Raw genomic sequence first — 72,089 nt, 5'->3', positions numbered from 1 at the left:
AATTGCAATTTATCACTAATTCATTAATTGAATATGCAAAATTCATATATTGATTTACAAAATTAAGACAAGCACATACCTTAAACTTGCTCGATGATGTGCGACCAACTGTTGATTTTTGTGGAATACCAAATTCAACTCAACTCTGCTTTCTTTATCTCTCCTAAAACAATAAACCCCTAAATTCGATTTATACTGTACTTTCTATTTTTCCCGCCCTTCTATTTCCATAATTTCCCCCCTTTTTTGGGATATTTTGGCTGGCTAATAACGTGTCGGAATAAGGGGAACCAATCTCCTCTGACAAATAGGACCTTGAAAAGGTAAAAAATATTCTCAAAATTTGGTATTATCTTATTGACTTTCTTCGTAAAATTATTATGGTACATAATACGTACCAAATATAAACTTTTTTAGAATATAGTATTATTATAATACCAAATTTTGTTCATTTCATATTTGGTATAAATAAAATACCTGAATTTATGTCGGGTCGTAAATTTGGTACATATATCATACCATTCCCCCAATACTGGTACGTAACAAATACCAAATTTGCATCATGGTACAAATTTAATATAATTTTAATATTTTTTAAAAGAATGGTACAACTGAAGTACCAACCTTAGTTTAAACGTATTTCTAGTGTACTAAATTTCAAATTTAGTATCATATGTTAACTTCTTTGTTACATATCTAAAGTATGGTACATATATAGTACCAATATCTATATTGGTACACATACAGTATATTCTATTTTTTACCAGATAATCAATGGTACTTGTTAAGTCCAAATGTAGTATATTTTGTCTTTCATAAATCGATACATTTCCATTTATGAATACATTTTCATCTTCAAGTTAATACTCTTTGAATTTCGACTTTAATTTCAATGAAGAACCAAACTTCAAATACATTTTCAATCAGGTGAAAATTGGGAATATTGGGAAAAATAATTCAAACAGTTCTCTATAAGTTGGTACCATCCCTAATCTCCCCTTATCTTTCTCTCTCATATGGACGATTTTGTTCTGGTTTCTTTCTCTCTCCTGTTGGAAGCAAGAACATTTTCTGGTTTCTTTCTCTATCCTGTAAAGGGAACAGAGGAACTCTTGCTTTAATCGAAGGAATTTCGTGTAAATATTTCCCTCCAACTTTTCGCGGAAAACTTTGCTGCAAATTGTCGAAATTTTCCCACCATGTTTTCCCCCTTCAAATTTCAGGGGATCCCGTTCCCCGTTACGGTGCAAAAGTACTATTCCAGCTCATTTTAAAGACTTCTCCAGTATAATTTAACCAGTTTATATTATTATAATGGTACTTGTGTCCATTTTGGACGCAAGTCATTATGGGCTGAGAAACCCTCCAATAGGGAAAGCAATTAAATTTTAAATATGGATTAATGGATATGTGTGATGTTACAACTTACAAAGATACCACAAATGTGAAAATAGAAAAGCCACAAATGACTAGCCAACTCCACTGGAAAAGCAACAGCCAACAGGCCATCCTACAGCCATGTCTCCATCTTCAATACCACATCCCAATTTCGGCTACCCACATTCCTACTTTTGTCCTGTTCAACAAATAAAAAGATCCTGAATTTCGGCCTAAATTAAAATTCTCTAGCTTAATTTTAATTTTCCCTCCATAAACCCATGATTATCTCAGCCATTGGTTCAATACCCATCAGTTATCTCAACCATTGGTCACAAATTTGCTGGAAAAACTATCTTTTTTTTTCAATTTTAATTTTATAGTTGCAGCTTTGATTTTCTTCGGCATAGTATTTTTCTTGGTTTTGTGGAGCCCAGCACACTACTAACTGCTAAGCTCTACATCACTTTCTGTTAATGGGGTTCCTAGAAAATGCTACAATTCTAGTATTTTTCTATAATATTCTAAGTTTCTAACTATCCCAAGTTTGAAGGGTATTTCCATTTCTCCAGTTGGGGTGGTTTCAGAGAACTTTGCTGCTATTACTGGCAATAGATAGGCATTTTTGCAGTGAATTCTATATTGTTTTAGCTTTTGGGTAATTGAACAAACTATGGAATCAGTACTTACTTTCAGGGTATTTCCTAGTTTCCCTAAAAGTTTAGGGTATAGACCTGGGTTTGGAGGTAGAGTTATGTGTAATCTAGGTGGTGAGAATTCAACAGTTTTGTACCCAGATAGTGTTAGTGTGAATGGTGCTTCTGTTGTTAAGGAAATTGAGAAAGTTGGGTCTGCAATTGCTGGAGTAAATGGGCATGTAGGAAGCATTGGTGGAGGGAAAAGAAGAGGCAAGGAAGTAGATTCTAAACAACTAGAAGTGTTATGGGATGATGGGTTTGGGTCTGTAAGTATGAAGGACTATCTTGATATTGCTAAAGAGATGATCAAGCCGGATGGTGGACCGCCTCGGTGGTTTAGCCCTGTTGAATGTGGCCGCCCTTTGAAGGGTTCTCCTTTGCTTCTGTTTTTGCCTGGTAATTTCAGCCTGACCCTTGCCCTGTGTATGTGTGTGTTTGCACACACGCACTGATTATGTATCATAAATTTGTTTGATATGTTATGGAAAAATCTTATTCAAAGCTATTTTATAGATGATTGGTTTTAACTTGAGCTGATATTCACAAATTTGTACATTGATACAGGTATGGATGGTGTTGGGTTGGGTCTCATTTTGCACCACAAGGCCCTAGGAAAGTAAGTTTGGTTGGTCTCCTGCAATTATATCAATGCTTTGAGTTTTCAGTACAAGATAATGTTCAGTTGCAGAAGGTAGCTAAGTTTGGAAAGAAATCTAACTATACATTGGGTTATAATAAAATTTCTTGTGATGTGGTGGCAAATGCAAAGATTGAACTATGTTCGCAACATTTGAATTTGTTATAAAGGTCCTAATGTTGAGTTTACAATAGGGACCTTGGTATTAAAAAACCATATTCCTGTTTCTGAATTTGGGGTGCATCTATCTGACTATCTTATCCCAAATTCTTGCTGTAGGGTATTCGAGGTACGGTGTTTGCATGTTCCTGTTTATGATAGGACACCATTTGAAGGTACACATATATTCTTAGTTATTTTGGGTTTTACTACTTTTTAACAATCTGTAATGTGCTGAAAATGATTACTGTTATACTCTTTCCGTTCATTAATTTTCTTCACATCATGTTTGCACAGAGATTAATAAAATGATATAGTAGTGTTAGTGGAGTACAAATTTGGAAGTATAAAAGACTGTAAGGTGGAGACTTGGAGAAAGAACCAAGGGTTGATATGTAGAGAGAAGAGTAGACACCATAATGTATTTATTTTACTCAGAATAGTATGTAAATAATTTCAGGCTAACCATCAGAAGAAATGGTGAAGAAAATTAAGTGAAAAAGGGAGTATATAGAGCTGCTTTGTAGCTGTTGTGGTGTCTTCTTAGATCAACTGTGTTTTTTCCTTTTAAAAAAAGTCAGTCTGTATCACATCCTTGGGGCTTTAGGTACTATTTTATGTGCATAGTGCTTACATTTTGAAGAAGTTTCTTTGAAAATACATTGGGAGGTTACCGTAAAACGAGATTTTTTAAGAGGGAACAATGTTCACCTTAATCAGTATGCAAATTTGCTGGAGGACAAAGTCATTCAAGTTGAATGAATTAGTCTGGGTTGGGCTTGTTAAGGAAATTTATGCTGTTAAGAAATGCATATCTTAGTTTCAAGTTCTGGAAGGGGTAGGAGGGTGACTTGGCTATGTAGTTGGTACTCTGTAGAGGTCTTCTAAGTATGATGCACAATGGAAATATGCGTGTTCTCTTGCCAGAACTCGTATATTCTTCTCACTTCTCAGGACAAAGTAGTTTTTGTAAAACTTGGTATATCATACTTCCTCCATTTTTTTTAATTGCACCATCTAAGATTTCACGCTTGCCAATGCACTATTTTAACCATTAATATCTCTCATTATACATTTTAAAAAATTTAATAATTTGAAAGTATATTTGGAGACGAATCTCGCAAGATCCCACATGAAATATTTTTCCTTACATATAAATCACAAAAAATAACTATATAAGAATATTGGAATAGTGCTAGAACCCAGATGGTGCAATTTTAAAAAAATGGAGGAAGTATATGGTTATTGCAAGCTTGTAAAACTCATATATTAAAAACATGTGATGTGGATATATAATCTGAGCAGAAGCATCCTAATTCTTAAAGTTCCTTCCTCTATTGTTGTGAAGGGTTAGTGGAAGTCGTTGAACGAGTAGTTCGGGAGGAGCATGCTTCATCTCCAAACAAGCCCATTTATCTGGTCGGTGATTCCCTTGGAGGATGTCTAGCTCTTGCTGTTGCTGCTCGTAATCCGATGGTTGACTTGGTTTTGATACTTGCTAATCCTGGTCAGTCAGTAGAGATGCATGAATGTTAGCTGGTCTCATCGTTGCTTGCTTCTGTTTAAACATTTTTGATTGATAATTTGATGTTTTCTCAATCTGAGGAACTTGATAGCAACATCACTGGAGCGAAGCCAGCTTAAACCTTTGTTTCCTATCTTGGAGGCATTGCCGGATGAGCTTCACAATGCAGTTCCGTATCTCCTTAGTTTTGTTATGGGTATGTACCAATTTCATTGTACCTATGCTTTGTCCCATTTGTGAATGAATTTACATCGTGGGTTAGGTATATCAATCATGCCTAACTTAACATCATAGGATCCGTAGAAACTTGGAATGTCTTTTCATGCATGCAAGTTACGTCCTCATCAAAATCTTATTAGCTATTGCGATAAACTATACTGTGCAAGAAGAAAACCAGAGCTCACCCGGGACAATGCCGAATGATTAATCATTTGTGCTGCATGTTAGTTAGGATAACTTTTTTAACTGCTTTTGCAGCCATACATAAAGAAGCTACGAGTAATCCTGCCTTTTCCAAAAGAGAATGCTTCTCTATGTGCTGCTGCGTGTTTCAATACTCTTGTACTTTTTCCTGATATTCTCAGAGAACCCATTTTTGCAATGCAACTCTGTTTTCTCTGGTCAAGAACTGTTGTGCACTAATCCAAAGCAGAGAACTTCCTGCTTTAACAAATATGAAGCGATATATAGAAATAAATGGTCATTAGTTTTTCAGTAATATTGCTCATTACAAAAATGTGTAGTGCGGAAATTTTGTGCTCCATTAATCTGTTAGTAATCTTAGTAGTGAATTTGTTAATAGTTGCTGTCAATACAAAATTTAGCTTATGAAGACTGTTGGGGTGGTGCCCATATATATAAGGAGGGCACAGGACAAAAAACTGTCAAACTATCAGGATCTGTTTATCTAACAAACTTAAGAAAAATCAAGTGTTGCTCAGAAGTCAGACCCTATAACTTCACTACAGCTATACAAAAGCCTCAAAATAAGGATTTTAAACCTTGACGTAGAAAAGTCAAGTATTTGCCCGTAGTTTAAATTCTTTTTGGCTAAGGAATGGATTTTTGTTTTTTTGGTGTAGATAGAACCACTTAAAACCTATTCGCTTCCTTCCATGAAGTAGAAGATGGTCGTCCCCTTGTCGTCCCGTTATCGATTTTGGGTCAATTGGAAACAACCTCTCTGCAATTGCAGGGGTAAGGTTGTGTACGTCCGACCCCCCTTATCCCGTTTCTTGCGGGAGCCTCTTTGAGGCAATGGGGGTAATGAACGGTGTAGATAGAGCCACTAAGGGCAAGGCGACAATTGATGTAGACGGGATTCGATCTCAGGTCTTGGGTACTACCCCTCAAGACTTTACCACCTAAGCTAGTTGACATCCACAAGGAATGAATTTTTGTGAGATAGGAGAACTTTTTTTTGTAGTATAGTTGTTGCCCGTTGGTTAGTCTTCACGGAGCTTACTCCGAATTGGGGCTGGGGTTTGGTCGATGCTATTCTACAATTCCATCGTTCTTTTTTTTATCTCATTGTTGTCGTCCAGGAGGTTTGTACTTCACCCAAAAAGGTGATTCAGGTTGGCCGCATGGTTTTCTTTCCTAATAAATAAAAATTACTACTCCCTCCGTCCCGGAATACTTGACCTGTTTTCCATATCGGGCCGTCCCTTAATACTTGACCTGTTTCTAAAAATGGAAATATTCTAACAATATTATATTATTTCTCACTCCACCCCTATTAACCCACCTACCCCCTACTCCATGCAAAAAATAATTAAATATTCAACCCCTACTCTCCCCCAACCCCACCTCTTAACTCACCTCCCACTAACTACATTAAAATAATACCCCACTTTCAACTTCTACCTATTAAATTAAATAAGTCAATTCAAGTCCCTTAAACTCTGTGTCGGTCAAACCGGGTCGAGTATTCCGGGACGGAGGGAGTATTTCTCTACAATCCTCCTTATTCGGGTCTCCAAATTTCTGGGAGCTTACTTGTGGCTCCTGTCATCATCAAGTGTATATTAATTTGTTAATGTAATGAGCAAATACACTACCTTTTTCTTGAACATAAAAAGTTGATGAACTATTTCTACATTGATCCAGGTGAGCCTGTGAAGATGGCAATGGCCAATGTTGACAAGAAGCTTCCTCCTAGTCCAATGCTTCGGCAATTGTCTGAGAATCTCACTGCTTTGTTGCCACGGCTTTCTGTAAGATTCTTATGTCCGTTGTTTTTCTTGATTATTGCTTTACACTTTTACCAACCAACTTATGGCCTTCCCAGTTCCCACACATACCTGTATATTGCAACTTTGCAAAGCATTCAATTAGATAGTTATGTTGCACGGATGTGGAAAGAAGAATAAAAAACACATTCACAGGGAAACACTGACACAAATAGGCAACAAATTGCAAAAAATAGGTTACTTGAGTTAGTTTGATTTATTTAAAGAGATAATTAAGAAAGAATAGACTATTTGTGGCTCTAAAGATCTTCAAGGAGAAACAGGAAGTCAACCTTCGTGAAAGTTTCTGTGCATCAAAGTTAAATGGTATATTGATTAAATCACCACGGTTTATTAGTAATTGTGATTCTAAATGTTGAGTATCACTTGCAAATATTATTCTTGTCTTCTTGAGATGTTGTTCACTTCAATTAACGTGTATGACTGGGTTTAATGCTTTAGGGTATAGAATCCACTCTAGGATATAGCAGAGTCCAATTTTTGCTGTATGGGGTACTCTATTGGCACATTGTAGACAATAATCTATGAGCCCAACAAGAACTGTAACACATTTATTAGCATGCTACAAATAAATATCCTGTCTGATTTATTAAACACTATTTGAGTAGTGAAAACACATTTGACAACCTGTCATTACAGATTGACTTGCTTTTACATTAAAAAGAAAACAAAAATTGGTTTGACAGATTGACTTGTACATTTAAAAGAATAATCTAAAAGGTTTTTGCAACTTCTTCTTTTGTATTTGTATATAGGACATTTACGGATTTACCCATCGTTTATGATAATTTCTGATCTAGTTGAGAGCATGGATTAAACTTGACTATATATCTCTTATTTCCTTCCCAGGTTATATCTGATCTTATTCCCAAGGACACACTTATTTGGAAGCTTAAGCTGCTGAAATCAGCTGCTGCATATGCAAATTCTCGCCTGCATGCTGTCAAAGCTGAGGTGCTAATGCTTGCTAGGTTTGTCAGTGAAGTGTTCATTTTTAAATTATCTATTTGACTTGGGAAATGTTATGGTAGGAAAGGATCAAAAGAGGTTGCATATTTGTCAAAATTAATTTAATTGGGATTATAGTATTTTAGATAAGATACTTTGACTGGAACATAACAAAATGTATTATCCCCCATCCCCTACTAAAATAACCACAGAAGTGCTTGTGATTTGAGCTGGATAAGCGTTATCACAATTGAGAAACTACATAATTGAGCTGTGACACAATTACGTTCTTTGTCTGGTTAAGTAGCGGGGGTGTTCTGGCACTACTTTTATTATTTTAGCATGTAACTTCCTGGCTATTGTGTATCAACAATCATCGAAGAGGACTTTTGGTCGTCAGAAGTCCTAGTTATGGTCTGGTTCTTTTTCTATCAGTAAATTTTTATCTAATGCGCAAATCAAGTGTTATTCTGTTGTGTTGTAACATTGTTGTGCGGCAATATTTTTAGTGGGTGCTTTGTTACAACCTAGTTATAACCTTACAACCCACTCTTAATTTTTAATACTTGATGTATAATTATTGTGCATTCTCCTGTTCAGTTTAAAGGACAACATGCTTCCTAGTGGAGATGAAGGAAAAAGACTTTCGAGGTTGCTGAAAAATTGTGAAGTTCGAACCTTCAAAGATAATGGGCATACACTTTTGCTGGTAGGTTTTTCTATAGTACTAGTCCGTAGCTAAAGCTCTGTTCAATCAACCCCAATCAAATTTGATTTTTTTTCTAATATGATCTGATGTGATTTCTCTACTACTGCTGAGAAATATTTTTTCTATAATATAGAAAATAAAGTTTAGTTGTTCGACGGCTCCTATCTATACCATATGGGTTAGCAAAGTTCCATTTCCTTACTCATTCCAATAGAACTTTCCTGTCATTCCCATGTCATTACCAAGTTACCAGAATTGTCAATAACAACTAAACTCGTTTTGCATCAGCCTACAAATTTGTAACTGCATCCATCCTTGTATTCAAAAGATCTTCTGTCTGGTTATAAGATACAGAAGATAACAATAACATAACCTATATAATGGCTGCTGCAACCAATGAAACAGTGGGATTAATTTGTCTGAGGTATTTTGATGTTTGCTGCGGCATGATGACTTGGCATTATCAGTTTGATGAGCTCCAATACTTGTAGTGATGTAGCACAAACTTGCTGCAACTTATACTATAACTACTAACTAGTAGTATAAGTCAATTTTTTATTTTTTATTATGCAATCTGCAAAGGTTAAAGTAACCGGGTAAGTAAACATTTGGTGTGTACTGTCTTGCTTTAAATTAGACTGAAATTTATTTTGTCACAGTCATTAAATGTTGACAAAAGTACTTAACATTGTTATGATTGTGGATGGTACTTAATTTTCACCCTAGGATAAAGTACTACTGACCATGTACTGCATTCATGGAACAGGAAGATGGCATCAATCTACTCACTGTCATCAAAGCCACTGGAAAATATCGTCGTTCAAGAAGGCTTGATTATGTCGCTGACTTTGTACCTCCGAGTCTGTCAGAATTCAAATTTGGGTTTGATCAATACAGTGGGTAAGAATCAAAGTTACACATACATTCTTTATATGTTACAGACCATTTAATCTTTATTATGAAATACTCCCTCCGTCTCTAAAAGATTGCTCCATAGAGCAAAGTTCACTTTATTAATTTTGGGTGTTTTTAATGGACAACCAGTTTATGGCTGGAGAAGGTGGAACATCACAGTCTCCAGACTTGCTAACTTTCAACATCACTTATTGTCATTTTGTTTTGTTATAGATGTCTTTAATCACTTCAAATTCTGCTGCTTTTTTTCAGTTTTTTTTTTTTTTGTTTTTTTTGGGGTAAGCAAGTCAAAAAAAATAATTATTGCAATCCAAAGAACAAATACAACCTATGAATTCCTAGTACCACGAATCATCTAGGATGAACCCTGGAGAAGGAACCCAGCAAACTACTTAGGTTACCAACCTCTAGAAAGAAAACATACATAGTTCAGAGGAGCAAAGTTACAAACTTACAATTGCACTTCTAAAACCTCAAACCAATCTTTGTCTGTATCTGTTATCTTTGTAATTGTAAGACCTATAGCATTAACTCTATGCTTTACATCAAATTGAATTTTCTTTACAATATTACCTATACACCACAATTGCTGGTGCCATAAGACATTATTTCTGGCCTTCTATATCTGATATATCACAGCCAAAACACATACACGGAAAATGCTCCATTTGAATCTTGACGTGATTTTTCTGGCAAACCTTACTGCACCTTTCAGGGTCTGAATCTGCACACCCATATCAATCCATTGAGAAATTATCTCCCGGCATTTCCTACTGTATATATACAGTCAAAGAAAATGTGAGAATGACTTTTGGTTCCAGTTCCACATAAGAGACAGGAACAATCACTGTTAATGCCATGCTTTTGCAGCCTGTCTCTTGTCTCCAACTTGTTATTCATAGCCAACCATGCAATAAATCTGTGTTTCGGGATAGCATTCCTCTCCCATACAACATTATCCCAATTACACCTTTCGGCTGGAGGATTCAATCCATTATGAACCTTTCTGATCACAAACTTACTCCCCTCCCCAAGTTGAGCAAGGCCCATTACACTCTTCCAGCTTCTCTTTAACTGCGGAAATCTTCCTCCAATACCAACTACTGGAACTGTTAGGAGTATAAGACCACCAGTCTTGATTTTTTTATGTATTGCTTTCACCCATTGAATCCAAATATTTTCTTGCTTTGAAGCTATATCCCAGACATGCTTTCCTACTACAGCTATATTCCAAAGCTCAGTATCCCTTAGTCCCAGATCACCCTCTTTTTTCTTTTTGCACACCATGTCCCATGCTATGTAACCGGGAGCATTAAAATCAATCTCCCCCTTAGTTTAAAAAAGCGCGCCCAAGGCGCGCCTAGACGCAAGGCTCACCTAGGCTCAGCCTTCGGCGCCTTGAGCTCTCCAGGCTCACTGATGTCAACCAGGCGCGCGCCTTCGTGCGCCTTTGTGCGCCTTAGGTAAGGCGCAAGGCGCACGCCTTGTGCGCCATCAGTCTTCAGGCGCGGTAGGATGACGTGGATATTTTATTTACATTTTTTTTTCTTTTTTAATGATATAAACACACCCCATGTGACCTATCAACAGTCATATCTCTACAACCTTAGCTTTTTGGGTAGTGGAAGTAGCATAATATGAGTTAATTTTCATATTTCCAGCTTGTAATTACCATGGAAGGTTCTAATTCTGGCACTCCATCGACGGGATCACGCAATGCTTATGAACCGACAAGAAAATATGGGACTCCAATAGAAATATCTTGTTTTGAGTATAAATTGTGTTAATTTTTTTCTATATCGAATTTTAAGGTTTATTAGAAAATTATGTGCGCCTTGTATCCAAAAGGCGCGCGCCTGAGCCTTGCACCTTGCGCCTAGAGTCCATGACCCTTGTGCGCCTTAGTGCGCCTTGCGCCTTTTTAAACTAAGATCTCCCCATGCCAGAGATATGACCTACATGGCTACATTCGAGTTCATAGTCTTCAAACTGCTTTAGGAGGGATTAGAATTTGTGCCCAATATACTTGGATGCTAAGGAGCACTGAATTAACAAGTTGCAGCCTACCAGCAAATGATGCATTTCTAGAACTCCATATCTTAACCCTTGCACACGTTTTATCAACCAAATTTTCACATTCTGCTGCCAAAATATTCTTTGAGCAAATAGGCATTCCCTGGTATCTAGAAGGAAGACTTCCTTTTGAGAAGCCTGTCATGCTTAAGATGTTCTGATTTGTGCTTTCATAGTTTCATCCATTCCACAATGGTAGACATTAGACTTATCGGGGCTTGCTTTTAAACCAGTTGTGTTAGAGAAAATATTATACCCTTTCATCAATAATTGTACTGATCTTGCTTCCCCTTTGCAACACAAAATTATATCATCCGCAAAATAAAGGTGAGAAAGATTTAAGGCCCTACACCTAGGGTGAAAGTTGAAGTCTTTAATTTCCCTCACCACTCTCAGTATTTTAGACAAATATACTCAACACACTTCACAAAGAGGAGTGGAGAAAGGGGGTCTCCTTGTCTCAACCTTCTTTTGGAGGGATAGAAACCGTGCATTGAGCCATTTATCATTAAGGAAAAGGTCGGAGAGATAACTTTGTAGGGAACTTCAGAGCTAGCAATTAGCATCATTTCTTCTAGAAAATCCCATTCTAAAGTGTCATAAGCTTTTATCATATCAAGCTTTTTTCCAGTTTTATGTTCTCTTTTTTTTCTTTTCCAGTACTTTAGATTCATGGTGGGGTTTAAAAAGGCGGGGGGGGGGGGGGGGGGGGGGGGGTAATTACTTATGAATCCGTTTGTTAATTTGATGATCTTTTATGCTCTTTTGTGTGCATAGTCTTGTTCATATTTATTCCCCTTTAAGCTAAGATTCTTTGTTGATGCTGCCTTGGCATGATGAGTATTCAGTTGCAAAAAATTTGCTATCTGACATCTTTTATACTTATTGGTTGCCTACGTTTTATATGAACTTCAGATGGCTTCAGTATTATGCCAGTCCTGTGATGTATTCAACCTTAGGAGATGGAAAGATAGTGCAAGGTCTCAGTGGAGTGCCCAGTGAGGGTCCTGTCATATATGTTGGTTATCATATGTTGATGGGTTTGGAGCTCTCTGGCCTTGTTGAAGGATTTTTAAGGGAGAAGGAAATCATGGTTAGAGGTTTAGCTCACCCAGCATTATTTGCTTCAAGCTCGTCAAACAATGAATTGTCATCTTTTGATTACACAAGAGTATTTGGTGCGGTACCTGTGACTGCCAGCAACTTATTTAAATTGCTTTCAACAAAGTCACACATACTTCTTTATCCTGGTGGAGCACGCGAGGCTCTGCATTACAAGGTAATTAGAGTTTATTAAACTGGTTTTTCTTATTTCTGCATTACATGTTGGAAAAGTGATCATCTGAAATGTCCATGGTCTGGTATCATTAACCTTATCCACCTGAGCTCAGAAACATATATTCACTCCAGCTTGGGGTTCTTAAAATGCTGCACGCTTGCTTCTATATGATTGACGCAATTAGGTCTTAAACTCTTAATCAAGAATATGGATGATGGTTATATCACTATTCCATTTGGACAGTCTCAGAGTAGTGATTCATATAATAAAAGCTTATATGGAGGTGTATGGTATTGCTGACCATGAGAGTTATTATTCGTTTGTAGGGTGAAGCATACAAGTTATTTTGGCCTGACCGGCCAGAATTTGTACGGATGGCTGCAAAATTCAATGCCACAATTGTACCTTTTGGAGTTGTCGGGGAAGATGATGTAGCAGAGGTACCCTCTTACTTTCAGTATTATAATACTGACATTTATAATCACTACTTGTAGAAATTATCAGTTACAGTGGTCAATGGTTTTGGTAATTAATATCATAGGTTCGACTTTGGGGAGAGTTGAATTCTTTTGGTAGTTTAGATGGTTTAATCTCAAGAGGGTTGTTCTGAGACCTCGAAATCTGGGATTGAAATTGGTTCCATCAGCTTTTGTGACTTAATAAGATAAAAACATGTTTAGCTCAATGCACTGGACGAATATGTGCATGTTATACTTAAGAATCATCTTATATGTATTTGTCTCCTCTGGGTGGCATTATCCAGGCGGCATTTATCTTTGAGCAATGCACCTTCATTTCTTTTTTGTTTTCAGGGTTTCCTTTTGTCATGAAAGTAGAATTATGATTTATGATACCACATTGTCCACAAACCCGTGAAGATATCCCAATTCGATTTCAATTCTTTCACCCTGTCAAAGTTTATTCCATACTATACCACCTGCCCAATGACGCATTCATATGTTCTTACTTGGAGAGCCTATGTAAAACTCTATGTCATCTAGGAAATACTATTACTGCCAAATTGATCTATATATGACCCAAAGCATATCAAATGATATTATCTACCCATTGCCATCCCTACCCGAGAGGCTACTGGTAAGCCTACTTCACAGCAGATGAAACAGAGGATATTTTAGGGAGACGTTGTCTGGTCTATCATGAAAATTCATGTGATGCTGAAAGTAGTATAAATTCAATTTTTGCTTGATTGATCTATATGAGTATTATATGACCCAGCGGACATCATACAGTAGTTGCGGTGCTGTAAGTTTGTAACTTCGGTGTCCCTAATCAGGTTCCTGCCTAAGATAGAATAAGGGGTGTCAGATAATCTGACCTGGGGAAAATATCATCAGTAGGCTATTTAGCCTTAATTTTCTATACTGTTGCAACCCGTCTGTTTCTATAAGAACCTTGACTTAAAAGGCAGTTAGCAGAGTACAATATAAAAGAGATGTTACTAATTTGATCGTTGATTTATGCAGTTGGCCCTCGACTACAATGATTTGATGAAAATCCCTGTGGTGAATGAGCTTGTTCGACAAAATGCTAATGACACAGTGAAAGTGAGGTATGTGAATCCCCATTTTTATTTAATTATTAACCAGTCTTGTTCTTTTCACTTGAAATCCTCGTGAACTTCTAAACATTTTGTTCTCAACTTAAACTCTAAACTCTATATACATGTTATTGTGATCACAGGAACATCGATGAAGGGGAGGTTGGGAATGAAAACCTCTTCATTCCGGGACTTCTTCCCAAGATACCTGGCCGCTTTTACTATCTCTTTGGTAAGCCGATTGAAACGCAAGGGAGAGAGGAACTTCTTAAAGATAAAAAGAGTGCAGAAGAATTGTATATGCAGATTAAGTCTGAAGTAGAATCAAATATAGATTATTTACTGAACAAGAGAGAAGATGATCCTTACAGAAGTATTATTGACAGAACCATTTATCGGTTGTTATCTACCCCTGCACACGATGTGCCTTCATTTACCCCATAAACGAAGAGGGGACTAAAGGTACACATGATTTTTGACTGTATGATATAAAGAAAATGTATATATTCAATATTTTTAATGATTTATATAAAGCATCTATTTTTTTATCCCGTATTAATTTTTGCATCGATTTTGATTTTCTACAAAATAGTAACATGTTCATATTTGAGATCATATTTGGATGGTACCAACGAAGAATTTTGTTTCAGCAGATAAAATTACATTCGTAATAAGGTGTAACTTCGTTATCATCGACATCGGGTGTAAATTCGGTATCATCGACATTCCATGAAGCAAAGATTAACTGCGACATGATTCAATATCATCGCAATTCATTCAATCGACCAAAGAATATTTAGAACAATATAAGGGGAAGAAAGATGAAAGAGAATAACTTCATATCTGGGAAGCATTCTCTTTACATTGTAAACTCAGACGAAAATATAATAATTAAAATTTGAATTTGAATTTCAAATGGGTTGAAAAATTTCAAGCTGACTAGGATGTGACTGGGACAACAGTGACCATTAGAAGCCAAGGGTAAGCTGAGTGGACTTACAACAACGTAACACTACTCAAGGTATGAATTATGATTGCCTTAAATAACACATACTTTAATTGTAAAATTGCTCTAGAATATTTTGTTATTTTTTTAAAAATAATTTGCGTGTATTGTGTTGGGAATTAACATATACATAATATAATTTAAGAATAATCGAGGTATGATTTCATGATTTTTTTAACAAGTTAATTTTGTAACCTTAGATTTATCACGTGTAATCTTTCAATTAAAAGAATCTCTTTTCTGAAAAGCAAGAATTTCATGAATTAAGAAAACTAATACAAGTACATTTTTGCAATATTTAGTCTTAGTATGAATATGATGAAGGAAGATGCCCATTAATTAAATATCAACCAATTATTTTGGCATACTCGACAGGGTCGATCATGAGCAACTCTAGAGTAAAAGAATCTAGAAGAGATTACGGCCTATGTAACTTGACGATTGATCACAATATATCTAAATTTCGCATGTAGCCTACATGAATAAGCAATTGTTTGTTTGTGCACAAAATTACCAAAGGATTTTTATATGGTGTGGATTCTGCATTTTCCTAAGTGTATTAGTAGGTAAATATCAATTTCATTTAAGCATCATGATTTACTCGAATCTCATAAATTGTAGATATGGGTAAAAAAGCAGTATATGTTCGAAGGTAAATTTCAAAAAATATAGTTTAGATAATGAATAATAATGCATGTTATAAATTGTGGTCTAGATAATGAATTATAATGCATGTTATAAATTGAATAATCTATATTATAAAACACAAATCATACATATCCTTATGATAAAAATAAATTCGACAAAAATATACATAATAATGGCAAATACAACAGGAAAAAAATTAACTATTAAAATAACCCGTACATCTCACGGGCATCAAATCTAGTTTAAATATATGAGCGAGTAGTCAATAATGTTAGGTTATGATACATATGACAATTCATAAATCATGCGGAAAAACCATTTAGCCAGGAATACATATTATTTACACATAATCATATAGCATAGTTTAGATGCATACTCTTTGTTGCGTGCCTTCCCTAGCTGCGCCCGAACCGAACAAGAACAAGTCTTTAGGACTCCAAGTGTCGTCCCTCCGTAGATAGTCCACAGCACGTCCGGATCCGCCTTAAGATTGACCAACTAGAATCGCCCTTAAGGTACTAAAGATTTTCGGCACTTATGGTCAAGAAATGTGTCTGAATTTTCTCTCAAAAACTCACTTTGAATACTTGAATTAATCTATGAAAATATGTGACCCTAGGCACTTATTTATAGAGTTATGGAAAGGGTTTTGGAATCCTATTAGGATACTAATTTATTTAATTATAACCCTACTAGGACTCTAATTAAATAATCATTATCTAATAGTTTTAGGATTTAATCACACTTCGAATCCCGATCGCTTCAGGATTCCCGCACAAGCATTGCACGAGCACCGTACACCCGCGCAAGCCTTGCGGCCCACGCTAGGCGCACAGCGCTCGGCCCACTGCTGTGCTCCGCGCGCGCGCCCAAGGCCTTGGCTGGGCCTGGCCTTGCGCTGGGCCTGGTCGAGGCTTGGCGTGCGCTGGTGTGCGTTGGCTCGCTGGGCAACGGCCTGGCTTCGTGCTGGGCCTTCGTCTAGCGGGCCTCGTCCGATGCTAATTCGTACGATACGCTTCCGATTAAATTCCCGATTCCGGAATTCATTTCCGTTACGAACAATATTTAATATTTCCGATTCCGGAATCAATTTCCGTTTCGAACAAATATTTAATATTTCCGTTTCCGGAATTATTTTCCGATTCCGATAATATTTCCGATTCTGACAATATTTCCGTTTCCGGCAATATTTCCGATTCTGGCAATATTTCCATTTCCGATAATATTTTCCGATACGTACCATGTTTCCGTTTCCGGCAACATCTACGACTTGGATAATATTTATATTTCCGATACGATCCATATTTCCGTTTCCGGCAATATCATCGTTTCCGGAGTATTCATTTCTTTCCTGTGACGATCTCAGCTCCCACTGAAACCAAGATCCGTCGATTCCGAATATCCATAGATGGAGTATTTAATGCCATTAAATACTTGATCCGTTTACGTACTATTTGTGTGACCCTACGGGTTCAGTCAAGAGTAAGCTGTGGATTAATATCATTAATTCCACTCGAACTGAAGCGGCCTCTAGCTAGGCATTCAGCTCACTTGATCTCACTGAATTATTAACTTGTTAATTAATACTGAACCGCATTTATTAGACTTAACATTGAATGCATACTTGGACCAAGGGCATTATTTCCTTCAGTCTCCCACTTGTCCTTAGGGACAAGTGTGCATTTCCTAATTCCTTTGTCGCTCGATGCTTGCCCTTGAACATAAGGTAAGAGTTGTCATCCTTATTATGTCCAGAGGTGTTTCTCGGTTTCAGAGTTCAACTGATCAAAATAAACAGATAATCATAGCCTATGATTCATCCGAGCACGGCCATGCATTTCACAGTTTCTAGCTTTCCGAGTGGCCTTGTACAACTTTTAAGCATCTCATCCCGATTTATGGGAGGACAATCCCAATCTTGCAATCTTGAGATTAGACTTCGTTTGATAGGTGATTACCTGAGCGTTGCCTTTATAGCCTCCTTTTACGGTGCGACGGTTGGTCAACGTCAAAGCAACCAGTTCTCAAACAAGTAATCTCAAATCACTCAGGTATTGAGGATTTAGTGTCTAATAATTTTAATGAAATTTACTTATGACAGATTTTCATCTCTTACAGTAAAGTTTCATAGGTCTTGTCCGATACTAGTCATCCCAAAGTAAGTATCTATGCAAATGATTATGACATTGCCATGTCCACATAGTTCAAGAAACAGAACTACTAGTCATCTTGCATTCTAATCGTCTAACGTTTTCTATGCGTCCAATTTTTATAGAAAACTCCGACCAGGGACCATTTTCAACCTTTGACATTCAAGTTCACTTGATAGACATTTCTTAGTCACAGGACTGGTCCTGACAGTCTATCTTGAATATATCGTCAAATTGAAAGGACTCATCATTTAATAAACCACAAATTAAATGGAAAAATGAATTCTCTTCATTTATTGTGAATGATTAACCAATAATGTTTTACAAAGATTTAAACTCTAAAACTTTAAAACATTAAACAGAGACATCAAAGCCATTCTCCAATATGCTTGATTCCCATAGCTGCAGTGTGCGAGTTGTGCTTCGCTTGCGGCAGAGGTTTAGTCAATGGATCTGATATGTTGTCATCAGTTCCAATCTTGCTTATCTCGACTTCTTTTCTTTCAACGAACTCTCGTAGAAGGTGAAATCTACGAAGTACATGCTTGACTCTCTGGTGGTGTCTAGGCTCCTTTGCCTGTGCAATAGCTCCGTTATTATCACAATACAGGGCTATTGGTCCTTTAATGGAGGGGACTACACCGAGTTCACCTATGAACTTCCTTAGCCATATAGCTTCCTTTGCTGCTTCATGTGCAGCAATGTACTCCGCTTCAGTTGTAGAATCCGCAATGGTGCTTTGCTTAGCACTTTTCCAGCTTACTGCTCCTCCGTTGAGGCAGAAGACAAACCCAGACTGTGATCTGAAATCATCTTTGTCGGTTTGGAAACTTGCGTCCGTATAGCCTTTAACAATTAATTCATCATCTCCACCATAGACCAGGAAGTCATCTTTGTGCCTTTTCAGGTACTTCAGAATGTTTTTGGCAGCAGTCCAATGCGCCTCTCCTGGGTCTGACTGGTATCTGCTCGTAGCACTGAGTGCGTACGCAACATCCGGGCGTGTACATATCATAGCATACATTATTGAACCAATCAATGATGCATATGGAATCCCATTCATTCGTCTACGCTCATCAAGTGTTTTTGGGCACTAAGTCTTGCTTAGAGTCATTCCATGAGACATGGGTAGGTAGCCTCGCTTGGAGTCTGCCATCTTGAACCTATCAAGCACCTTATTGATATAAGTGCTTTGACTAAGTCCAATCATCTTTTTAGATCTATCTCTGTAAATCTTGATGCCCAATATGTACTGTGCTTCTCCTAGATCTTTCATCGAAAAACATTTCCCAAGCCAAATCTTGACAGAGTTCAACATAGGAATGTCATTTCCGATAAGAAATATGTCGTCGACATATAATACTAGGAAAGCAATTTTGCTCCCACTGACCTTCTTGTATACACAAGATTCGTCTGCGTTCTTGATAAAACCAAAGTCACTGACTGCTTCATCAAAACGTATATTCCAGCTCCTGGATGCCTGCTTCAATCCGTAGATTGACTTCTTTAGCTTGCATACCTTTTTAGCATTCTTTGGATCCTCAAAACCTTCAGGCTGTGTCATAAACACAGTTTCTGTTAAAACGCCGTTTAAGAAAGCAGTTTTGACATCCATCTGCCATATTTCGTAATCGTAATATGCAGCGATTGCTAACATTATCCGAATAGACTTTAGCATTGCAACTGGTGAAAAGGTTTCATCGTAATCCACACCGTGGACTTGCCTGTAACCTTTTGCAACCAATCTAGCTTTGAAAACTTCAAGTTTCCCATCCTTGTCCTTTTTCAGTTTGAAAACCCATTTGCTTCCAATGGCTTGGTAGCCATCTGGCAAATCGACCAAATCCCATACTTGGTTTTCAGACATGGAGTCTAATTCAGATTGCATGGCTTCTTGCCATTGCTTGGAGCTAGGGCTCGTCATAGCTTGTTTGTAAGTCGCAGGTTCATCACTTTCAAGTAATAGAACGTCATAGCTCTCGTTCGTCAAAATACCTAAGTACCTTTCCGGTTGAGATCTATATCTTTGCGATCTACGCGGGGTAACATTTCTAGTTTGACCATGATTCTCACCAGATTCTTCTAAAGATCTCCGAGCTTCATCCTGAATGTCATCTTGAGCATTCTCTAGAGTTTGTTGTTCGACTCGAATTTCTTCGAGGTCTTCTTTTCTCCCACTTGTCATTTTGGAAATGTGATCTTTCTCCAAAAAGACACCATCTCGAGCAACAAACACCTTGTTCTCAGATGTATTGTAGAAGTAATACCCCTTTGTTTCCTTTGGATAGCCCACAAGGATACATTTGTCAGATTTTGGATGAAGTTTGTCTGAAATTAATCGTTTGACGTATACTTCACATCCCCAAATCTTAAGAAAAGACACATTTGGAGGCTTTCCAAACCATAATTCGTATGGAGTCTTTTCGACAGCTTTAGACGGAGCTCTATTTATAGTGAGTGCAGCTGTATTTAGTGCATGTCCCCAAAATTCTAATGGAAGTTCGGCCTGACCCATCATTGACCTGACCATGTCTAGCAAGGTTCTGTTCCTCCGTTCCGACACACCGTTCCATTGTGGTGTTCCAGGAGGAGTCAATTCTGATAGAATTCCACATTCTTTCAGATGGTCATCAAATTCATAGCTCAGATATTCACCGCCTCTATCAGACCGCAGTGCCTTAATCTTCTTGCCTAATTGATTCTCTACTTCACTCTGAAATTCCTTGAATTTGTCAAAGGATTCAGACTTATGCTTCATTAGGTAGACATAACCATACCTACTGAAGTCATCAGTGAAAGTGATAAAGTAGCCGAAACCACCTCTAGCATTTGTACTCATTGGTCCACATACATCTGTATGGATTAAACCCAATAGTTCATTTGCTCTTTCTCCAACTTTAGAGAAAGGTTGCTTTGTCATTTTGCCAAGTAAACATGATTCACATTTACCATAATCCTTTAAGTCAAATGGTTCTAGAATTCCTTCCTTTTGAAGTCTTTCTAAGCGTTTCAAGTTTATATGGCCTAATCGACAATACCACAGATAGGTGAGATCTGAATCATCCTTTTTGGCCTTTTTGGTATTTATGTTATATACTTGTTTGTCGTGATCTAATAAATAAAGTCCATTGACTAATCTAGCAGATCCATAAAACATCTCTTTAAAATAAAACGAACAACTATGGTCTTTTATTAAAAAAGAAAATCCCTTAGCATCTAAGCAAGAAACTGAAATGATGTTTTTAGTAAGACTTGGAACATGGAAACATTCTTCCAGTTCCAAAACTAGCCCGGAGGGCAACGACAAATAGTAAGTTCCTACAGCTAATGCAGCAATCCGTGCTCCATTTCCCACTCGTAGGTCGACTTCACCCTTGCTTAACTTTCTACTTCTTCTTAGTCCCTGTGGATTGGAACATAAGTGTGAGCCACAACCTGTATCTAATACCCAAGAAGTTGAATTAGCAAGTATACAGTCTATAACGAAAATACCTGAAGATGGAACGACTGTTCCGTTCTTCTGATCTTCCTTTAGCTTCAAGCAATCTCTCTTCCAATGCCCCTTCTTCTTGCAGTAGAAGCATTCGGATTCAGAAGTGGGTTGACTGACCTTCCTCTTTACAGATTTGGCGCCAGTTTGCTTAGTTGGGCTGGCCTTGTCGCCACCTTTCTTAGCATTCCTCTTCTTTCCAGATTTCTTGAACTTGCCCCCACGCACCATAAGCACATCCTGCTTATCACTTTTGAGCGTCTTTTCAGCGGTCTTCAGCATACCGTGAAGCTCAGTGAGCGTTTTGTCCAGACTATTCATACTGTAGTTCAGTTTGAACTGATCATACCCGCTATGAAGAGAATGGAGGATGGTGTCTATAGCCATTTCCTGAGAAAATTGCTGATCCAGCCGACTCATATTCTCAATGAGTCCAATCATTTTGAGAACATGTGGACTTACGGGCTCGCCTTTCTTAAGCTTGGTCTCAAGAATTTGCCTATGAGTCTCGAATCTTTCGACTCGAGCCAGATCTTGGAACATGTTCTTCAACTCACTGATGATTGTGAAAGCATCTGAGTTGATGAACGTTTTCTGCAGATCCGCACTCATGGTGGCGAGCATTAGACATTTCACATCCTTGTTGGCATCAATCCAACGATTGAGGGCTGCCTGAGTGACCCCGTCGCCTGCGGCTTCGGGCATCGCCTCATCTAGGACATACTCCTTTTCTTCCTGCATAAGAACTATTTGCAAGTTCCTTTGCCAGTCAAGGAAGTTTTTCCCGTTCAACTTCTCCTTTTCGAGAATTGATCGAATGTTGAATGAATTGTTGTTTGCCATATTAAAAACTACAATTGAAAAGAATAAACAAATAAATAACCATTCACAGTTTCTCTTAATAAAATTAAATTCTAGCATACATGCATAATTCAATGTTTATTAAGCATTTTATTCAAGTTACGTGTTCCGGAAGGTGTGAATAAAATGATTCCAAGATCCTAAAATCATTGAAGAACTAAGCACAGTTTGTCGACTTAATCCTAAAACATCTTAGGTAAGCAAAAGCCTTTTGCTAATAGTCTAGAAACTATTCTTGGTTGATAGGTACGTCTAAGAACTTATTAGGTAAACCTATCGATTTTGCCACGACATAAAAGGACTCCTTACTTATATCGTTGAGTTTCACCAAAACTAACATGTACTCACAATTATTTGTGTACCTTGCCCCTTTAGGACCAATAAGTAACACCTCGCTGAGCGAAAACTATTACTAGATTGATGTAAAGGATATCCAAGCAAGTGTATATTTTGGCATGGCACCTTTTAACTCAATTTTTAAGTTTGGAACTTAAGGCTCTTACTATGTTGGTTAGATTTTAAGTGAACTAAAATCCTTAATCATGCAACATAATCAAGCCACAATCTTATGCATAATTAAGACATATTTAAAGCAATAAATAACTTAAAGCATGCATAAGATAAATGTGATCTAGTATGGCCCGACTTCATCTTGAAGCTTTGACTTCAAAGCCCGTCTTGAAAATCTCCGTGGGAGGCACCATTTTCTTCAAATAGGATAAGCTATAACTAATTACAACTATTTGATGGTACGCAGACCATATTTGAATTGAAAAATAACTTTGGTACTTTAGACCAATTACATTCAAATTAATGGTGCGCAGACCATATTTTCTATCCTATTTGGGCCATACTAGTCACTTCATAACCTGCAAAACAGTACATATACAATATATACCATTCACCCATTCATTATCATGAATGGCCCACATAGCTGGTTAGTAAAACACATTATGCATCACGTAAACATTTGCAGCGATTAATCAAGGGCACCAATAATCTACCAATTATTCAGTCCTTATTAATTCTAATCAAGTTGTTTTAATCTTAAGGATTTGTAGACCTAATCAAGAGTTTATGACTAAAAGGGCTCCCACTTAAACCAATAAATTCATATGCTTTACTAATTTTAAACATAAAATGTATTTCTAGTCTAACCGGAAACATACAAATTTAATTAAAATTTAAAGCTCATATAAATTTATAATTGAATCCAAAAAGTTTAATTTAATTTCAGTTGTATTTAAATTAATTCATGATTTTAATTTTAGTAAAATAATTAGAATAAATAAAATTTATTATAATTACAATATTCAAAATTAAAATCCAAGAAAATAATTTAAATTATTAATTTTAAAATTAATTAAAATTACGTAAACTGAAAATTTCAAATTAAACATTCAAAACGATCTAATCGCAACGCAAACACCCTACGCATCGCACGCCCATGGGCCGCACGCACACAGCCATCGCTGGCCATGTGCGCGCAGCCCATGCGCTCGTCGCATAGCTGCTGCATCTTCCATCGCAGGCCATCGCACAAGTGGTGCTCGCTGTGCGCGCGCCAGCGCTCGACGCACGCGAGCCATCGCTCGCTGTGCGCGCTCGCCAGCGCTTGCTGCGCGCGCTCCAGCGCTTGATGCACGCGAGCCATCGCTCGCTGTGCGCGAGCAATTGCGCGCGATCAACGCTGGGCGCAGCGCTCGTGGCACGCGAGCTTGCGCTCGCTGCGCGCGAGGCTGCGCGCGCTTGCGCGAGGCAGTGCGCGTTGTGGCGCAGCTCGCTTGCTGCCCACACGCGACTGCCATGCCTTGCCTTCGCCCATGCCCATTCATTCATAGCTCGTGGCCCACGACACAAGGCAGGGCTGCTGCCTTGTGCTCGTGCACCATGCCCCTGCTCATTGCATTCGTGCCGCACGGGCGACGAGCTCCCTTGCTCGTCATCGCATGCCCGCACTATACAACACCCCTTAAGGGTAACACGAAGCGTCCATTGCTTTGTGCGTGCAAGTTATATGAACGAATCGCATAAAAATTTAAAATTTATATTTAAAATTAATGACAAATTAATAAATAATATTAATTTCATAATTTTAGGGCGAAAAATCGAAAATTTATTATTCAATTGATTTCCGATTATCATGGATTCAAGCCTAGGTCATAAAAATTTAAAATTTATCATAAATTTACAATTTTTATGGTGGTTTTTAATCACAGGTTTCTAATTAAATTATAATTAATTATGAAAATCAAATTAATTCTAAATTATTCTAATTTTCAACAAATTAATCATAATTACAAATTAGATTGCATAATTAACAAGGCTAGGCATTCAAACTTGTTAAACATATACAGTAGGTCAATCAAAAATTCAAGATTTATCAACAAGAATCGCAAATATTTAATTTAACATTTTAAATTTACGAAATTTTGCATTCGAAAAACTAAAACCTTCGAAAAGTCATAGTTAGGCTTCGAATTTGAGAATTCTGGTTTCGGCAGAAAAATATTATTTTTTGTCAAAATTTTAGAATACCTTTTACATGCGGAATTGACACAAAAATCACTCGATTTGGATGAGTAACGAAGGAACTGCCGAAAAACTGCGTACGTATAATTAAATAAACGCAATTTGCAATTAATTAACAATTACGAAAATTAATCACCCCTTTTAATTCTTGCAAATTTGTAATATTTAACCATGTTCATGCAATTTAGATTATGAAAATAATAAGAGGCTCGTGATACCACTGTTAGGTTATGATACATATGACAATTCATAAATCATGCGGAAAAACCATTTAGCCAGGAATACATATTATTTACACATAATCATATAGCATAGTTTAGATGCATACTCTTTGTTGCGTGCCTTCCCTAGCTGCGCCCGAACCGAACAAGAACAAGTCTTTAGGACTCCAAGTGTCGTCCCTCCGTAGATAGTCCACAGCACGTCCGGATCCGCCTTAAGATTGACCAACTAGAATCGCCCTTAAGGTACTAAAGATTTTCGGCACTTATGGTCAAGAAATGTGTCTGAATTTTCTCTCAAAAACTCACTTTGAATACTTGAATTAATCTATGAAAATATGTGACCCTAGGCACTTATTTATAGAGTTATGGAAAGGGTTTTGGAATCCTATTAGGATACTAATTTATTTAATTATAACCCCACTAGGACTCTAATTAAATAATCATTATCTAATAGTTTTAGGATTTAATCACACTTCGAATCCCGATCGCTTCAGGATTCCCGCACAAGCATTGCACGAGCACCGTACACCCGCGCAAGCCTTGCGGCCCACGCTAGGCGCACAGCGCTCGGCCCACTGCTATGCTCCGCGCGCGCGCCCAAGGCCTTGGCTGGGCCTGGCCTTGTGCTGGGCCTGGTCGAGGCTTGGCGTGCGCTGGTGTGCGTTGGCTTGCTGGGCGACGGCCTGGCTTCGTGCTGGGCCTTCGTCTAGCGGGCCTCGTCCGATGCTAATTCGTACGATACGCTTCCGATTAAATTCCCGATTCCGGAATTCATTTCCGATACGAACAATATTTAATATTTCCGATTCCGGAATCAATTTCCGTTTCGAACAAATATTTAATATTTCCGTTTCCGGAATTATTTTCCGATTCCGATAATATTTCCGATTCTGACAATATTTCCGTTTCCGGCAATATTTCCGATTCTGGCAATATTTCCATTTCCGATAATATTTTCCGATACGTACCATGTTTCCGTTTCCGGCAACATCTACGACTTGGATAATATTTATATTTCCGATACGATCCATATTTCCGTTTCCGGCAATATCATCGTTTCCGGAGTATTCATTTCTTGCCTGTGACGATCTCAGCTCCCACTGAAACCAAGATCCGTCGATTCCGAATATCCATAGATGGAGTATTTAATGCCATTAAATACTTGATCCGTTTACGTACTATTTGTGTGACCCTACGGGTTCAGTCAAGAGTAAGCTGTGGATTAATATCATTAATTCCACTTGAACTGAAGCGGCCTCTAGCTAGGCATTCAGCTCACTTGATCTCACTGAATTATTAACTTGTTAATTAATACTGAACCGCATTTATTAGACTTAACATTGAATGCATACTTGGACCAAGGGCATTATTTCCTTCAAATAATTGATACAAAAATTATGTAATCACCACGAAAAAAAGTAAAAAAGGTAAAATAAATGAAATAAAATAAAATATTATAAAGAGCTATGACTATGATACTATTATTAAATCTCCAAGACAAATCATGTTACGCCGCCATGTGTCACCTTCTTTAAATATGACAAGGCGCCACATCAACAATGATATATAGGGTGTGCTTTTTACTTTGATAAACAAAATGTTTTTGTTGGAGTTCAAACATGGGACCATCAAGAAGTATAATAGAAAGTTTACCATCTTAGCTAAGTATTAGTTATGCCTTTTAACTCTACTTAAATATATTTAAGTTGGATAGGATTAGTGTTTATTTATATTATTTTTTCACACGTGTTATGTTATTTGCTAATTTTCACAAGATAGTGATTGGAAAAAAATAATAATTTTGTTACCATTATTGAAAATGGTCTCGAAGAATTACTACATCTTTACTTAATTTGTCCGTTTTTCACATATAATAGAGCATGTTATTTCATTATTTAGTCAGCAGTTCTGTTAGCATATATGGATCATATCATATACTATTACAAATAATAACAACCCAAAAAGGATTAAGAACACTATTACTAAAAAAAAGATACTACGTACAGTGACACATATCGGACATTGTTATGATCGAGGGGGTGCAGTAGAAAAATTAAGCAATATAGTATGCAATTTATGCAATTATATACAAATTTTAGAGGGGCCGTAACTAAAAGGATTTTTTGTCATTAACACCTTAAAAAAAATTAGTTTTTGTAATTAAACACCTTACTTATTTTTTATTATATTTAAACACCTTAAAAATCTAAAAATTTATAAATCAACACCGCTTAACGATTTCCATAAGAAAAAAACGTTGATTTTTAATCATGCTATAACTTCCAAAGCATAATTTGATGGTAGAAGGAGTTGTTTACCACCATATCATGCCTTGGGAACTTTAGCATAGTTAAAAACTAATGTTTTTTCTAACAAAAATTGTCAAGTGGTGTTGATTTCTAATTTTTTTTTGTTTTTTAAGGTGTTTAAAAACAATAAAAAATAAGTAAGGTGTTAAATTACAAAAAATAGTTTTTTTTAAGGTGTTAAATGACAAAAAAATCCTAACTAAAAACACACTATAAAATTTTTCGCGGCGGGCCCACCCGAGCCATATAGAACATCCGCCACCGACTACGTACCGTTATTAAAAAAGTCAAACTCGCATACCAGCACGTTTAAATAGTGCGTAGAAAGATACTTCACCTAGTATTCAGTGTTGCAATCTGGGGCATCGCCGGGGCAAAAACTAGTTTATAACTAAAAATTTGATGCAACCAATTTAGTAACATCCACGTTGTAGACTTGTAGCTAGCGAGTTAAATTGCTCTTATTAGCCCTGTGGCTCTACTGAGTCTACTCTCTCTTGGTCTGTTTGAGAAACCAAAGCACCACCATCATCACTTGTTCTACACAACCTCAGCAGCCACACTAACCGCCGTCGCATTCGCCACAATCTGATCCCGACCCACTGAAACTTTCGCCATGGCCTTGATCACTCTCTCAATCTGCTACTTCCAATTACCCCCGCCCCCCTCCCGACTCAATCAGCACGGGAATCTGGGAATGGCCCAGGAATGTGTGGGAGTTCTGATGGGTTTGCCGGGATTCTTGAATCTCAGTGTTTGATTAGTTGCAAAGTTTAATTTCAATTCATTGTTTTTAATTTCATGCTTATTAATGAACTTTTTGGTATGGGATAACCTGGGATGATTAGGTTCTTCAATTACGCATGTGTTTCCATTTGTTTAGTGTAATAGATTATATCATTAATTTAATGTCAAACAATTTATTTTGGAAAGGAAAATGTGATTCGAGCTGTGATTAGATGAGTGACAAACATTTTTGCCTTTTTGTTGAACCGGTGTCTGTTGTAAGCTTATTAAAGGTTTATTATTCATATTGCTTGAGAAAGAGGAAGTTCTGAGAATGTCATTACATATCATTTGTAGAGGTATGTCGTTGTCGCGGCGATAATACCGGGATGCCTAAACGGGTGGTTTTAGTTGTGGTGGACTGGTGGTGCTGGTTTGAGGTTCTTCAATTGATGGTGATGGAGTGAGGGACTGGAGACTGGAGAGTGGAACCGTTGAGAAAGCACTAGAATGAGGAGAGGGCTGTCAATGAGGGGTGGCAGGGAAGAAAAAAAAAGAACAATTATAGATCAATATTTTTACAAAAAAAATAAATAACAAATGGAAAAACACCAAATAGTAAGTGACACATGCACCTTTTAACCTTTACAAATTACAACTGGTCAAAAAATGATTGAGACTGGAGTATGAGATAGACCATCTAATAGTTTAGTATTATTCATGATTAAACTCTAGCTGGGATTAAAATGAGGAGACCAAGTATAGTTAACTTCATTTTGGTGCAAAAAAACAAAAAAATAAACAAGATTTTGGATGACTTTGTGTTTCACCCAAAAGTTAAGGTGGTGTTATACTGTTATTAGACAAAAGTATGCAATAGACAGGTGGTCTTATTGTTATTATTATAAAAAAACAAGTTTTACAATACACAAATAACATATCCTCAAAACATATTTTAAAAAATACTCATCCTCAAGAATTCATCCTTTGGATCATGAGAAAATGCTATATTCCAAGTACTGTTGTATAATATTCTAAATATCCCAACTTTGAAGGGTATTTCTTTTTTAGTTGGGGTGGTCTCAGAGAACTTTGCTGCTATTACTGGCAATATATAGGCATTTTTGCAGTGAATTCTATATTGTTTTTAGCTTTTGGGTAATTGAATAAACTATGGAATCAGTACTTAGTTTCAGGGTATTTCCTAGTTTCCCTAAAAGGTTAGGGTATAGACATGGGTTTAGAGGTAGAAATTGGCATGTAGGAAGCATTGGTGGAGGGAAAAGAAGTGGCAAGGAAGTAGATTTTAAACAGCTAGAAGTGTTATGGGATGATGGGTTTGGGTCTGTAAGTATGAAGGACTATCTTGATATTGCTAAAGAGATGATCAAGCCGGATGGTGGACCGCCTCGTTGGTTTAGCCCTGTTGAATGTGGCCGCCCTTTGAAGGGTTCTCCTTTGCTTCTGTTTTTGCCTGGTAATTCTACCCTTACCCTTGCTGTGTGTGTGTGTGTGCACGCTCCCGCTTTTTATTACTTCTGATGTTAACTAAGGGCACGCTTGGATTGGGTGTAATAGATTATGGGGGCAATAAAAGTCAAACCACCATAATAAAAGGGAAATGAAGGTGAATTGAGGTGGTTGTAAGGAGGGTGGTGTAGTGGTATTGTGATGAGAAGTTGTGGTAGTGGTGGTGTTGTGAGGAGAAGGGAGGAAGGGGGGGAAGTAATTACCCCAAATGAGGGTAATAATCACCCTAGTGGGATGGTGGGTAACTATTCCCCCCATGATGATGGTATTTGTTTCCCCTTCCCTTTTATTTTCTTCTTGCCAACACTAGCTTGTTCCCTTTTCCACCACTTCATCCCCTCATCATCACCTTCAATTACCTTAGTTTGACTTTTATTACCCCTTTAATACATTACCCTCAATCCAACCATGCCCTAAGGGTGAGGGACAGTAGAAGTCAATTTGATAGAGGGATTGATATATCATGTGTGTTTGATATATTGTGGATAATTTTTTTTTAAAGCTGTTTTTGGGCCTATTGGCTTCAACTTAAGCTGATTTTCACAATTTTGTGCATACAGGAATGGATGGTGTTGGGTTGGGTCTCATTATGCACCACAAGGCCTTAGGGAAGTAAGTCTGATTGGTCTTCTGCAATTATATTAATGCTTTTAGTTTTCAGTACAAAATAAAGTTCAGTTGCAGAAGGTAGCTAAGTTTGGAAAGAAATCTAAATATATACGGAGTATCGGAACAAAAAAAAAAATCCTATTTAAATGTGGCGGGAAATGTGAAGATTGGAACTATGTTTGCAACATTTGAACTAGTTATATAGCAAATATAGATCATTTGGTTGAATATAAAATCAGAATCTTATAATGAAATATCATGCTTTGCTGTCTGTGAATTTAGATTGCTTCTATCTGACTATTATTTCAAACTGATGGTCTTGGTTGTAGGGTGTTTGAGGTTCAGTGTTTGCACCTTCCTGTTTATGACAGGACACCATTTGAAGGTACATATACATTTTTAGTTGTTTTGGTTTCATTATTATTTAACAAACTAGAAAGTGAGCTGAAAATGAGATAACTCCTTCCATCCATTATTTTTCTTCACACATGGGTTTGGCGTGCAGATTAAGAAAAGATATACTCCGCAGTTGTCTAAGTAGAATAAAAATTTGCAAGTAAGAGAAAGTGTTGGGTGAAGACTTGGTGAAAAAACAAGGGTTGATGTGATGTAGAGAGAAAAGTAGACATCCTTACGAAAGGTTTTTCAGGGCTACCAAAAAAGAAAGGGTGAAGAAAATTAAGGGACGGAGGGAGTATATTTTCCTGCAGCGCTTATGTCGTAAGATTTTGCTTCTACGTGCCTTTTAGCAGTTGTGATGCCTTCTTAGATCAAATTTTATAAAAACCCCCTGTAAAAGCAATCAATGTTATTTTGTCTTTTCCCTGTTGAGCATGTTTAAAATGCCTACACTATTAGTTTATGTAGAAGCATATCTGTTGCATGTGTTTGGACTCTGTCTCACTTCCATGGGGCCTGACGCATGTGGTACCATTTTGTGTGCTTACTGCTTACAGTGTGAAGCAGTTAGTTCCTTGGAGGACAAATTTTGTGGGTATGGTAAACCGGATTTATTTTAAATAGGGAACACTGTTTACCTTCATCCGTATGCAAATTCACCGGAGGACAAAGTAATACAAGAGGAGTTAGTCTCTGATGGGCTTGTTAAGGAGTTTATAATGTAAAATTATAAATGCAGTTCTGGCTTAATATGATGTACGAGGGAAATACGCTTGCTGTCGTGCTCTTGTCATTACTCATATATTCTTCTCAGTCCAAAGTAGCTTTCGCAAAAATTGGTCTATGGTTACTGCAAGCTTGTGAAACTCAGATATACTGAACATGTGGATATATCTTATGAGCAGGAATATTCTAGTTCTCAAAGTTTTCTCCTCTTTTGTTATGAAGGGCTGGTGGAAATCGTTGAGCACGTAGTTCGGGAGGAGCATGCTTCATCTCCAAATAAGCCCATTTATCTGGTTGGGGACTCTCTTGGAGGATGTCTAGCTCTTGCTGTTGCTGCCCGTAATCCGACTGTTGACTTGGTTTTGATACTTGCTAATCCTGGTCAGTCGGTTGAGATGCATGACTGTTACCTGGTCTCATCTTTGCTTGCTTCAGTTTAAACAATTCTGATTGACAATTTAACGTGTTCTCAATCTGAGGAATTTGATAGCAACATCACTGGAAAGGAGTCAGCTTAAACCATTGTTTCCTATCTTGGAGGCATTCCCGGACGAGCTTCACAATGCAGTTCCGTATCTCCTTAGTTTTGTTATGGGTATGTACCTATTTTCATTGAACCTATGTTGTGCGTCAGTTGTTGGGAACGATTGTGGGTAAGTTATGTCAATTACGCCTTACATAGCAATATAGCAGCATAGGGTACTTAGGATCTCGTGAGGTATTTCTATGCATGTGAGGTACAACCTCAATAAAACCTTATTATCTATTGGGATAAAAAATATAGTACTAAAAGAAAAACAGAGCAATTAGAGTAATACTTGTAATAGTTGAAATACCAAAATTAATTAGTCTTGCTGTGTGTTAGTCAGGAATTTATGATACTATTTAAAATGCTTCTGCAGCCTTATAAAAAGAAGCTAAGACTTATTTTGGCTGTTTTTTAAATGCTTCTCTATCCATTGCTATGTGTTCAATACTCTTGAACTTTATCTCCAGCCAAATGCACCAGATAGTCAGTCTCACTTTTGAATGCAAGTTTGATGCTAGTTAAGAACGAGTAATTTAGCATAGTCTCAAAAGTCGTAGGAGCTTACTGCGGGCTGTCATTACCCTTTTATTGAACGTAAATATTTTGTTAAGTATTGTAAATTGACCCCCAGGTGAGCCTGTGAAGATGGCTATGGTCAACGTTGACAAGAAACTTCCTCCTAGTCCAATGCTTCGACAATTGTCTGAAAATCTTACTGCTTTGCTTCCACGGCTTTCTGTAAGACTCGTATGCTCAATGTTTACCTTGATTATTGTTGTACACTTTTACCGACCAGCTTACTGCCTTCCCAGTTCTCATGCATACCTTTGATCTGCCTCTTTTATCCTGTAAGGCATTCAGTATAATCATGATTGTAGATTATGTTTCACAGAAGTGAAGACAGGAAACGAAAACATAGACAAAGGGATACACAGGCACAAATAGTAAACGTGAAAATGCGAGTTTATTTGAGTTAGTTTGGTTTAATTAAAGAGATAATTTAGAAAGAGTTGACTTTTTGCGACTCCAAAGATCCTTAAGGAGAAATATGAAGTGTAACCTTCGTAAAAGGGTATGTGCGTCAAAGATAAATAGCATTCTTTTTGTTAAACTATTATGGTTTGTTAAAAATGGTTTATTCCAAATGACGAGTATCAGTTGGAAATGTTATTCTTGTCTTCTTGAGATGTACTTACTTTCATTGGCCATAATAAATATGTGTTGCTGGGTTTAGGACTTTAGGTGAATCACAGAATAATTTCTAGGATGTAGCAGAGTCCAACCTTTCACTGTATGGGGTTCTCTACTGGCACTTTCCTAGGAAATCCTGACACTGTAGGCAAAAATCTACTTGCCCAAGAACTATAAGGTCTGTAACACGTTTATTGGCATACTACAGACAAATATCTTGATTCTTGACTATGTATTAAAAACACCATTTGAGTTGAGAAAACATGTTTGATAATCTAGTTTCTTTTGATAGATATTGTATCCTTTTATGTACATGTATCTTTTCATGTCAAATATTGTGCAATCTCGTATCATTCTCATTAATAACACACGTATATATAGTACAACTCAGTTACCTAAACCCTAGGTACACATTAGGTAACTTACCATAGTTAGGACTCTACAGAATATTCACAGAATAATATCTAATATCTTAACATATCTTAACATCCCCCCTCAAGGTGGAGCATGTAGATCTCGAATGCCCATCTTGTTCAAAAAAAACTCAAATTGCGCCTTCCCCAACGCTTTGGTGAAGATATCTGCTAACTGAACCTTCGTCGACACGTACGACGGACTGATGATCCCTTCCTTGATTGCATCTCGAATGAAATGACAATCTGACTCGATGTGTTTTGTCCTTTCATGGAACACCGGATTCTGTGCAATATGCAACGCAGACTGACTGTCGCAATACATCCTCATGCCTTGGTCGTGTGTCACCCCCAAGTCGCGTAGTAGTTGTTTCAACCACTTCAGCTCACACGTCAGAGCTGCCATCGACCGATATTCTGCCTCAGCAGACGACCGAGAAACAGTATGCTGTTTCTTGGTCTTCCAAGAAACTGGCGACATACCAAGTGACACAAACCATCCAGTCACCGACCGACGCGTCATTGGACACCCTGCCCAATCCGAGTCGCACCACCCCTCCAACTGCAACGCACTGTCCGACCGAAGTAGTATACCTTGACCCGGACACTTCTTCAAATATCTCACTACTCGCAAAGCTGCTTCCCAATGTGCCTCCTTTGGTGCTTGCATAAATTGAGATAGGACATGTACAGAGTAGGCAACGTCTGGTCGCGTGACAGCCAAATAAACCAGACGTCCGATCAGACGCCTATACTGCTCACCGTCCGACAGGTCTGGCCCGTCTGCCAATGCCAACCTATGATTCTGTTCCATGGGAAAGTCCACAGGCTTTGCTCCCAACAATCCGGCCTCTGAGATGATGTCGAGGGCATATTTTCTCTGACATACATAGAACCCTTGACTACTTCGTGCCACCTCTAACCCAAGGAAGTACTTCAGAGCCCCGAGGTCTTTCATTTTAAAACACTCCTTCAAGTATGCCTTAAAACTCTCAAGCGCAAACTTGTTATTGCCCGCGATAATCATGTCGTCCACATAAATGAGCACACTCAGCTGCAACGTACCTTTAGACAGAGTAAAGAGCGAATAATCGGACAGCGACTGTCGAAATCCATAGTGCGTCAATGCCGTCGACAACTTCTGGAACCAACATCTAGGTGCTTGTTTCAACCCATACAACGACTTTCTCATTCGACACACTTTGTCAGAGTGATTCTTCTGGAATCCAGGAGGAATCTTCATATAGATCTCTTCCTCCAAGTCACCGTGCAAGAACGCATTGTGGACGTCCATCTGATGCACGTCCCACTGTTTGACAGCCGCGACAGCTAGGAAAGTTCGAACTGTCGCCATCTTCGCGACGGGAGCAAATGTCTCATTATAATCCAACCCTTCCTCCTGATGATTCCCTAAACATACCAATCGAGCCTTCAGTCTCAACAAATTCCCATCCTCATCACGCTTCTCAGTATACACCCATTTACTCCCCAGTGCTTTCTTCCCTTCCGGTAAATTTTCCAACGTCCATGTCCCCTGTTCTTCCAACGCGTCGATTTCAGCAGCCATTGCCTGACGCCACCCCTCATGCTGCATCGCTTGTTTAAAACTCTTAGGAACTTGCCCTTCTTGCAATGCTGCTATATAATGCCTGTGCTTTGACGAAAAACGCTCATAATTAACAAAATATGTGATAGGATAAGGAGTACCTGAGAGTGATGACGTCGTAGGTGTTTTGTCGGAAGTACTATATTTTTCCCGTATTGTATGTATCACACAGTCTTTCAGCTTTGTCGACGGAAACTTCGCACGCTTCCCCCTTCCTAACTCCGTATCCTCCACACACTGCCTTGTCTCACTCTCGTCACTACCCGTCGTCTCCTCTACACCTGTCTGTGAGGAGACGACGTCTGAATCCACTCGACTAGGTGTTTCATGTTGTTGTTCCTCCCTCACAGGCGACGACACTCCCCTGTCGTCGCCACTGGTCAATGACACCCCCTCATCAGCTCCCGGATGCGACAACACTCCCTCAGTATCACCTGTAGGCGGCGACACCCCAGCAGTATCACCTGCAGGCGACGACACGGTCTCAGGACCCGTAGTCCCACTCTCATCCAAACTCCAATGGTCAAGCCCCCCATGACCATCATGCACCAGTGGCAACACATCCGATTCATCTACAAAAGGAAACGTCCCTTCATGAAACTTGACATCCCGTGAGATGAAGAACTCATGTGTCTCTAGATCATAAAGTTGCCACCCCTTCCTGCCAAACGGATAACCCAAAAACACACATCGGCGACTCCGAGACTCAAACTTATCCCCTTTACACCGGAGATTATATGCATAACACAGACACCCAAACACGCGGATAGGCACATACGATGGTGGTTTACCAAACAACATCTCATAAGGTGTTTTATTGTCAAGGATCGGGGTAGGTGTACGGTTTATCAAGTAACAGGCGGCCAAAATACATTCCCCCCAAAATTTTATTGGAAGATTTCCTTGAAAACGTAACGCCCTCCCAACATTCAAAATATGTTGGTGTTTTCTCTCGACTCTCCCATTTTGTTGAGGCGTCCCAGCACACGACGACTCAAACAGAATCCCATGTTGACGAAAATAATTTTGTAAGCAATTGAATTCAGTACCATTATCACTGCGTACTACTCGAAGGGATCTATTAAACTGACACTTAATCATGGCAACAAAATCAAGAAATGTCGATGCAACTTCCATTTTATTACTCAGTAAATAAATCCACACACCTCTAGAATAATCGTCAACAATGGTAAAAAAATACTTTGCCCCACAAGACGAGGGAGTCTTGTAGGGTCCCCATAAATCAAGATGAACCAATTCAAATGTGCGACTAGCACGACTAACACTAACTGGAAAACTCTCCCTACATTGTCTCCCCCGCGGACATACATCACAAATTGTTTTATTCTTCCTAATCTTATGACTCACATGAGGAAGTAACTGCAACACTTTTTCCGACGGATGCCCCATCCGTTGATGCCACAAGTCGACCACACACTCCACTGCTAGTACACGAACCTTTGGAGCCCCACGGAAAAAATATAGTCCTTCCTGTCGATCACCTACGCCAATCACCATCCTCGTCGAGCGGTCCTGAAGAACACACATTTTGTTAGTAAATTGAGCAGCACAATGTAATTCGTCACTTAATTGAGTTACAGAAATTAAATTGCAGTTCAATTTAGGCACAAATAGAACATTATCGAGCACGAAACCATCCTCCAAGACCACCGAACCATATTGGTTTGAATTTGCAGGTTGACCGTCCGGCAACACAACCTGTTGATTTCTTGATGTCTTGATATTTCTCAGGATTGAAATATCACCCGTCACATGACGTGATGCCCCACTGTCAACAATCCAACGTAAATCAAGATTACCTTGCAACTTGTTTGAAGGTCGTGACAAGATGTCAACTATTTGCTGGACTTGCTCCTTCGTCACCCCAACAAGCTCATGATTGGTTGTCGTCACTGCACCCTGCGATCCGTCTCCACTCGTCACAGTGGTTGTCGCCCCTCCTGTGGCATTGCTCACGGCATTGGCACGAGCGACACCACTGGTCGACGACGCTGCCCCGCGAGCTACTCTGCCTCCTCTAATCGACGTCCTGCCTCCTCGACCAGGCCCTCGTCCTCCTCGTTTCTTCTCATCCCACCATTCAGGAAATCCAATCAGCTGATAACAAGTTTCTTCCTCATGACCCTCACGATTGCAATGACCACAAAATCTGCCACTGACATCTCCCGACCTCGACCGAGCCTTAGTCTCGACCTTGAACGCCATGACACTCTCCGGACCTCTCGCAGCCTTGGCGCGCATGGTCTCGGTATTCATAACCGTCTGGTACGCCTCGTCGAGTCCTGGCAACGGCGATCGTGCTAACAGTTGTGCACGAATGGCTTCATAGTGATCATCCAGGCCAATTAGGAAATAGTGCAGACGATCTTCATCGTGAATTTCCCCCACCTGCTTCGCTATATTACACGTACAACCCGCACATACACACCTGGGAACTCGTGCATACTGTACGTACTCCTTCCATACCTTCGACAAGCGGCCATAGTACTCCATGACGCCCTCAGACGTGCCCTGCTTGCAACCACTCAGAGCCATCTTAATATGGCAGACCCTGGTGCCCGACACGACGCAGTACCGCGTCCTCAAATGACTCCACAACTCGTGAGCAATATCAAAGTCCTCCAGATTCGAACGCAAACTCTCGTCAATGGTGTTTGTGATCCAAGACACCACCATCGAATTGACCGCAATCCAATGTTTCATCTTCGTCTCGTCCGTAATGGGCTCCTTCACAGACCCATCAAGAAAACCAAATTTGAATTTTGAAATCATCGAGCGACGAACCGCTTTGGCCCACTCATCGTAGTTCGACGCTCCTCGAAGTTTTACAGGGGTGATGACAATACCGGGGCCGTCACCTGACCCAAGATAGTAGTCCAGGTCGACGGCGGCGGCGATTGTCTTTTGTGGTGGCTCCTCGTCATTACCCATTGTTATGCCCTAGGAATTTGTAACTCCTCAGAACGCAGTACTCAACAAGCGAAGGAATTCGCTGTTCTCAAACTCTCTCAAACTCGTGCGGAAAAAAAAATCTAGGGTTTTTAACCTAGGCTCTTGATACCATGTCAAATATTGTGCAATCTCGTATCATTCTCATTAATAACACACGTATATATAGTACAACTCAGTTACCTAAACCCTAGGTACACATTAGGTAACTTACCATAGTTAGGACTCTACAGAATATTCACAGAATAATATCTAATATCTTAACATATCTTAACATTTCATGATATTGTCTTTCAAGTAAAAATGTTGAAGTACTCCTTCCATTTTATTACATAACGCAAAATGACTGCTAATTTCTCTTCAGAATGTTAAAATTCTACCTTTTGATTCGTATTAGAAAAGTACTTTCATCAGTATATTGTAAGAGAAACTAATTCTCTAAGACTAAGTTCCATTTCCAAAAGCATGGATGCCCTCCCACCTTATAGTATGAGAAGGAGAGAGTATCTTGATTTTGTAGATAAATCAACTACTTGACGAAAGCATGAGGGCATGAGATTTTCCCCCCTTAGCCAGTTAGCCCTTCTTTTGTACACACGGGTCATCCCCCTTGGCATCTTTCTAATATATTCCTTTTTTTCTTGTCAAAAAGTAAATAAAGTATCTTTATCTTGTACTGGAAGTGAAATTTGCCACACTCTTTGTAGGAAGTATGACTAATAAGAACAATAATTAGAACAAGCTTATCTGTAACAATGTCGTGGCGTGACACCAATCACTGCCCTAAAGTCGAATTTGCCCCGCTAAGTACACGCGGACTCGTAGCAACCGACCCCCAGGGATACACGACTCCAATCCTTCGGTGTACGACGAAGAACTAGATTGAGAACACCCTTAAGCAATGCCCAGAACAATGGAGGTTTTGTGTTTTTATTTCGGAGAAGAGGAAAAGAACAATTTTTCTGTGTGTTTTCTGTGGAAAAAGATGATGAATTTATAGAGAGGTTTTTGGGAAACTGTACTAGTGGAGCAGTTACCGGAGTAATGGGGAACTGCAACAGTCATAAAACGGCTAGTGGGGTTAATGGAGCAGTTTCCAGAGTTAGTGGGTTGATTAAGTCTCCTGACTTAATCAAACCGCCCTTGACCCAAAAAGAATAACCCGGTCCACAAAACCCACCCCACGCCCGCGAACCGCATTCGCCAAGTACCAAGGCCCAAGCCCGAGCCCGGCGCGCGTGTGTGTGTTGTGACCACCCATGCCACTCTCAAGCACTCTTAAACAAATGATTAAAGGGTAGTGCAATATATAAAGAAGGTAGTATGTGGATTTTTTATCAATGTGGGACAATTGGTTTTTCATTCTTTTGAAGCATTCCTTTTTGGAGGAACAAACTCCAACATTCCCCCACATGATTCAAAAGAAGGACGGCTTTGGTAATGAAAGATGTTCTGGGCAAGGGATACTTAGTTTTGCAAGTATCAATGTCTTGTGGACTTGAATTGATACCTGGTGCATACTAATATGTCATACAGCCATATAAGGTGGATTTATCCTTGAACCCTGCATGGGGATTGTAGTAACACAACAGCGCACCAAACTTTTCTCAAAACAAGTAGTGTTCTCGCGAACTTTAATAGTCAATGCCCCACATATGCCTGGTTTTTCATGAACGCTCTAGAGGTCCTAGCCTAAGAAACCTCATAGGGGATTGGGCGTAACCCCCACATTCACATAGGTAAGCTCATCAAGTTTGTACTGTCACAAACCACCTTTACAAGGCTATGAACTTATTAAGAGCCTTGGCTCAACCTTACACATATGACAGTGAAAAAATACTACATCACTTTTATTAATAGGAATGGTTGTAGTACATTACTTGAGTTCTTTTGTGACTTCGTTTGACCCATTGAACTTAGTTATTTCTAAGACGGGTATCAATCACAATTCACTCCACATAGGCTTAAAATCCATTCCTCAATGCTTACTCCAGCAAAAAATTTATACAAAGGCCTTTGATGAGAATCTCAATATTCCTCTCATTTTCACATGATATCACAAATTTTCATGATCACTATCCATGCCTCAAGCATGTATATATATTCTAATTATATTACAAGCTCTCTCAATTATAGCTTGTAAGCCACAACACATAATACTAATGGAGTTGGCTTCACCAACAATGGAGTTCACATTTTACAATCAACTCATAGTACTTGACAAACCACATACATAGTAATATGTAAATAACAATGTGGAGAAACAGAAAAATCACCTTACCCCCACAATGAGCTAGCTAGCATCCAATTTTTTTTTTTTTTCTCCAATGGTAGAACCCCTTAATATGGATACTCAACTCCATAATAGACTCATCACTTTCTATTACTCAATGGACATCTCAAACATACTCGTTTGACCATCATCCCAACGTACATTTCAGTGATTAATGGAGACCACTTCATATTCTCCACCTGCAATACAAGATTATCTACATATTCTGCTTACCACATAAACAACATCAAGTCGATAACCAAACATAAACCATTAGACCTTCAAACATGTTAGCATATTCAATTTATGAAAGATTATTTCCACATAAATTTCGACAATAATATGGTAGGAACATACTATATAGTGACGGTCACTCAATTGGTTATATTACCAAACACCACATACTCATTTCAGTTTGGTAGTACCTTTACCAACTTATTTAGTGTTTGGTCCAGTCTGACATGTACTTCTGCTAAGCATAAACATGCAACTATGCAAGGAGGTCGAATTGGTCTCACCTAGACATTTGGCATGAATTATAATACCTCAAGAATCAAGTATATAAAATAAATATATAAATATATATGACTTATAAATTCACTCTAACAAACTGCAAAGTTCTCAAGAATTAACTCTTATAATTCAATTTCCCCTTTAGTCACACACTAACAGGGTTTCTCGAGACATAAACTTATAAAAGATTAAACATCATATCCATTGATAGTAAGATTAAAATAACACCATGAACTCATACTCCTTTAATTACGCAAGCAAATATTCCTGATCGATCATGACTCATAATAAAATAAGGAGAAGCCAACAACTCATTTATAGATCAGTCGTCTAACTGTCTTATAGCCATTATGTACTCCCTATAATAAAACTAGCCTATTGGCCTTAAATTTTAACTTACAAACCCCCACATTTGACCATCAAATTATTGACAGAATAATACTCCCTCCAGAAAAGATCCATGAGTAGCAACCTCAACTTTTTTTTTTTTTTTTTTTTTTTGTATATACTTTGTTTAACATTAGGGGTCCTGGCGTTTAAGGTGGGCACATTATAAGACAATTTGTTACGGTCTAATTCTATAAACAAACAATTGTGAAATACGGAGTACTTGCACCATATTCCACGCCACACAACTCCTACACGGCTGACTTGCTATTGAACATGGTATTACAGATAAATTAATACAACTAAATTAATACAACTGACATACGCTATGATATGCCAAAAGGTTGGTCTAGACTCTAGAGAGACTCGAGAACCATAAAAATAGTAATGTTCGTCCCGATTTCCAGTTTGCATCGACGACGATGAGCACAAAAATCTTAATACCATAACAATAAATACTACAAACATTTTATTTTGCGGGAAAAAAAAAAAATTGATTAATGATTATTGAATATGAGTTGGTTGATTACCTCATTGTATCTCATACCTCGCTTTCTTACTCTTTCTCATGTTTAATAACACAGTCCTTTGGAGTACTATCAATATATTTCTGAGTTTTTCCGAGCATATGACATGTTTCACTTTTCCGGATCAATGCTTGGTGCCTCTACTAGCCACGCACGTAGCCAGCTTGCACCTCATCATAAATCCCCCTGTGTACTTCCGAAACTAAGCCCATCAGTTCCTGATCCTTCATTGCAACTGGTTCAGACATTCCGTCGAACACCTTGTGTGCACTAAAATTTTAACACCTTTCTTGTTGCCTAAAATTATCAGAAAGCAATTGAACAGGAACAAAAAATAAAGAACGCCACAACATTACTAACTTTTCCCGTCATTGATTAATGGGAGCAAGAATGCATTAATTACTGGATCGACAAAACTGATGAAATTTGTAATTTAAAATATTAGAAAAGTTTGACTAGGTAGAAAAACTTGGGTTATAGGAGTTCTAGCCGCACAAATATACAACAAACATGTATGCCAAAGTATATTTGGGTTTTGATATTATTATTATTATTATCAAACCCTTGAACAATACCGATCAAACAAAATAACTGTAAAAATTTGTTCCTTGCAGCAGCGTTTGAATCGCATTTAGACAGGTAATCCTCGTAACAACAAAATTTTAACACAATACCATTAGCCATAATAATAAAAATAAAATTCGACTTTAGATTGTAGGAAGTATGACTAATAAGAACAATAATTAGAACAAGCTTATCTGTAACAATGTCGTGGCGTGACACCAATCACTGCCCTAAAGTCGAATTTGCCCCGCTAAGTACACGCGGACTCGTAGCAACCGACCCCCAGGGATACACGACTCCAATCCTTCGGTGTACGACGAAGAACTAGATTGAGAACACCCTTAAGCAATGCCCAGAACAATGGAGGTTTTGTGTTTTTATTTCGGAGAAGAGGAAAAGAACAATTTTTCTGTGTGTTTTCTGTGGAAAAAGATGATGAATTTATAGAGAGGTTTTTGGGAAACTGTACTAGTGGAGCAGTTACCGGAGTAATGGGGAACTGCAACAGTCATAAAACGGCTAGTGGGGTTAATGGAGCAGTTTCCAGAGTTAGTGGGTTGATTAAGTCTCCTGACTTAATCAAACCGCCCTTGACCCAAAAAGAATAACCCGGTCCACAAAACCCACCCCACGCCCGCGAACCGCATTCGCCAAGTACCAAGGCCCAAGCCCGAGCCCGGCGCGCGTGTGTTTGTTGTGACCACCCATGCCACTCTCAAGCACTCTTAAACAAATGATTAAAGGGTAGTGCAATATATAAAGAAGGTAGTATGTGGATTTTTTATCAATGTGGGACAATTGGTTTTTCATTCTTTTGAAGCATTCCTTTTTGGAGGAACAAACTCCAACACTCTTACCAGAAAATAAATCCTCTTTGACAGATTAACTCATATATATATATTTTTTAAAAGTTTCTAAAATGTTGCTGCAGTTTCTTCTGTTGTGTGTGGGACTAAATCCATTTGTTAATTTATTTATTTAAGAAAGTGGATTAGATTTGACTATTATCTCTTATTTCATTCCCAGGTTATATCGGATCTCATTCCCAAGGACTCTCTTATTTGGAAGCTTAAGCTGCTGAAATCAGCTGCTGCATATGCAAATTCACGCCTGCATGCTGTCAAAGCTGAGGTGCTTGTGCTTGCTAGGTTTGTTGAAGAAGTGCTAATTATTTAACTATTTACAATTGATTGGCAATGTTATGGTAGTGAAGAACCAAAAGAGGGTGTGTATTTGTAATTTAGTTAGGATTATAGTTACAACAGATCAGATACTTAGACTGCCTGGAAAATCACATAAAGTATCTCCCCACCCCGCTATAAGAAATAACCCCCACATAATTACTTGTGAAGTGTGCCGAACAAGTTTGATCTTAATTGAGCTGCTACATAATTAGTCTCTTGGCCTTGCTCTTGTTTAAGTAATAGGGATGTTCTGGCACTATCTTTTTTATTTTAGCACGTGATTAGCAGGCTTTTTTGTTCGTCAGACCTCCTAGTTATGGACTTTATGGTTTTGTTCTTTCTCCATAAATAAATTTTTATCTCCAATTTTTTTTTATCTAATGCTTATATGCACTGCAAATGTTAAAAGAATCCCTCTGTCGTGTAGTAAAATTGTTGCATGGCAATATTTAGTTGGTGCTTTGTTACATCCTAGTTATAAACTTACAACCCGAGACTCTTTTTAATACTCAAAAAGAATTATAAGTTTTTGTCTGTGCATTTGGCTATACAGCTTAAAGGATAACATGCTTCCTAGTGGAGATGAAGGAAAAAGGCTTTCTAGTTTGCTGAAGAATTGTAAAGTTCGAACCTTCAAAGAGAATGGGCATACACTTTTGCTTGTAAGGTGTTTCTATGATTTGGTTCCTAGCTAATGCTATGTTCAATCTACCTAATCAATTTTGATTCATCTGACATGAATCATGTGAATGTAAATGTAATCTCGATCATGTGATAAATTTCTGATCTGATATGAACAATCTACTTGCATTTAATGGGACAGGAAGATGGCATCAATCTGCTCACAGTCATCAAAGCTACTGGAAAATTTCGTCGTTCAAAAAAGCTGGATAGTGTCACTGACTTTGTGCCTCCGAGTCTGTCAGAATACAAATTTGGATTTGATGAATATACTGGGTAATGATAAACGTCACACATACATTTTTTAGTCATTATAAACCTGCTTAGTTAACAAACCTTGCAGTTGTGGAAGCTGTCTTTTGTACTTATTGGTTGCTTATGTATGATATGAACTTCAGATGGCTTCAGTATTGTACTAGTCCTGCAATGTTTTCAACCTTAGGAGATGGAAAGATAGTGCAAGGTCTCAGTGGAGTGCCCAATGAGGGTCCCGTCTTATTAGTTGGTTATCATATGTTGATGGGTTTGGAGCTCTTTGGCCTTGTTGAAGGGTTTTTAAGGGAGAAGAAAATCATGGTTCGCGGTTTAGCTCATCCTGCATTTTTTGCTTCAAGCTCCTCAAACAATAATGAAATCTCCTTATTTGATTACTCTAAAGTATTTGGCGCTCTACCAGTCACTGCTACCAACCTCTATAGATTGCTGTCAACGAACTCTCATATACTTCTTTATCCCGGTGGAGCACGTGAGGCTCTGCATTACAAGGTAATTATTTTTGAAATTTCTTCTTCTGTTCCAATATTAAATCAGCCTTTTTCCAGGTAAGTGAAAGTTACTACCTCGACACCCTTTTAATTTAGATATAATGCGCACAAGTGAATTTAAAAGGACCTCCATTTCACAATGATGTTAACGTTTACTGGTTGCACGGTAATTAAGGAAACAAGTGAGAGAGTGTAAAGGTGGGGTAACAAGCCAACAAGTGCATATCTTCCTAGGGAGGAGACTTTTTACAGTGCATTGAGAAGAGTGTGTGTCCTTTGAATATTGTTGAGTGGTTGCACGAGGAGGATTCCCATTAAAATTCAAATTCCCTAACCTTGTTATTTCGTCAACACTTTCAAAAACTTGTGAAAGAAAGAACAAGTTGTTTCACTTGCGTATCAGAGTTATATATATTATTTATGAAATTTCTAGCATTCAAGCTTTTGATAAGTTATTCGTTAGCAGGGTGAAGCATACAAATTGTTTTGGCCTGACCGACAAGAATTTGTGAGAATGGCTGCAAAATTTAAGGCCACAATTGTACCTTTTGGAGTAGTCGGGGAAGATGATATAGCAGAGGTAACCTCTTGTTTTCTGTGTTCCTTACTGATGTTTATAACCACTACTTGTAGAAATTCACTGTTGAAGTTGTCAATGGTTATTTGATTACTCAAGCTTCATTCATCTTTGAGCAATGTTCAGAAACACGAACTTGCACCTCCCTTTTTTTTTTCTTTCTTTTCAGGGTTCCCTTTGATCCCAAAAAAGCAAAACTATGATTTATATACCACAGTGGACCACTTACCTGTGAAGATATTCCAGCTTTAATGGAATTTGTATTTATCCCGTCAATGCATATTTCACACTATACCACATTACCACATGCCTAATGTATTTGTTTTCTGAAATACTATGATTAACACTACTTGATTGATTCATAAAACCTAATGCACATGAAATGGTAGTATGCTACGACCCACTTAAAGGCTCCTGCCTAAGGTGGAGTTGGAATGTCAGATATGTGTAACCTTCTGCCTGCCATTAACAAGAGGCTTTCCAGCTTCACCCCTACTATTGCGGTGGAGTTGTTTCTAACTTTCAATTGAACCTTTGAATTAGAAGGCTATTGGTTGAATATATTTATTCCAGGCTTATCATGGAGGTAAACACAGTAAAGAAGAGGATAGATAGGCGAAAAAGAATATTGACACAAAGGGTGTCTTTTATTCAACTTATTTCAATTATTATTTTCATAAAATGAACGAATATTATCTGAATTTATTTTGTCTAAAATTTGCTGAACTTGTTTTGTTTGGGCTTACCTAATCTAAATAACTTGTTTTGTCTGAAATAAGTCAAAATAAGTTGATTGTAATTAGAGCATTGATTTATGCAGTTGGCCCTTGATTATAATGACTTAATGAAAATCCCTGTGGTGAATGATCTTATTCGACAAACTGCTGATGAGGCAGGAAGAGTGAGGTACGAATCTCCATTTTGTTATATATGGCTTATTCCTGTTAAATTTATCCGAAACTTAATTCACCCAACTTTATTTTTGAAAAAAGGTTACCAGTGTGTCGGTGTATGTAATGTGTTTGTGGTGGGATATTTTGTTGAAAACCTGATGAAAATTTCCGCCATTCGGAATCGCAACTAATAATCACATTATACTATTTAAGGATGTCCAAGAAAAGTTGTCATCTTTCCTAATATGGTAAGGGTTTTATGATCAAGTTTCCAATATCCAACTCTTATGAAGTGTTTATTTTGTAAAATTGTACAAAGTATACAATATCCTTAATTATGAGTGTTTTGGACAGCATGACAACTAATTCCGGATATAGGCAACTCTTTGGCTTTCTAGTTGTAGAACCTAGAAGATTAAAAATCTGTCACTACTATCAGTTTTAGTATTTGACAAACAGAGATGCAAAGGATTTCCTCAATAGCATCTCTTCTGAGTTTTACAGTACAATCAAAATGTAAATGGCATTTATGGGTTAGTGTTGCAACTTACAAATTATTGTGATCACAGGAACATTGATGAAGGGGAGGTTGGGAATGAAAACCTATTCATTCCGGGACTTCTTCCCAAGATACCTGGCCGTGTTTACTATCTATTTGGTAAGCCGATTGAAACTCAAGGGAAAGAAGAACTTCTTAAAGATAAAAAGAGTGCAGAAGAATTGTATATGCAGATTAAGTCTGAAGTAGAATCAAATTTAGATTATTTACTGAAGAAGAGAGAAGATGATCCTTACAGAAGTATTGTTGACAGAACCATTTATAGGTTGCTATCTACCCCTGCACACGATGTGCCTTCATTTACCCCATAAAAGAAGAGGGGACTATAAAGGTACACATATTTTTTACTGTATCATACAAAGAAATGTATATATTCAATATTTTTAATGATTTATATATAGCATATAATTTTTATATTAATTTTTGCATCGATTTTGATTTTTGACAAAATAGCAACATGTTATCAGAATGAAAGAACGTATATTTGAAATTATATTTTGTGGGTTTATTTTCCGTGGAATACGTGAACTAATTTTAATCGAATAAAATGGCTCTAGTTCAGTACTGCATGAAACTGAATTTTATAGCATCATTTCTCTGATGTCTTTTTTCTTTGACGATGAAGCCCTGCTCGGCTTTAAACTAAGTAGTCTAATAGAAATTTAGGAAATTTAAAACGTGTGATTCGAGAAAATATCTTGAAAGAATTGGCTTCAGTTTGACGTTTTGATGCTTTTTGCTGTTAATGGGTCACAAAACAACAGTATCAGAATTCTTGTAGGGGACTAAATAGTTGCATGTAAAAATCCTACAAAAATGCCAAGAATTTGATTCTAAGATTTCATATACTATAAGATTAGATAGAATCTTGGGAAATGCTGGTAAATTTCCTGTAGTGGCAGTCAGAGTCATCTATTATTTCTTCTAGTGAATATATTCCTAACCTTTCTATATAATGTAGAAACTTAATTAGTTTAGTAAGCACATAAAATTCTCTTTGGAAAAGAAAGTATTTTAAACAATGTCTCTGTATAGAAGTAAACCATGCTTTGATGAAGGTAGTAGGTACCTTGATCATGTCAAAGGAAGGCCATTCAGTAGCTACGATGTTGCTCATGGGACTCGTACCTATGACACAAGAGTCAAGTCACATGGTGCTACCGGATACGACTACCCCACCAACCATGGTCGCCCTCGAGAAGTGGAGGATTTCATCACACAAATTCTTGATGAAGTCAATGAGCCATCTGGTTTCGCCACCGGCCAAAATATAGGCCCAAACCCAAACTGGGGTCGGCATAGCAATCCGGTGCAGGTGTACCCAACTATAGACTACGGATCCGACTATTATCCTTATGGCCACGAGGATAGGTCACCGGGCCTGGTTTATGATCAGTTTCCTCATGGAATTTCTATGAAAGCAAAGGCTCATAGAGATTATCAAGTTCCAAAGAAGTGGGATAGGTCACCTCATTTTGTTGATAATCCTTGGAGTCAATATAAGTCTCCTGAAACTCAATGGAACCCTATTTATGGAGGTTTTAGTGATGGACGGGGAAATTTCATTGAGAAGCCTCGGTATCATAATAGCTATGAAATTCCCGACAACCGTTGGGATTGGTTGTCATCCTATGATCAACCACCACCAAACGGGAATGTTAGGATGCCTTACAACAACCAAGTAGATGGAACCGCAAGATACATGTATGATCACCCATTACCAAATGGGAATGCGGGTGGAGTTCCAAATAGCAGATGGGGAATGAAACCTGAATCACACAAGAGTTATGGAGTTCCTAGTCAACATCAGTATAGATCATCAATCCCTATCTTTGATCACTCGAACCATCCTGGTGGTCCGAGTAGTCGATTGGGTAACTCGTTGATGGAGCCTCAATATCCCATGGTTCATGGAATTTCTAACAACCAATGGGACAGAACATCAAGCCCTGACTATGATTACCTACCACCAACTAATAACATCAGAGGAGTTGATAGCAACCGATGGGGTACAGATGATGAAGATGATGATGAAGATGATGATGATGATGATGTTGTGAAGGAGATTGAGGGATTGAGTCAGGATCACCCACCGGCACCGCCGACTAGAAAAACAGATAAACATTATGGGGTTCCTAAGCAATCAAGCTTTGGTGGTGACCAGTACCACTCAGCAATAATTGAGGTTCCATTGAGTCATCCTCCTGTAAAGCCACCCCATTCACCAACTCGAAACACTAACATACAAGTTCCTAACAGTAGATTCAGCAATTCCTCGGTGAACCCTCAACAATACGGGAGCACTCTGCTAGACATAGAAGAGGCTATGCCGCAGCTCAAGATTGCAACAGCCAGATCACCTCATTATCTCAACAGTGCAGACAAGCACTTAAATGGATTACTTTTATAATCTGTTTTACATGTATATCAATTCTATTAACCCTTCTGATTACGCAAAGCTTCATCTTTAGCCCCGAAAGATAATACACAACCGCCAGGGTACCAGTAAGATAAAACACTTGAGGTCTGATTCACAGCCATTTGTATGCACACCCTACTGATACATGACACTAAAACAAAATCGAAAATGATCACCTTTAAGCCGTGTCACAATGATGACATGACATGCTTATGTGTCGCGATTTAAATAGGAAATTAAAATATTTAACTTATATATTCTATTATACATGTTTCAAAAAAAAGGTAGGAAAATCTTAATATTCTAATTTGTTTCCTTCTTTATATTGATTACCGTATTTACATATTTTTATAGTAAAATATTGCATTGATAGTAAAAATATGATGATGACGCATAGCCTATGTGGCGCATACATATACCAATTACGAAAATGATAAAGGTCGCAACATGCGACCTTTAAGCCGTGTCACAATGGTGACTAGCATGCTTATGTGTCATGAACGTAATTGGAAACTAAAATATATAGATTTTATAACCTATTATACATGTTATAAAAAAGGTAGGAAAATCTTAATATTCTAATTTAAAAATTGAATCATGTAATTTTTTATTTCAGAAAAATATTTATAATTTATATAGGTGTTAGAATCTGAACTTTAGAGAGAAGAAATGAAGATAATATTAATTAGTTGGCATAATACAGCTTATATACTTGCAGAAGAAGAAATCTAGAACCTTCTGTTTGTTACAGTTGGTTATTACAAGCTCCTGATTCTTAGGGAATCAGTTATCCTAAATGCTGACTCATCAACTAAGAAGGCTGCATTGCAGCATGGTTACTTGATCACAACTTGATCAATATACACCATAGGCTAGGATACACTTTATAAGTCTAACAGTCCCCCTCAAGATGGAGTGGTAGAAACTCCCATCTTGGATAGAAGTTTTTGAAACTGTACTGATGGTAAAGGCTTGGTGAAAACATCAGCTAGCTGCTGCTGAGTAGGCAAATAAGTCAACTGCAGTTGTCCTTCCAGAACTTTGTCACGAGTGAAGTGGCAGTCAATTTCAATGTGTTTTGTTCTTTCATGAAACACAGGATTTTTGGCTATGTGTAGAGCTGACTGGTTGTCACAATGAAGTGTGATAGGTTTTAATCCACTTATTCCCAAATCTGTCAGAAGATTGACAATCCAGGTTACCTCAGCAGCTGCTGCAGCCATTGCCCTATATTCAGCTTCTGCTGATGACTTGGAGACTGTGTTCTGCTTCTTAGATTTCCAAGAAATGGGTGAGCCACCAAGTAGCAAAACATATCCAGTAATGGACCTTCTGGAATCTGGACATGAAGCCCAATCTGAATCTGAGAATGCCTGTAGCTGATGTTGTTTGTTGCTTTTAGAAGAATGCCTTGCCCTTCTGTATGAGCTAAATATCTCAATTTATGGTGTAGAGCTTCAACATGAGGCAATCTTGGGGAATGCAGAAATTGACTGAGTGTTTGCACTGTGTAGGATAAGTCTGGCCTGGTGTGAGTTAAGAAGTTTAACTTTCCTACCAGTGATCTGTACTTCTCTAGATCATGGTAGAGTGCACCATCAGAGTTTGTCAACTTTATATTCAAAGGTAGAGGAGTGATAACCCTTCTAGAGACATCAAAACCACAACTGTTGATGAGTTCTTTTGTGAACTTCTTCTGACTGAGTATGATCCCTTCTCCTGTGTACCCAACTTCAATACCAAGGAAGTAATTTAGCTTTCCCAAGTCTTTAATGTTGAATTCTTTGTGCAAGAACACCTTTAAAGCTTCAAGTCTATTAATATATGTACCAGTAAGGATCACATCATCAACATACACTGCTGCAATATTGATGTCTATATCATGTTTGTGAATAAATAAACTGTAGTCATACTTGGATTGAATGAACCCTTGACTCTGTAATGCAGTCATTAGCTTCTCATGCCACTGTCTAGATGCTTGTTTCAGTCCATACATAGACTTGATCAACTTGCATACTTTGTTGTTGGGATTTGGAACACCTTCAGGTACAGACATATACACTTCTTCCTTTAAATCTCCATGCAGAAATGCATTATTCACATCCAATTGAAACAAAGGCCAGTTTCTACTTGCTGCTACTGTAATCAAGCATCTTATGGTGCTCATTTTGACAACTGGACTGAAAGTCTCTTCATAGTCAATTCCATATTTCTGGTTAAACCCCTTTCTACCAACCTTGCTTTGCATCTTTCTAATTCTCCAGTGGACTTTAGTTTAACCTTAAACGCCCATTTGCAGCCTATTGGTTTCTTTCCTTTAGGCAACTCTACTAGTTCCCATGTGAAATTGTCATCCAAAGCTTGCAGCTCCTTTTTCATAGCTTCTACCCAGAGTTGTTGTTTTGCAGCTTCAGAATAATTTAAAGGCTCAACAATGTCACAAGACAAAGACAAGAAAGCTTGAAATTCAGTGGGAAAAGCTTCAAATGAAACCAAGTTACACCAGTGACTTGTATCCTGAGTGTTCTCAGTTGTATTGGCTGTGTAACACTTGTAATCTTTTAAGTAGGATGGTGTCTTATGTAGTCTATAAGACTGTCTAATTGGGATTGGATCAGGTGTGTGAGTAAAAACATGAGTGGAAGTGTCATGATCTGAATCATTGGTGTGAATTGGTTCAGAAAGAGGAATAGAATCAGTTGGAGAGTTGGGTGATGAAGAAATAGAAGAATTAGGAGTGGGAGAAGAGATTGGAGATGTTTCATTGGAAGGAAAGGTAGTTTCTGGTGTGGTGAAGTCTGGTATGTCAAAGATTTGAGGGGAAGATATGGCAGGGAGATATATGGCATTGGTATAATTTGAAGTTGGTGGTTTGTGTTTATGGTAAAGATGGAAGGGAAAGTGTCTCTCATGAAACTTAATGTCCCTGGTGACAAACTACTTGTTAGTATCAACCTCAAGAACCTTGTATCCTTTTTGTGTAGTGGAGTATCCAAGTAGAACACAGGGTGTAGCCCTGCAGTCCATCTTTGTTCTTGCAACTTTAGAAGTGGAAACATAGCATAGACAACCAAAAGTTCTCAAGTGGTCCAGATTAGGAACCTTTCCATACATTCTGTAGTATGGTGTATCAAGATCTATAGCTTTCAAGGGCATCCTGTTAATCAAATAAGCAGCACATAGAACACAATCTCCCCAAAACCTATCAGGTACCCTTGACTGAATGTATAAAGCTCTAGCAGTCTCTAATAAGTGTTTGTGTTTCCGCCACTACGCCAAAATAAGCATTTAACAGCGCTTTTTTCAATGAATGACAGTGCTTTTAAAGCGCTGTTAACTAGTAGCGCTGTTAAAAGAATGACAGCGCTTTTAAAAAGCGCTGTCATTTTTTCTTCATTTAGTAGCATTCAATATATAAGCGCTATTAAAGGTTCAGTATGGCGGGAAAGTTTATGATTAATAAATTTAAATTAATTAATAGCGTGTAACTAAAAAGCGCTGTTGTTTAAGTGCATTTTAAAATTTTTGTCGGCCTTCTTTTAAATTTTAATTTTTAATTATTAAATACCTGTAATAAAATATAAAAATATTTTATAACCTACAAATCAAATTGAATATATATAAAATCCAACTTCATTTCTATCATATCAAATGAACGTCTCGATATCTCGTACATAAGTTAAAATCATATATGCCTAAATACACAGTAGAATAAAAACACACTAGAAAACAAAAAGAAGTATCCTTGTCACACCGTACTTCTTTTAATTTCAAACCAATAAAATTAAATTAAAACGTTCTAGAGAATTTCTACTAGAAAAACATAATTAATACATCACAATATTCACACGAGAAGAACATGACGCGTCCATTGAGCTCTGACTTCATCAATTTGTCCTTGATCATAATTCGGAACATTGCAATCATGAAAGTACTACAAAATGAGAAAATTAACATAATTAGTGACAATGCATATAATAATGTCTAGGCTTAATTGAGCAAAGAAAAATACATACATCTTCAAATATTCGAGTTTGCTTATGGTCGATGATCTCTTTCATGTATCTCATGACATAATATCCAGAATCGATCACATTCTTTTGCCGAGGACACTACACAAGAAAAATACAATCAATTACTTTTGAATACTTTAAAAAACAAATAAAAATTGCAATAAACATAAATCATAGGACATACTTGTATCTGTATCCACTTGGTGCTCATTTTTATTTTCTTCAACAATCCGTTTTCAGTTCGAAACCCAAAAAGTGCACTGCAAACAAAACCAAAAAAAAGTACAAAGAGGATGAGGGGGTGCTGGCAGTTTGCAATTCAGTTAACTCGCAAGCAAGGAGTCAGAAGCTTGATTTTGGAATCAGATTGTTTAACTGTAGTATACTTTCTAAGGGCTGCTTATTTGGGAATATTTTGGAATCAGATTGTTTGCTGCTTATTCTGAGTCTTAAGATGAGAATTGATCTGGAATTAGGATGTGGAATTAATCATTGACAATTATGAGGTGTACTCAAAAGGCTGAGGGGGTTGGGGCTCCTCATCAACAGCCATGGCAGCTACACTTCCCTGTTGCACTGGTGCAGCAGCATCATCAGAATTTGTTGTTGTTGCAGAAGCAGAAGCAGGTGCATCAGTAAGAGACAATACCTCTGGTTCTTCAGGACGTAAGTCTTTCAGAAATACAAAACCAGAAGCTGCCAACTTCACAGGCATATATCTGCTTCCCTCCAGAACTTGATAAACTTCTCTTGAGCAGGAACTACCCTAGCTGATTTTTTATGGTTTCAAAACAAGGATTTCAGGCTGGGCATGAAATTGAAGTAGCTGCAGTGGTATATAAGGCCATGCTAGGACAACGATATGCCTATTAGCTCGTTAGTGGCCTTAGTGCATAGAAGCGGTACTATTTTGACAAAAGGATGATGCATCAATTATACTCCATAGGTTGTTATACTAAAATCCTGCTGGCTGTGAATTAAAGATCAATGGCAGCAAATTTATGGCGTTTTAGTTAAAGTTAAAGTAATTTTGAGGTTCCCTCCTTTCCCATATATTTTCTCTCTGTCAGTGTGTGAGCCTCTAAGTCTCAGCAGTTAACTAATTATGTTTGATTTTCTGACATCTATCCTTTAACTTACTCTGAACTTTATGATGTGTAGGCAATAAAGTTGGATTTGAACCTGCTATGAATCTTCAGGTGCATTGTGAATTAGTATCAAGATATGTGTTTACTTATATATCTTTCACAACTTGTATTTAAGTGTAACTTGCTATAAATACTTAATAATATACTCGGTTAATTGAACTTTTTTTTCTAGTACCGCTTCTATGCACTAAGGTCACTAAAGAGCCACAACTTAATTACAGAAGCTAAGCAGCAAGCAAGAAACGATTATCATCTGTTTGGTTGCTGTGGAAATGGCTGACAAAACTAGGATCAGGCTAGCTGGCTATATTTTGGAATTTGGACTGCTTCACCTGGTTTCTTGGGCTTGACACTAAACAACTAAGACACAAAATTCTACAAGCTACACCTGATATCACCCAACATAAAGGAGCTAAGACACAAAATTCTACAAGCTACACCTGCTTCACCTGGTTTCTTGGCTTGACACTAAACAGCTAAAACAGCTAAAAATGAAAGTCCATTTGCAAAAAATAACAAATAGTTAATTTTCAATGTCGCAGGGATGTTACTTTAAAATGGAGCAACACCGTAAACAATCCAAGGTATGCAGGTAACTGATGAGCCCATATGAGACTCAACAATTTTAGCACAAATCAAAAGGAAAATCATCATCCCAACAAGACAGCACTGAATTACTGAAACAGATTCAGTTCCTGTCCTATCTGAACTGTATATATTTTGTTCTTTGTTGGAATCAGTTTCAGTTCGTGTCTAAACTTCCTGATATAAGGTTTATAGAGTATTGGAATAGAAATATTTATGCTTACCTTTCTACAATCTTACGCAAATCATCTTGAACTCCTTTCCCTGTGCCCTTGTACTTTTCATTGTTTAGAGGATCCAGAAAATACACAACATCATTGTACGGATCAATGACACACAACACCCAATGGCGCCTGTATAGTAAGATGTAATAGGAGAATATTAATAATTAAACACAATACAATAAGGGACAAATACAGTTACCAAAAACTTAAGAAACACTATACCCATCATCATACGGTGCTAAGAAGACTCTTCCTTTGGTTGCCCCAACTGTCGTCAATGTATTCTTGATGTACTCAGAACGGGATATTTGATCCTCTTGAATTTTCCTTATCTCCCACTTCTTAACTTGTGGTGCAGGAGATATTCCAGATGGGCATAGAAAGCCAAATAAACTGATTACTCCTCTCATTTGGCAGCAACGATGCAATAACCTACCAATTCATCATAAAAAGTAAATTACAAACACTAGATATACTAAATAAATCATAAAACAAACTATGAACCAAAAACCAAATAGAAATCACGACATGTAAGTCAACATATGATAATCTCTGATTTGTGCTTGGGCTAGGAATTGAAAAATCTCCTCTCGGCCAATACTGATTTGCTTATTTTTACCGGGAACTCCTATGTCAATAAGGATTTGAACTTGCTCATCGTGGTTCATCTTCAAAGTGTACTTGTGCATGATCTGAAGATCAGGAGAAAGTCTATCAGGTAAAGGAACCACCGTTTCATGGTTTTCATCCAACTTTTGCGGTTGGAACTCGGACGACGCATGAGAGGAATCATCTTTAAAGGCAGCAAGGGGTTTCGCCTTCGAATTCAGTTTTCTGACGATGTTGTTTGACGGAGAAGCTTTAGTCTTTTTATCTTTGCATTTTGGAGAACCTTTATCCTGTGAACACTTGTAAACCAAGCTCTGATTATTATATCAAATAAGCAAAAACACATGTTGAAATTTCATAAACAGAGGAGGCCAATTGACAGTCATATAGAAAGAATAACAAGATTAACTTTATACCGGGTTATCCAAAATAATGAGTTCTGTAGGCCACAAAACAATTGTCCCTATTGCTTCTTTGATGATGGATGCTTCACCATTATCGAGAGGCACGGGCAAAGGTGTGAGTTCCTCGGTTGTGTAGTCAATAGCAACTCTCATGTAGCCTGGTGGTAGTGACACGTTGTGTACCACAGAACCGTTGTTGACATTATGCACCTTTCCCCTAGCGACCACTCTATAACTCGGATCGGATAAAGCGAACCGGCATGCAATTATTCCCTAGACAACACTAGCTTTTTAGCATAGAAAAGAGCATCAAACTGTAATATGGAACATGTGAAAAGGGGATACCAAGGGAGGAACAAAACACCAAACTGCAGCAAGTTCAAGTTCTTCACTGATGAAAATACTTACTAAAGCCTTCATAGCTTTAAGTTAATCAAATAATAAAGTGAACTCATTGATTGAGGCAGATTACAGAATGCTGTAAAAACTCAGGAAAACACTATTATTAGTGCTATAAAAACTCAGGAAACCACTAATCAGCATAGAATTTCGGCCATATTTTACTATAACAGACTAATAAGTTCAATTAAACCATTTATCCAGAAAAATTTATCAATTCAGGGCTAATAAGTTCAATCAAACTCAGTTTCAAGGCAAGTGAGTAAAAAGATGACCAAATATTAATAATAGAGTACAGTAAGTGGAGTTCAGTTACAAAGAGTTCCAAAAGTTCGCTGGCGTGCATGAAAAGAATAGGGCCGAAAAACTTGTCTTCCAGAGTAAAACATTCATATTTAGTGTACTGGAAAGATGGAAAAAATGGGAAGTTGTTACCTCGGGAATACGAGTACATTTGCTACTTTCCGGAAAAACCTCATTGGGGCATCGATCTTCAATAATCTCATCCTCACAATGTGTCCTGTTTTCCTTAGACTTTGAAACTTTGAATTTTAGAGCAACTTCATCAGGCCTTCCATCTACAACAATCTCTTTCTCACGAAGGCTCTTGTTTTCCTTAGACTTTGAAGTTTTCAAATTCAAAGCAACTTCATCAGGACTTCGTTCTGCGACAATCTCCTCCTCACGGAGTCTCTTTTTTTCCTTTGACTTCAAACTTTCCAATTCCAAAGAAACTTCATTAGGGCTTCGATCTTCAACAATCTCCTCCTCATCACAATGTCTCTTTTTTTCTTGGGCTTTGAAGTTTTCAATTCAATCATTTCACGTTCCAATGACTTCACACGTGCATCCATTTCAGCCATCTTATCTAAGTAGACTTCCCTTGAAGGCAATTTTCCGTAGTAACTTGTAGGTGTTACTCCAGCACCAACAACCCTTACTCGACCACCACCCTCTTTTTTTTGCAAAGCCCTCTGTAGTACATCGTCACGTCCTTTATCAACAAACTCACCTTGAGATGAACGATGCATTAGGTCATCCTGTAACACATTAGAACCAAATAAGAGTACAGTCCTTAGACATTAAAATCACTATACGATTAAATACATACGTTAAAAAACAAAGGACAAATTCATACAATTCGATCAGCCACTTCTTTGGCTGAAGGTATAATGTTCTTATCTTTGTCAGTTCTCATAAGTTTCCACAATTGGCCACGACCTACAGATGTTACAATTTTACCACCTGGTTCTGCTCGAATTTTTTTAATCTAAAAACAAAACAAAACTAAATGTCAGTTCAATTACATGGAATAATTATATAATGTAAATATAATAACTTTAATACATACCACATCTTGTTCAAATCTAGCACAACCTCTTCGTCCTTTCCTTTGAGGATAGTCATTATTACTTGCACGTTCTCGATTAGCCTCACTTTTTTCCTAGTCAAGCAAGCATTAATAATTACAACAACATCAAATAGTAAGTTTTATTAATCAAAAATCTAAACTAATTATCATATACTTCGTTGGTTCCTTAATTAGTCTCTTATAGGCGCAATATATATTGAATGTGAAGCAATATACTATGGATGTTGTTTTATTAGTTTAACAAACTCCATGGATGCAACTTGAGGAGTGGGGACTTAAAGGAAGCCATGTAATGCATAACAACTGAGGGGGAAGCATAATGAGAGTACTTTGAATTCTTATTCTACGACAAGATTTGCGTTAAATTTTCATGTTTAGATTATGCCGGCAAATATTATTATAAATAACATTGCTAATTTGCTTTCATGTGAAGGTGAAGGGGCTAATTTGCTACTTATCCCTGTCTGAAATCAACTAGAAAGGAAATATATACTTGGAATTCATCAGAAAGACAACTTTTCACAAACTTTTTCCAATGGATGCTATCAATAAAGTCATATTTCTTAGGTGGATTTTCTCGCAACTTCCCATGTTGATCAAACAACCAATTTCTTGATATATCAGATTTGAAGTTACTCCAACACCGCCCTCCTTTCTTTAGAAACCAGGATTTCTCTCTCTCGCTAACCCTAAATGTTATCTGCATTAAAGTAATAATAGAATTAAATCAAATTATTCACAAGGGTTAAACATACATCTCAATTTTCAGTAATAGAGTAAAGAATATTACTGAGAGATCCTCAAAAAGAGCATCCTTCAAACTTTTAGGAACTTTGTGCCAATTGTCGTAGATGATAGGGACATTCTTGTGGATGCTAGCCCCCCAATAACTCATCAATTTATCACTATCAGTCCCGATTGGTAGCCCATTGGCATTCCACTGAACATCGAATCTCACACCTCTATTTCTAGCTCGAACCAATGCAGCCATCCTAGTAGCACCACGACCTTTATCCTCTTTTCCCTTATAAGAAGGGAGGCCATCTCCACTATCAGATTCATCGCCACCTCGTTCTTGATCAATATTTAAAGAAGCCATTAATCTGGAAGAAACCATGAAAATTTGTAAGTTTAACTATTAAAAGAGATTTTCAGTCTCATACTTTGTGACGAAATTACACTGATTTATTACTTGGTTGAATCAGTAGATAAGCTGTTGGTTATATATCATACAGTATCTCAATCTGAATCTGAATATCTGAATCTTAACTGAAACTGTAACTGTAATTTTTAAAAGATTTTTAAAAGAGGTAGGAAATATTCTGATGAGATCTGGTAACTATGCCTGATTTTTAAAAGAGGTAGGGAATATTCTGATGAGATCTGGTAAACAGGAAATGAACACTTTATATGATTATAGTTTTCTGGTTTAGCGTTTTTGTTGGTTGATTGAAAACAAGTTCGATTCAGGTTTATTGAGTTTTAGGATTAGTTAGTCTTCCACGCGTTGGGTATTTAGTCTTCCACTCTCATTTTCTATTCGGGATTAGATATGGTATCATGCATAGTTACTTATATTGATGAGATCTGGTAACTGTGACTGTAATTTTTAAAAGATTTTTAAAATCAGGCATAGTGACTGTAACGGTCAAGGAAGTACATAGCTTGGGTAATTTTCAATTTTCAGTCTCATACTAGCAATTTTCAGTTTGACTAAATAATCACAGGAACAAACTGTGTTTACGGCATATAATTGATGCTGAATCGAAAATTTTATAATAGAAATTTATTGGCTGAATCACTGATCTTTTATTAGTTATCACTCACATTTCATAATTCAAGCATCTGAAATTATAGTTAGGATTTGTATTTGTAAAGAATTAAAAGAGATATGGGAGTTGGAGGAGGTACATTGAAGTTTATTTCAGAAATGATGTGTAGTGGTAGGCGGCATATGCACAATAAGAAGAACAGGAAGCAGTTTCAAACTGTGAGCTCAAAGTCAGAATGGACTGTGATGGATGTGAGCTTAAAGTCAGGAAAGCTTTATCTTCACTCTATGGTAAATTTCTTCTTCCCTATTGCTATTTTTTTTGTTACAGTGAGTAACTGTAATTCGTTTCTTAAGGTTATGATATCCTAACATAGGTGAAATAAGGTTGGTTTTGCATGGGTGAAGAAAGTGGAGATAAACAGGAAGCAGCAGAAGGTGACAGTATCAGGATATGCAGAAGCAAATAAGGTGTTGAAGAAGGCGAAATCAACAGGTGAGAAAGCAGAAATATGGCCATATGTGCCTTACAATTTGGTATCTCAGACTTATTGAAAGGAGGCAATATAATTAGTTCAAATCTGTCTGAAATTAAGCTTGTAAGAAAGTCAACTAATGCCGGTTCACAGTATATCATTTCCTGCGTCGGTATTCATCAAGTATCTATGAAAAGAAGTAACCTAGTTAAGAGATGCTATTTGGAAAAGCTTGTAGCTCCTGCCATCTTTTTATAATTAGGTGACAGATTCCATAATTCAAGCATCTGAAATTATCAGGTGTTCAGCACAAAAATGCTTTTAATGAAATTCAAAGTAACTACGATTTATCAGAGATCTAAATAAAGACTAGAAGTGAAAGCTTTACCATTGCTAAAAACTCAAGGTTTGCTGAAATCAAAGTAGCAAATCAAACAGAAAACAACAAGCAGAAGTAGTGGAACCTACCATAAGTAACAACGGACAAATATTTGCCTTTTCAATGATCACTACTTCAGGAAAGAGAACCAAAATCAAACTCCAACTTCAGAGCAAGCCATTGACAAACTCCCTGTCGTAGAGTCAAATTCAAAGAAAAAGTCAGAACAACCTATAGAAACAAATTAGGAATGAAAGAGGAGCGCAAGGGGTAAAATCAAAATTAATCAGTACATAGACACATGTATAATGTATCATACAGAAATGGAATGTTATACGATGAGACTCGACATCAGATCCTTTCCTAACTAAGATAATAAGTTAATAAACTTTCATAACTAAGACTCAACAAAAGATCCTTTTGGGTTTACCATCCATGTTAATTATTTTGGGTCTTTTTTTTCTTTTTTCCCTCTTTTCCCTTTTTCGTACTTGACTCTGATTCATCAGCAACCCATATCCCCTCTTCATGATCATCTCGGATGTAAAACTAATTTTCCACTTCATTATTCCTAATTGTTTGAGATTGTAATGAGAATGAAGGATCTTCCATGTCATCCACATCATGGTCTCCAAATGCAGATCTTTTATTTGACGATAAAACAACATGTCGCCTTTTATCAGCCGGGTCAATCACATAAAAAACCTGCTTTGCTTGGGAAGCAAATACAAATGGCTCATCCTTACAGCCCACTCTCTGAAAATCAACTAAAGTGAACCCTTGCTTGTCGAAATGTACACCATTGTTCTGATCTACCCACCTGCAGCTGAAAATAGGAATCCTAAACGTCCTATAATCCAATTCCCATATGTGTTGAATCACTCCATAATAAGTCATCTTAGCATAGATTGGATTTTTATCTTTCGCACTAGAGATGTGCATAGCTTCTGCCAACACAGCTACCCCACTGTTTTGCATGGTTGTCTCCTTGTCTCTATCCTTTGTGTAAAATGTATAGCCATTTATTTTATAACCAGAATATGACATAACCTCAAAACAAGGACCTCGAGAAAGCCATTTCAATCTGTCAGAAATAGATAAGGGTGACTTATCTAATTCATCAGAAATTCGAACTCGCAGCCACTCAATGAAAGAGCGATTGTGTTTCTCCGCTATCCATTGTTTACTCTTGCGTGGATGTAAGCCTGTCAAAAACAACATGTGTTCTTCCACGTACGGGTCAACCTCTGTACTATTGTGAAGGACATACAAGTGTGCTTGATGCCACTGTTCATGAGATAAAGACACCACTTTTTTTCCCAACAATCCCCTTTCCTTGAAACCCTCCGGGATCCCTAGGCTTTGGAAGCCCTATTGCATCGACATTAGAAAGATAGTGAATACAAAACTCAAGAGCTTCTTCAATCAAGGTGCGTTCAACAATGCAACCTTCTGGTCGACTTCCACTGTGGACATAATCCTTCAGTATTTTCATAAATCTCTCAACGGCGTACATGTATCTCAAATAAGCAGGTCCACATAGCTGAACTTCTCTAACCAAATGTACAGTCAAATGTATCATAATGTCAAAAAATGATGGCGGAAAATACATTTCCAACTGACACAAAGTAATAACAAGGTCCTTTTGCAAATCACTCAGCTTTAAAGGATCAATTTCTTTGCTACAAATCTCGCTAAAGAAAATGCAAAGTTTTGTGATAGCATTTCGAACAGGTTCTGGCAGAATGGATCGAATAGAAACCGGAAGAAGATGCTCCATAAGAATGTGGTAATCATGTGACTTTAAGCCAATTAGCTTCAAGTTTTTCATTGATACAAGTGTTTTTATGTTAGAAGAATAACCCTCGGGAACCTTAACTCCATAAAGACACTCACAAAAAGCAATTTTCTCCTTTCTAGATAGAGTATAGCACGCTGGTGGCAGATATGTACGACTATTACGCTTGATTGGTGCCAATTCTGCTCTAATCCCCAAGTCAACCAAGTCTAGTCTAGCAGCCTCCCCATCTTTAGTCTTACTAGGCACATTAAGTAAAGTACTTATAAGACTTTCACAAACGTTTTTCTCAATATGAATGACATCAAGGAAGTGTCTCACATGCAAGGTCCTCCAGTACGGAAGGTAAAAGAATATTGACAACTTTTTGTGCCCGGTACTGGGAACATTTTTTGCGTTTAACTTCCCAAGCTTAACATCCAACTTCTGCATTTTCTCAAGTATTTCATCTCCTGATGGCGGCACTGGAGGAGTACCTTTTTCAATTTCCCCATTAAAAGCTTTTTTCCACCTTCGATAATGATGGTCAATAGGCAAAAATTTGCGAAATCCCGGGTAGACATTCTTATGAGAAAAATTCAAGTAAGGTGAGGATGTATTCTCCTCACAAATAGGGCACGCCTCATATCCTTTAACGCTATATCCCGCCAAATTTCCATATGCTGGAAAATCGTTTATTGTTCCATAAAGCAAGGCTTTCAGATTAAAATTCTCATTGCGATGAGCATCAAAAACTTGTATACCCGAATCCCACATCATCTTTAAATCTTCAATTAATGGTGCCAAATACACATCTATGTCGTTTCCCGGTTGTTTTGGGCCTGAAATTAACATGGTCAGCATCATATACTTTCGTTTCATTATCAAGTCAGGACAAAGGTTATAGATCATCAAAATCACTGGCCATGTACTATGATTGCAACTCTAATTACCAAAAGGATTCATCCCATCAGCGGCAAGGGCGAGACGCAAATTTCTATCTTCACTCCCAAAATCTTCAAAGTCATTGTCAATCTTGATCCATTGTGGAGAATCGGCTGGGTGTCTAAGTAAACCATCTTTCAATCTCTCATCTGCATGTCATGTCAATTTCTTTGCCTCTTCTGCAATGCTAAATAGGCGTCTAAATCTGGGTACTATTGGAAAATACCACATAACCTTGGATGGAACCTTTTTGTTCTTGTACCATGGAGTATTACACTCTGGACAATTTTATAATGATGCATATTCCTTTCGATATAAAATGCAATCATTAGGGCATGCATGGATTTTTTCATAACCCATGCCGACGGAGCTTAACATCTTCCTTGCCTCATAATTTCTATCAGGGAGCACATTCTCAGCAGGCAGCATCTCTTTCACCAATTTAACAAAGCCTGTGAAAATATCATCGGGCACTCCACCACGTGGTTTCAGGTTATAAAGCTTTAGCACAGCAGATAATTTGCTAAATTTAGTACACCCAGGGTACAACGGTGTCTTTTCATCATTACTCAAGGTCTCAAACATTTCAGAACCACCTTCAATGTTCTGCCCTAAGATATGTGTCATTTCTTCTAAACAATCCACATCCAAATCCTCTTCCATTTCATCAACTTCTGTTTCATCATTTTCTGTGTCACCATACATCTCACCATACATCTCACCATACATCTCATTACTCACATAAGAAGGAAAATCCTCTAATGTCTCACCGTGTTTTATCCAACACTTGTATGTTTGAATAATTCCGTTCACCACCAAATGGATTCTCACATCCTCAACGTTATGTCGGACCATATTGTTGCAATTGATACATGGACACAAAATACGACTCGGATCTTCAGCATGATCAATAGCAAATGTAATAAATTCCTCCACCCCTTTCTCATATTCATCACTAGTACACCTAGCAAGCATCCATTTTCGATCCATTGTTGCTATTTTACACCATTAGAAATAAGAAAAATTGACATCTCATTAATAAAAATAAAATACACTTCACAACCTTGCCTTAGTTTATTATAACTGTTGAGTACATTTAATCTTTTAGAATTTTAGCCATGGCAAGCATACACATTCTTTAACACTACTAAAATTAACAACTTCCCAATATTATGATACACTACACTGACTATTAATTAGTTTTCCATAGCATTCAATCAAAGCAAGAAAATATAATTATAACTGCCAAGAATATGATACACTTAACTTAACTGATGCTGACTAGGGAGGGAAGGACTACAGTGACCCACATATCACATTGAGCAGCAAAAAACAATAAGTCTCTAACACATATCAGTTAGGCTTAAGATGCCAAAACAATGAAATTATTTTGTCATACCATCTAAGCGTTTTTACAGAATATTAAAAACAAATCTCCCCTGGCCACTTAAAAAAAATGAGAGAAGTAAAGTTTTCAGTTCGTGGTCAAGGAACCTATTAGAGGATAAAGCCAAATAAACATGAGATTATAAAACAGGTTGTAAGGCATGGCCATTGATGATGAGGAACCAAACCTAAGCAAGGATAAGAACTTGCTACAGAGTGCTGGCTTGCATCTGTATGGGCTGGATGTGGCAAAATTTGACTGCTGGTGGCTTTTTCTGCCGACTGTTTGGAGCTGACCTGTTTGGTTACAGAGACTACTGAGTACTGAATGCAGTTTGCATAAGTTGTGACTTGGTTGTTGGCTGAAGAAGCAAATGGTTCCATCATGGAGGTACCACGTATCACCAGACCCGACCCTCTATTTTATTTAATATGTTTATGTAGAAAACTGCAGGAGGCTTGGTCCATGTAAACTACACACACAACAGACCCAAGTCCAGCAAACCCTCAACAGACCCAACCTCATACATTCAATGGTCCATTAAAACTACACACACGAAACGAAAAAACAACCACTACTGAACTACTCATACATCTTACAGTCTAAGCCTTTAGGGAGATTTGATGCATCAATCAGCACCAACTTAGGACGGTTTCTGTTAGCTAATGAGTTAGGAAATCTAGCATGCTGAGTTGGCCAGTTGACTGTGAAGGTCATTTCTCACTCTGCCTTATTCTTTTCTGATTGACTAAAGAGATAGTTCATCATATTGTTTATTCAATATATCTGTGCTAATCAGAATCCTGAATTCCTGACAGGGTCATTATGTTTCTAATGCCGTATCTTTGTATTTTCTGAGTAGAAATTTCAGTGGCACTCAAGTCCTTTTGCATGATAAAATACTGCGTCTTAATCAGTTGTAAATAATCTTAGTTAGCATATTCTTTAATCTTTATAACCATTTGTTGACCAGATTAAATTTAGTCGGGCAAGTCTTGTTCTTATAAACTAGCTAGCTGGTTATAAGATTTTAAAGAGGCTCAACACATTGCATCACTCTGGCAATCCACATATGAGAACTTGTATTTTTGACAGTATTGATGTGATAAAATGATTATTTTTTGCTTAATTGGAAATAATATCAGCCGATCATCCAAAACTAACTGAATAGGAGTGAATCGGAGATTATGAAAGAACTTTTGAGGTAAGAATTCCATGTCCGGAAGCTAGTCAAGATATCAATTAAATCAAAGTACTATAGTAAGGAATGGAGCAGGTTTGAATAGTTAATCTTGTACAAGTCAAACGGAAGATTTTTAAAAACCCCCATATATATTGGAGGTCATCTTAGTCTCTCTTTCTTACATCTCTCTTTAAACTGTACTTTGTTCCTTCTATCTACATTGGCCACTCAATTTTCCTATCCAAAAATGGGTTTAATCAATAAGCCTTTAGGGAGATTTGATGCATCAATCAGCACCAACTTAGGACAGTTTCTGTTAGCTAATGAGTTAGGAAATCTAGCATGCTGAGTTGGCCAGTTGACTGTGAAGGTCATTTCTCACTCTGCCTTATTCTTTTCTGATTGACTAAAGAGATAGTTCATCATATTGTTTATATCAAATTGACCCTGTCCTCAATTTTCCTATCCACTGGGGTTTTGAAGTCACCAATTAACTTCAAGAAAAATAACAAGAAAGATTCAAGAAAAATAACAAGAAAGATTCAAGAAAAATAACTTCAGAAAACGCCAATATTAATGACAATTAACTTCCAGCAACCATTATCAAATTATGTTCCAACTTCAGATGAAGACCATCAGAATCAAAAAGAAAATCAAAAAGAAGAACAACGACCTGTAACTCCTAATTCCTAAAACAGGACGTCTAAAATTTACAGAATAAGAAAACTCTAATAACCCCCAACATCCAGTATAACTAGGTAATAAACAAGCATATCAAATTTCTATAAAACTCGCAAATTTTCAACTGAAAGTCCAGAAATACCAATTAAATTGCTAATTTAGAAGAAACTTACAATTGATAATTCAGCCACACGCAGCCGGGAAGTATATTTGCCGGATAATAATCACCGCCGATAAACGTCCACCGGAGAAGAAGCACAATACGAAAATATCAGGATTTGGATTGAAGGGAACTCTGTAATTTCGGATTTGTGAAATCCTGGTTTGAGTCAACTTGAATTGTGATTGAACCCTTGAATTCGGATTGGGATTGAACTCTGAATATTGTTAACTGTGGAAGTTGTGGTGGGAGAAGGAAAGCAGGTGGAGAACGTGGGAGTTAGGCGGTGCTGAGACTGCTGATGCTTAGGTTTGGCAACATTGAATTTTTTTTTTCTTGAGGGGGAGGTAACATTGAATTTAAGTTTGGCGGGCAGGTGTCAAAATGCATTATTCCAAATTTTTTTTTTTTTTTTACGTAAGTACCAATCAAACCATTTACTTCTTTTATTTTTATTTTTTAATAGTTAAACTTAATTAGTATAGCTATCAAATCACAGCGTTTAAAGACAAACGCTGTATTATAAACAGGTGGAATTAATATTATATATTTTAACAGCGATATAAAATAAAGCGTTGTTGTTTTATACAAATGATAGCGCTTTTTGGTAAACGCTATTAATTAGGCGCTGTTAATTAATGTTTTTGTTGTAGTGCTCTCAACTACTCCATTTTGTTGAGGAGTATGACTGCAACTAGTTTGACTTAGAATTCCAAAATGCTGATACAACTTCTTAAGATCACCTTCACATAGCTCTTTTGCATTATCAGATCTTACGCACTTAATCATGACACCAAATTGTGTTTTTACCATATTCAAAAAATCAGTCATAACAGAAACAACATCTTTTTTATTTTTCAGCAAATGAATCCAGGTAAACCTACTGTAGTCATCCACTATTGTGAGAAATTGATTACATCCTGTGGGTGTCTTTACAGAATGTGGACCTCATACATCAATATGGATCAAATCAAAGGGTGCAGAAGTACTGATCCTACTATGTGGAAAACTAAGTCTGGTTTGTTTTGATACAGGACAGAGTTGACAAATAGTGTCTTGTATACAATTATTGACTTCACAACCTGGGATTATTAACCTCAACTGGCTAAAAGGTAAATGGCCTAGTCTTAGATGCCACAACTTAGCATTATCTACAACTGAAGAACAACTTGCATTGCAGGCATGAGACTGCATTGTTTCTGATGACACTTGTTCCCCAACATTGTATATTCCAGAACTGACTTCACCAAGAGGAATCAAATTCCCTTTCTGACAGCAAACAAAACATTTATTGTGAGTAAAATGAATCTCACAGTCCAAGTCCTTACACAACTTGTGCACAGATATCAGGTTGTATTTAAAATTTGGAACATGAAGCACATTTTTCAGAACAATATTATCACTCAGGCTGACTGAACCAACATGTTTCACTGCAACCTTAGTTCCATCAGGTATTGTTATGCATTTTCCTTGATGTTCAATGGATTTATAATCAGAAAATTGTGACAAATCATGGCAAAAATGGTCTGAAGCACCACTGTCAAGTAGCCATCTAGAATTATTCTGAGATAATAAGCAGAGATTACCTGCCATCATAGCTAGATTGTTGGTTTGTGTAGAAGATCCAGCTCCTATATTCTGTTGTTGTTTGTTCAGCAGATTCATTAGCTGTTGATATTGATCTGCTGTGATTGCTGGAGCAACATCTGGCTTTGGCAACATTGATTGCTCTGCATCAGAATGATTGTCATAGGATAATGCAGCAGTTTTCTGTTCTCTAGGTTGAAATCCTGGTGGATATCCAATAATCTTGAAACACCTCTCAATGCTATGGCCTGGAGTTTGGCAATTGGTACAAAAATAGTTTGCACCTGCCCTTCCTTGCCTATTGTTTGCACCTGTTCTGTGATAACCAGTTGCTTGTGATTTGTTTCTGTTATTCCAATTGTCACCACCAAACCTCCTTTTCTCAGCAGCAAAAGCAACTGATTCTGAAACATTGCTAGTATGTGAGACTTCTTGATGCCTCTCCTCTTGTACAAAGAGTCTGTAAGCTTCTGAAACCTTTGGTAACTCTGGCACCATCAAAACATTGCCTCTTATAGTTGCATACTGATCAGCTAACTTCATCATAAACTGCATCACCATCTTTTCTTGCTGTCTCTGAAAGAATTTCTTAGTTACATTGCAGGTACAATTGTTGCAAGTACAGTATGGCATAGGATGTGCTTCCTCAATTGCATCCCATGTTGACTTAATCTCAGTAAAGAATTCAGAAACTGACTTGCTTCCTTGAGTGATTTCAGATAACTTTTGTTCTAGTGAGTAGACTTGAGCCATTGAGGCAAAGCCAAATCTCTCTTCTAAATCAGTCCAAACAGCTCTTGCTGATTTAAGAAACATCACACTTTTGGATATTATCTCATCAAGATTGCAAAGGATAAGAGAGCATACCAAATCATTACACCTCTCCCAAGCCTTGCACTCAATTGTTCCTGGATCTGGTTTCTCAATGCTTCCATCAACAAAACCTATTTTGTTCTTTGCAGATAAAGCCAACAACATAGACCTCTTCCAGCTTGTGTAGCCTTCACCATTGAATTTGAATGAAATCAGCTGTACTGAATTTGCATCTGATGGATGAATGTAATAAATGCTTGCAGGATCTTGATTAGGAGGCAAAGTTGATCTTCTTTGATCATGATTCTCAGTGTCCATTTTTTCAGTGATCAAAAAACAGTAATCTCAGAAGTAAATGTTGAATTTGCAGGAAGCTTGATCAACAATCAAACAATTCCAGCACGATTTTCAGACTTAAAAACTAGAAATATCAGCTCAAAACAGAATAATCACCAAATATCTGATCAATTTTCAACAAGTGAAAGAGAACAATCGATTTTCAGAAAGAAAAATCAGGAAACAGTTGAAAAATATTGCGGAATTTCTCAGGAATCAAGCTCACTGCTCTGATACCATGTTAGAATCTGAACTTTAGAGAGAAGAAATGAGGGAAGAAATGAAGATAATATTAATTAGTTGGCATAATACAGCTTATATACTTGCAGAAGAAGAAATCTAGAACCTTCTGTTTGTTACAGTTGGTTATTACAAGCTCCTGATTCTTAGGGAATCAGTTATCCTAAATGTTGACTCATCAACTAAGAAGGTTGCATTGCAGCATGGTTACTTGATCACAACTTGATCAATATACACCATAGGCTAGGATATACTTTATAAGTCTAACAATAGGAAATAATACTTTTACATTATTTATATGATATAGGAAATTAAAATAAAAATTACATTTACTGATTTATACTTTAGAAAATAAAAGATTAGGAAAAGGTATTTTTTTTCCATCAATTACCTTTTTATTTCCTGTTTATTGGTTTATTGGTTTTGGTATTCTCTTATCATCAAGCTAACCATTTAAAAAAAAAAATTGGGAATTAGAAATTTGTGGAGGAATTAAAATGTTGATCAATTAGTCCATAAATGTTGCATAAATTTTTTCCAACGATTTGAGCGAGCAATTATCATTTAGAGCATACAGAATGACATAATTAAATTAATCTAGAGCCAGAAAAAGTTTTTTAAAAAAATCTGACAATTTGGGTGATAGAAATCGTCATTCCGCTATGGTAATCTGCTAGTTTGTCAAAGAAATCAACAAATTAGTACTCCTAATTGGTAATCGGCTACACAAATCAGTACTACTGATGTTGTTGCTGGGTGCCCTTTTTTCCCTTTATAGTGTGTTGCTAATCTGTCTGTCAAACGACTTAAACTCAAACTTAAAATTCTCTAATTGATAGGAGCATTTAGGTTAGCACATGGTGGATTTTGCAAATTAAATTTTGCCCATAGTTACCCTTTTCAGATCTTCCTCGGACATTCATAATAGCCTAAGAACTAGTATCATCAATATAATACTTTCATCATTACTTAGAAGCTGATGGTTAACGTTTTTAGTATTGTAAATGCACACTATGATGTACTCCGTATTTTTTTAATTAAATTGATGTTTTTTTTTTAAATTAAATTGATTTATTTTTAAAATTAGACCAAAATATATTATTAGATTATATTCTGTAGTTTTTATTTTTTTAATTGGTAATTTACAAGATTAAAGGAAATAGATATTTACTATAAATATGATAAATATTTGTTTCCTTCTTTGTATTGATTACCTTATTTACATATTTTCATAGTAAAAATATTGCATTGATAGTAAAAATAAATTGATGACGTGTAGCCTACGTGTCGCCTATATGTACCAATTAAACTCCGACAAATAAGATTGCGACAATTAAATGTTGTCGCAACTTGCGACCTTTATCATCGTCCTACCAATTAAACTCCAACACGTAAGATTGCGACAACAAATGTTGTCGCAACTTGCGACCTTTATCATCACCCAAACAAAATATAATTCCGATTCTCAAATATGACTCCAGCAGACAGGCATACACCATTGTAGAGGTTCCTTTGTGGGTACTGGGTAGCCTCAAGGATTGCAATGTATAGACCATTATACCTGAGAATAATCAAAGCCAAAACATTAACAAATACCAAGTGATAAACAATTACTGTACAACAAGTTTCAAGTTTGAGCAACAGAAACATGAGGTTGGCTGCTGCTGAATCAAATAAAACTATACCTTACTAATCTGGAAAACTACTGCACTGGTAACTTGACAACATTCACAAAACAAATCAAAAAATAACTTGATAGAATATTTATTTATATTCTGTCATAACTGTTTGTACAAAAGCACAATTGTTCAAGGTACAAAATATTAGAGACTGAAGACATTTCGAAATATAAGATATCAATACAGACAAGCAAGGATACAACTGCATTACTCTCAAAGTGCAAACCTAGGTTATGCTGACGTTATAAGTTTTCACTTTAACTTAATGTAATAACAGTACCACGAGGTCACTTTAGAAAGTCAAAACTTTTTTGTTTCCACCATATAGAATTTCCCAAACTAGAAGGGCCGCCAAAATAGAATTTATTTACACTAATATAAACCTGGTCCATGCTAACTTAGCGTGGACCAGGGCAATGGAGTAATTTTTATGGGTAACATATGTAACTGTCACGTGATAGTTATTTTGTAATTTTAAATAGTAACTATATGCGTATTACAGTAACTATGTGTTTTAAAGAGGTACTATGTG

At 37.4% G+C, this 72,089-nt stretch overlaps 2 protein-coding genes and 1 pseudogene across 4 annotated transcripts; all 3 read left to right on the top strand.

Moving 5' to 3' along the window:
* The first annotated feature begins 1,483 nt into the window (after positions 1-1,483).
* On the top strand, positions 1,484-15,305 carry LOC110778109 (phytyl ester synthase 1, chloroplastic-like). Of its 2 annotated transcripts, XM_056843759.1 has the most exons (14): positions 1,484-2,471; positions 2,640-2,691; positions 2,992-3,047; positions 4,220-4,378; positions 4,488-4,592; positions 6,506-6,612; positions 7,498-7,619; positions 8,197-8,305; positions 9,072-9,205; positions 12,209-12,572; positions 12,899-13,012; positions 14,057-14,142; positions 14,274-14,592; positions 14,784-15,305. In XM_056843759.1, the coding sequence occupies exons 1-13, from the start codon at positions 2,051-2,053 to the stop codon at positions 14,572-14,574; spliced, it is 2,130 nt and encodes a 709-aa protein (XP_056699737.1). In that variant the 5' UTR covers positions 1,484-2,050; the 3' UTR covers positions 14,575-14,592; positions 14,784-15,305. The 2 variants fall into 2 exon arrangements, with proteins under 2 accessions (XP_056699737.1, XP_021838359.1); XM_021982667.2 differs by lacking the exon at positions 14,784-15,305 and having other exon boundaries at positions 14,274-14,689.
* A 12,489-nt stretch (positions 15,306-27,794) lies between these two features.
* Positions 27,795-47,390, top strand: LOC110778111 (phytyl ester synthase 1, chloroplastic). 2 transcript variants are annotated; one of them, XM_021982668.2, is made up of 13 exons: positions 27,795-29,553; positions 30,167-30,218; positions 30,545-30,600; positions 31,563-31,721; positions 31,831-31,935; positions 32,501-32,607; positions 43,339-43,460; positions 44,050-44,158; positions 44,320-44,453; positions 44,576-44,942; positions 45,408-45,521; positions 46,339-46,424; positions 46,981-47,390. In XM_021982668.2, the coding sequence occupies exons 1-13, from the start codon at positions 29,250-29,252 to the stop codon at positions 47,279-47,281; spliced, it is 2,016 nt and encodes a 671-aa protein (XP_021838360.1). In that variant the 5' UTR covers positions 27,795-29,249; the 3' UTR covers positions 47,282-47,390. The 2 variants fall into 2 exon arrangements, with proteins under 2 accessions (XP_021838360.1, XP_056697982.1); XM_056842004.1 differs by lacking the exon at positions 44,050-44,158 and having other exon boundaries at positions 43,339-43,443.
* A 12,644-nt stretch (positions 47,391-60,034) lies between these two features.
* Positions 60,035-60,469, top strand: LOC110781552 (heavy metal-associated isoprenylated plant protein 23-like; annotated as a pseudogene).
* Positions 60,470-72,089: the final 11,620 nt, after the last annotated feature.

The sequence above is a fragment of the Spinacia oleracea genome, chromosome 4 (genome assembly GCF_020520425.1).
Source record: "Spinacia oleracea cultivar Varoflay chromosome 4, BTI_SOV_V1, whole genome shotgun sequence".
Classification (NCBI taxonomy): Eukaryota; Viridiplantae; Streptophyta; class Magnoliopsida; order Caryophyllales; family Amaranthaceae; genus Spinacia; species Spinacia oleracea.
This window is presented reverse-complemented; position numbering and strand designations above follow the sequence as displayed.

What these genes read in the sequence shown, in the direction of transcription:
- LOC110778109 (XM_056843759.1), top strand. Translation starts at nt 2,051, where the DNA reads ATGGAATCAGTACTTACTTTCAGGGTATTTCCTAGTTTCCCTAAAAGT. An exon ending in TTTGATACTTGCTAATCCTG is followed by an intron (nt 4,379 to 4,487) that starts GTCAGTCAGTAG and finishes GGAACTTGATAG; the next exon opens with CAACATCACTGGAGCGAAGC. An exon ending in GCGAGGCTCTGCATTACAAG is followed by an intron (nt 12,573 to 12,898) that starts GTAATTAGAGTT and finishes ATTCGTTTGTAG; the next exon opens with GGTGAAGCATACAAGTTATT.
- LOC110778111 (XM_021982668.2), top strand. Translation starts at nt 29,250, where the DNA reads ATGGAATCAGTACTTAGTTTCAGGGTATTTCCTAGTTTCCCTAAAAGG. An exon ending in GGGAAGATGATATAGCAGAG is followed by an intron (nt 45,522 to 46,338) that starts GTAACCTCTTGT and finishes TGATTTATGCAG; the next exon opens with TTGGCCCTTGATTATAATGA. An exon ending in GATGAGGCAGGAAGAGTGAG is followed by an intron (nt 46,425 to 46,980) that starts GTACGAATCTCC and finishes TTGTGATCACAG; the next exon opens with GAACATTGATGAAGGGGAGG.